At 39.2% G+C, this 72,089-nt stretch overlaps 1 long non-coding RNA gene and 1 other non-coding gene across 2 annotated transcripts; one reads left to right on the forward strand and one right to left on the reverse strand.

The window, feature by feature from the left end:
- Nucleotides 1–6,691: 6,691 nt before the first annotated feature.
- On the reverse strand, nt 6,692–6,797 carry LOC145593314 (small nucleolar RNA R71). The gene has a single exon (XR_014102661.1). It is a non-coding gene; the product is annotated as a small nucleolar RNA R71 (small nucleolar RNA).
- Nucleotides 6,798–38,947: 32,150 nt separating this feature from the next.
- Nucleotides 38,948–41,893, forward strand: LOC145590815 (uncharacterized). The gene is made up of 2 exons (XR_014102171.1): nt 38,948–39,154; nt 41,563–41,893. It is a non-coding gene; the product is annotated as an uncharacterized LOC145590815 (long non-coding RNA).
- The last annotated feature ends 30,196 nt before the right edge of the window (nt 41,894–72,089 follow it).

The raw sequence follows: 72,089 nt of genomic DNA on the forward strand, positions 1-72,089 counted from the left end.
ACAAAGATGTCGGATTCCGAGCTTAGAGCGTCGGAACCGAATCTTAAAAGTAGAGCCAAAATTTAGGAATTGGAGAGACGGGAAAATGCTTCAAGTAACAAGTAAAAACCCTAGCCACGCAAAGGCTTGGGAAGCGCGCCACGTGGCAGCGCACATGGCAGCACGCCATGTGGCAACACAAGTGGCATCGCACGTGGCAGCGCGCCAAGGTGGCGGCGTGCCACGTGACAGCTCGCCACGTTGGCAATGCTGTGTGGCAACGGGCGTGGACCCGGGTGATGGGTCATGGACGTGGGCCCAAAAGTGGCGGCCCAACCAAACCCAACTTGGGGCTTAAGGTTGGGTGACACATGGTTAGCTCACAATGCATGTGAGTTGCCTTAGGGAGCAAGTGAGGAAGTGGTCCTCGCCTAACCATGTGACACTTGTTACTTTGTTATTCCTTGGTTTATTTAACTAAGGATTGAATTCAACATTCTTTTTATGTAGGATCTTTTTATGAAAAAGTCCCACATTGAAAGATGAGTGGAATTCACAAGGAAGCACTCCTTATAAATAGCCAAGGCATACCTTGGGATTGTTCACTTGAGTAGGGTGTTAGAAAAGGCATCTCCATTGAGAAAACCTTTAAACACATATAATTACTCGAGTATTAGGTCGGGCTTAGCTAACCTCTAAGCATTGGACCTTGTCGGGGTTGAGTTGCGGGTGGATTTCCGTAGGAGGTCTTCGCGTGAGCAAGACTAAAAGCATTCCCAAGTAAGAGCTCGGGTTTTGAGCGAAGCATGCGTCAAAGGTAATTAATATTTCCTTAATTCATGTTGATTAAGTTAATTATGTCTTGTGATTATATTAATTGTGAGTGTGATCTTGGCTCGGGTTTTCTTCCGCGATGAGTCGGACTCATCGAAACCCAACAATGTCATTACAGGGCCTTTCTCATTTATTTTTATAATCATAATTTTCAAGGTGTTTTTATGGCTTAATTTTTCTGGTTTTATGTTGCTAATTAGATTAGTAGCTCAGTTTTATTAATTTTAAGCCCGTATTAGAGCTGATTTCAGCCCTTGAACCCAGATTTTCGCCTAAAAATAGTGGATTTTGGGTGGAAAAGGTGTTCTGGAAATGGTTTTAACCTTTTAGAACAGTGTTTTTGGCCAAAATCTGACCAGAAATGCCCCGAGGGATTTTTCGTTTTGACGAAAAATTTTAAGTCTTTCAAACCTTGAATCTTAATGGAATATTTATGGTGGTTATGTATTTGGTTCTTTCCTTAATGTTTCTGCATTTTAAACCTCTTTAAGCATGGTTACTTGGTAGTTGCTTGAAAGATTGGTTTATATATTCACATAATTGCAAATTCATTGCATTAAGTGTGAAAAATTTGTTCTTTGAGGCTTCTAAGTACTAAAGATCCAATCTTTAATTGTTTTAAGTGGTTGGAACTTTGAGTTGCTAAATTCCATTAATTTTTGGTTGAACTTTTGATTTAATCATGTATTAAGTTGATTGGAATCATAAAGTTTGAATCTTGTGATAGAAATTTCATTTATCTTCATATTGGAAGATATAATTTTTCAAGGATTCACAGGTTAAAGTTGGAATCTTTATTTGAATATTTGTGTTCATAATTCCAACTCCCCTTTATTTTGTCAAAATCTCATGATTAATTTAAATTAATTAAATTAATAGTGAGTTATTACCCTTGTTCATTTTGTTGCACCAAATTAAACCAATTTTTATTAAAGAATAGTTCTTGGAAATAATTTTGGTTATGTGCACCTTAATGAATTTTTATTTAAGTTGGACTTACAATAATTTTTCATTTTTGGCTCATTTTATTAGTTCTAAAATTAATTTGGAATTAATTATTTAGTCACGCAATATTTGGGTTAAAAACTTGGGGATATTGCATGGAAATCGAGGGCAAAGCATCCCTTGGCGAGTCGGGCTGCATAGAAGCCCGCATGTGGCTACCAAGGGGCTGCCTCGAGGAGGTGCGACCCTGTGCATGGCTGCTGCTCACGGCCAGCAGCACGGCCAGCCAACCAAGCAGCAGCTAGCAGCATGTTGCGGCAGCCATGCGGCCTGCTGTGCCTGGCTCAGCTGTCCGTGGCTCGCTTGCGCGTGCTCGAGCATTGTGGTGTGGGGCATGCTATATATGTATGTATGCATGTTAGTGCTTGATAGGGGTTAGTGTGCGTAGACATTGCTTGCGAAGTAATGTGGTGCAATGAGCACTCCAAGTCTTGGTGCTAGGCACTTAGACATTTTGGACTACGCATTTTTGTGTTCTTTTGCCGTTTTAATTATTTTAATTAATTATTTTAGTTTTAATTATTTTAATTAAATTTTGAGGCTAGGCCTCGGTTTTGAGCGGCATTGGCAAAATTTTATTTTGGCAAAATTTTGGGTTTTACCAACTTATTTTGGTTTTGTCTTGAAGACGGAGGTTCTTAGAAGATGAAGCCATGAAGTTGCAAAAGCCGTCCCTTGAAGACTTGAAGACTCAAGGGGTCATGCTATTTGCCAAATGCATCTTTATTTATGTTTTTGATATATATATATTTATGATTATATATATATGAATTACATGTTAGATGCATGTTTAGGATTTTGAATGTTGGGATGATTAATTAAGTTCACTTAAATCAACCAACATAGAAACCTAGGTCCCTAAAATATTGAGTAAAATTTGCCATTCCAAAACAACACTTATCGACCTATTGAGAGTAGTGATGGGCTATGCCAAAGCGAGGCATCACTATTATTCCCTAGGATACGTAAGGTATGAAGATGGGTTTGCCAAAGCAAGACATCGCATACATGTTGGTTTTGGTTATACTCAACGATATGAGTGATGGAGTCCTAACATGTCGTGGAAAAGTGGATAAGTTGTTGAGAGAGCATTAGATGCGACGATTTATCTAACCAAGAGTGGCTTGGAGCCATTAGCAACGAGTTGCTTACCTTAGAATATTGAGTGTTAAGACAAGCCAAAGCATGCTTAATCACTCATTGATTCTTTGGATCTTGGAATTGCGTTATTCTCGCCAAAAGGGGACAAATTTAATGCGTGGATAAGACGTTTAATAAGATTGAAAATTTGCATGAATGCTTTTAAATTTCAAACTTATTATGTTATTTTCTTGATAAATGGTTATACTTTGCACTTATATTTATAGAATTCCAAATCAAACTATATTGTTTTCTGTGATTGGTAAAGGAAATTTTTGAGAATAGTTCTCAAAGAAAGGAAAGGCATTTCTAAAATACAATTCTCATAAATGACTTTTATAAGTCCGAAAGGAGGGTTGGACATCATGTATTCAAAATACTAGGTAGTTTTGATAAACGTGAAGTGTTGAGTTGGAAACTCAAAAATTGTCAATGCTTGACAACCAACATGTCTTTTCGCTTTATACGCTGGTGAGCACAACTCATTGATGTATTAATTCAAGTACGAATTAAAGGAAAAGATGGAACTTTGTTATACGGCGCACTAGATGCTTAGTCATGCCTAACAAAGTATAAAATCAAAGACTCTTAAAGAAATGGTTCTTAAAGATTATGAGATGAAGTATGATAAGAAATATAGGAAACAAGGAACAAAGAAAAGGAATTAGATTCCATTTCTACTAAAGAGTTTATGTTAACTTAGCAAGTCACTATCTTCACAAGTATCGGATACTGCTTGAGTGTTACACTTTGAAAGTGACCTCAAACTATTGAAGATAAGCTAAGTTATTGACTTACGAGCTTAGAATGCAGCAAGAAGAGCTACATCAGTTGTAAGGTCGTATGCTTTGTGTAAAGACCTTTTAAGCTAAGGCTTGAACAAATAAATGGCTATTCTGTTCCATAATCATCAAACAATCCGTTAACACATGGAAAGACAAACATTCAAAGTAAAGAGCAATAGTTGTAAATTTATTTGAATGGCATGGTTGTCTAAACCATGAGTCAAGAATGCTTGATTATAAACAAACATTTCCCTAACATGACAACTCACAAAGTTCAAATCATAGGCATGATTTGTGTTCCGAACATCTTTAGCAATTTCACATTAGCAAGAACGTACTCAAGGCTATATAGGCTCTTGAGAGTTGATCGATTCAGAATCATTCTAAGACAAGAAAGTATTACTTGTTAAAAACCGTCAAAGTAAAGAGCTATTGTTCTTAGTATAGACAATTGACTCCGAAATCTAAAGAGGATTCAATTACTTCAACGTTTCACGAAGAATTTGAAAGAATATGGCTATATTCATCAAATGTGAACAAACTTGACCTTGAATAGCTCAAGAGTTCAACGAAGTACATAATCGACTTGGCAAGATATCAAAACGTCTAGATTAGATCAAGCGATGTTCGCTTGAGTGATGAGTGTCATTTATGGCACTTATTTGTTCTCTTTTAGGGTGATTTTAGATTGATTTTATAGCTCTTTTCATTCCTTTTTCCTTAGTTTTGCTCTTTATTTCTTTATTTGCACTTTCCTATAGTTGATTTTCCATTTTCGTGTATTTCTTGGATTATTTTGTCTTTTTCCCTTTTATTTGTTTGTTTTCTTTCATTTTCAGGTTAAGATCGTTGTCCAAGGATTCTCGACGTTTCTTCCTGGGTTTTGCATTGATTGGGATGCTTAGTGTGTTCCATTTGAAGCCCAAGTATGGAGATGTGAAAGTTCCAAGTTTCCTTAGGCCGTGCATTTAAGCCATGGGGGCACCAATTTTGGTGTTGAACCTACCGTCAAGGTGTTTAGAATCTGCCATGCTCCGTGTTCATCAAGCACACCAAGTGGAGCACACGAGGAGCATCAAGTTGAAGGGGAAGAGAGCTGCCCTGCTCTCAGGTGCGGGCGCGCGCGACAATGGCGCGGGCGCGCAGTGCGGTGACACGGGCGAGCGGTGCTCTGGCGCGGCCGCGCCTATTGCTCCCCCTATTCCATACCCTCTTTTGCGCAGCCGCGCGTCTTCTTGAAGAAGGCCGCGCCTGTACGGGTCTATTTTGACGATCCAACCAACTTCTCTTTGTTAGCTTTACTATATATAGATTTTTCTTCTATTTTTAGAGAGAGAATCTGGAGATTAGAGATTTTTAGAGAAAGAATTGATTGGAGGATTTTTCATTCATAATTCATTAAAGAAGAATTAGAGAATAGTTTAGAGAGAGAAACTCATGGTTGATGATTAATGATTGATTCTAAGCACATTTCCTTTGATTTCATCAAAGTTTGTAAGGATTTCTTTTACTTTAATGCAATCTTTAGCTTTTTATTTCAATTGTTTTGTTGATTGTTCAAGTTTATTGATTAGTTGATTGAATTTCTTTGATTGAGATAATGATAATGAATTTGTTGATTTGCTTAGTTTTGATCTTGCTTTCTTCCGTGGATTGTGAGTAGTTTACTTTCTAGGGATGTGGTGAAGCATGTTCGAGTGATGGATCATAGCTAATTGGGGGTTTTCGATTGATTTAGCATTGTGATTAAATTGGTTGATTGATTTTATGCATGTGTGTGATTAGTTAAAGAGTAGCTAACTTTAATTGTCATATTGGATTGCATTGTGTGCCTACATTGATACGGACATTGATTTGTAGCACGCATCTGTCGATTGAGCTTGGTTAGTGACGTCCCTAGTTAGAGTCTTTCGTAGTTGGCGCTAGCTAAACCTCTAGGAGATAGCTTGTTGAGCTCTTTTGATTGCATTGTCTATCTTCCCTCGCAATACTCGAATTAATCAATCTCCAACCCGATTAGTGTGTGTCCATTGCAAGTACATGTGGATCCTAAATCCCTAGTGTCTTGATATATTGAATTACTTGGTTTGATTAGTTGAATTAGATAATCTAAACTACCATCTTACCTTTCGAAGTAGCTTGACATTGGTCGTAGCAAACGTCCCCCCATTCCTAGTGGTTCGACCCGAACTTGCCCTATTACTAGGTGTAGGTTTGGCTATAAATTTAGTTTGATTGGAGGAATTTTAGTTTTCAACGACCTAGAATCCACCTTCCGTCAAAATGGCGCCATTGCCGGGGAATGGCGTAGTTGTTTGCTATTGTTGTTGAGTCTATTTCATTTCATTTCAAAAATACAAAAAGATTTTTCTCTTTTAGGCTACACTTGTAGCCGTGCTACTAATTGTTTTTTTGAGATTGTATGCATAGGACAAGAGGAAGGACTTTAGTACCACTTGATCCGGTGATTGAGAGGACAATTGCAAGGATAAGAGTTGCTAGACGATACTTGAGTTCTAGCTCTTCAAGCGAAGAAGAATTTCAAGAAGAAGAACAAGGAAGCATGGGGGAGGTACCAAGGGTTTCTTTGAAGGAGTTGGGAACTCTCGGTGCCTATAGATTTGAGAGTGGTATTGCTCCGCCAATAACACCGAGTAATGACTTTGAGATAAGGGTGGTGATGATAACGATGATTGAAAGAAGGCAATTTAGTGGTGGCAAGCACGAAAGCCCACTAAATCATCTCAAAGAGTTTGAAAAATATTGCAACACAATCAAGGTCAACAGGGTTTCTCAAGAATTCATAAGGATCAAGCTATTCCCTTTCTCTTTAATTGGACGAGCTTTGGAGTGGCTAGATAAGGAAGTGAAGCCTAATTCCTGGAGAACTTGGGATGAGGTCACCAAAGAGTTTCTTTCTCGCTTTTACCCTCAAAAGAAGACCGCCAAGGCAAGAACTCTAATCCAAAGTTTCAAGCAAAATCCTAGCGAGAGTTTATATGAGGCTAGGGAAAGATACAAGGAATATCAAAGAGAATGTCCTCACCATGGAATCCCGACCTACCAAATCATATAAATCTTTCATGGAGGATTGAGTCCCCAAGGAAAGTCATGTCTTGATGCCGGAGCCGGAGGCCCGATAATGAACAAGACCGAGGAAGAAGTTGTTGATATAATAGAGGATGTAGTTCGTCACTACATGGATTGGCAAGAGGGAGAGAGAGAGAGAGTCTACAAGCAAAAGTGGCTCAACGGTCTACTCGATTGACCATCTCAATTCCATTAACAACTTGTCCTCCCAAATCTCAAACTTGGGGAAGGAGATGACATCAATTAAAGCTAAGCTAGAGAATGCCTTTTCAAATGCACCGAGTCTTCCCTCCCACATTAAGGGGAGAGGTACATCTTCTAACTCTACTCCTCCTTCTACTTCAAGTAATATGCCAAATGGATGTGTATTTTGTGATGTTTGTGGGTCATATGACCATGATTCTTCTAGGTGTCCACATGCATTTGAGAATTATGATGATGTTGAGAACAATGATTGTGAACAAGTGAATTTTGTTTCTAACAACAACAATGGACAAAGATTTGAAGGTCCAAGGAATTTTGGGACTAGGAATGCTCACTAACAAGGGAGTTTTGATAACTACAACAATGGTGGTTATAGGAACCAAGGAATCAAGTTTTCGAGGTAACTATATAATCAAGGTTATAGTAATCAAAACCAAGGCCAAGGGTATGGAAATCAAGGCCAATCTCAAGGCTTTGGTGGCCAATACCAAAATTTTGGCAACAATCAAGGACGAGGTAATTGGAGCAACCAAAATAGGGGCAATTTTCAAAACAACAATCAAAGGGGACCCCTACCCGGATTTGCTCCAAGACCTCAAGGCAATGGTGATAATTCCTATGCTCAACCCTCATCTTCTAGAACTAACTTGGAGGGGATCATTGAAAACCAAACAAAATTTTGAACACTTACATGGCGGTGAGTGACAAGAAATTCAATGAGATGATGACACACAAAAAAATGCTTAAGACCCAAATCACTCAACTAGCCAATACCTTGAAAGATTGTGCTAGCCCTTCTTCATTACCTTCTCAAGGAGTTGATCCTAAGAAACCTGTCTATTCTATTACCACAAGGAGTGGGAGAGTGCTTGAAGAGAGAGTTTCTAGGATGAGTGAGGAGGATGAGAAAAGGAGTGACTCAAGTGAAAAAGAAGAGATCGATGTGTCAAAGAATGTGAGCAAAGAGGAAGCTCAAAAGAAAAAGAAGAGTGTTGAGAAAGTGCAAGAGGAAGCGAGAAAACCCGACCTTCCATACCCCCAAAAGTTTTTGAGGAACAAAATTGATGAACAATTTGGGAGGTTCCTTGATATGTTGAAGGAAGTTCATCTTTCAATCCCTCTCACCGAAGCCATGACCCAAATGCCTAGATACTCCAAATTTCTTAAGGATACTTGAGTGACAAGAGAGAGTGCAATGAGATAGATTTGGTAGAGGTTAGGGAGTGTTGTAGTGCTTTGATTCACAATGACTTACCTAAAAAGATGAAAAACCCGGGCAATTTCTCCTTTCCGTGCAAAATTAAAGGAAAATTGTTTGAAAATGCATTGTGTGATCCTGGTGCTAGCGTTAGTATCATGCCTTATTCCGTTTTCAAGATGCTTAAGCTAGGAGAGCTTCTTCCTACCAACATTACTTTGCAATTGGCCGATAGATCCATTAAGTTCCCCAAGGGAAAGGTTGAGGATGTTCCCCCTAAGATAGGTGGTTTTACTATTCCCGTAGATTTTATTATGCTTGAAATTGAAGAAGATGACCACATACCCATCATTCTAGGGAGACCTTTCTTAGCTACTTCGGGAGCTTTGATTGATTTTGAGGGAGGCCTTATCACTTTAAGAGTTGGTAGCAATAAGGCAAGTTTTGAGCTAAAACCGATGTATGAGTCCTTGTCCTTTGTTAATGGAATCATGTGTGTTAATTCCCCTCGCTCCATTGATAATGTATGCATGATTGACTCTTCAACTAACGATGTTCTTGAGATTTGTGATGATATGCTTTTGAGTTTTGATTGCAAGAAGGTTAGCAAAGAGAAAAAAGAGTTTTCCAAGCTCATGGACGAGGAGGTGATTGACATTCCTCATTGGTTTGAGCTTTACCCTCAAGAGGAGGAGGATGATTCCAAGAGTGTGGATGGTGAGAAACCGACTATTAGAAGGAACAAGGCAAAGAAGAAGGCGAGAGCTTCTAGGAAGAAAAGGATGAAGTTGAAGCAAGAGAGGCTTGCTTTTGAGGTTTCATCAAGTGAAGTTTCATCTAGCAACAATGTCAAGTTGCTAAAAATTGAAGAGTAGTTTGTTCCATCCGCCACTTTGAACAAGGTGGTGTTCTTTGACCCTCCATGATTTGGAGGAAGGGTCGAGCTAAGGACCTTAAGCAAGCGCTTCTCGGGAGGCAACCCGGTTTTCTAACCCCTTTTCTTTTGATTTCTATTTTTCTTAATTTTCTTTATTTTGTTTTCCTTTATTTCACTTGTTTCTATTTGGATTGGTAGGTTAAATTCATGGGAATTGGATTATTTCAAGCGAGCATAAGCAATAGAAAGGTGTTTCGTGTTTTTTATGAGAATATGTTCGATTTTATCAAATTTTGAGGTGAAAGGGTAAGGTAACTCAGGATTGAGTTGATTAAGATTTCCGACAATTTTGGTGAATATTGAAGGTTTCAAGAGGTTTGAGTTGAATTAAGGTGAAGGAGAAATTGATGTGCAAGTGCGCTATCGTGCTTGCGTTCTCGTGAATTTTAATCATGAACAAGTAATTTTTGAAATTTTTTTTTTGTGATTTTTGGTCTGCCCCCCTCGTGGGTATCACTTGATCATGACGCTCGTGAGCGTCGATGAGAGCGCGAGCATGAGAGTAAGCACAAGAGGGAGCAAGCCCCCCCGGCCTTGGCTGGTGCGCATGCACAGTGTATGTCCGCGCACGCACCAGGAGAGGCAGAGTTACCCTCTTCTTTTCGAGCAAGAACCAAGCAACAATTTTAAGAAAGGAAGCCGCAGTGGCGCGGGCGCGCAGCTTGGTCACTGCGCGCCCGCGCACCTGGGCAGCGCTGAGCTACTATTTCTTTTCTTTCTTCTTTCTTTCCCTCATTCCCCCTTAACTTCATTCTTGCACGCATGACCCTCATTCTCACTCTAAAGAACCGAAACCCTACCTCCATTTCTCACATATTTCATCATTAATTCATTGAAAATCCATTAAAAATCAAAATTTTCCTTCTACAAATTCATTTTTTTTTTACAGCAATAATCATACTACTTTCTTTCATTTTCAATCTCCAATCTCTCTCCTCCATTGAAGACCAAACTTGGGACTTTTCGGTTTGGTGGGAATTGGTGGCTAATTCTTGTTCAATCTTGCTTCTATTATGGTATAATCATCTCCTAAAACTCTATTTACATTTTTATATCATATTGTTGTAAGAATTTGATTGTTTATGGTTGTGAATAGTAGTAGTATGTGTTTTAATGAATTTGTTGATTGAATGTGATATTTGGTTGATTATTTGTGTTGATTTTTACTCACATTGTGTTGTTGTATGTTTGTGAAGCAAATTTTGTTTAATTGGTGTGATTGTGAGAAGTTGAAAATTTTGAATATTGGTAGTAAGGTGTTGTTTGTGTGATTGGTGTTATTGGTTAAGGAGTTGCAATATTGGTGATTGGAAGTGTTTTGTGGTATTTTTGTGGTGTCTGTGGTGTTGATTGATTGGATTTTGAGTTGATAAATTTGGGGGAAACACAATGTCGAAGCTTGCTCGAGTCTTTTCCTCTAAGAAACGAAAAACCAACATCACAATCGAAGAACCTTCTTCAAACCCCTCTACTTCCCAAACACGACAACCTACTCCTTTGCCTAAGATAAAAATCAATGACCTAATCCAAAAAGCTCGATATGCCAAGCTAAAAAAGAACCGATCCCTTAAACCCTCTCGGCACTACTTTCAACAAGACATGATCAAATTGGGTATTGATGAGGATTTGAGGGAACTGTTTAGCAATCTTCGCATGATCACCTTTGTGAGCACGTGTTACCGTACCTACCTTGAGCCAACTTTGGAATTTTTGGCTACGGTTTCGTGTGAGGTGGTAGAGGATGATAACTACCGGGTCCATTTTCAACTTCTCAACATTCATCATGATCTTTCTCTTGCCGAGTTCAATGCAGCACTCGATCTTAAATCGGGGGCGGATGTCTTGAACCCCGAGTTCTTCTTCAACAATGAGTATGACCAAAATTCTTGGTGGGATAATATATCGTGGGAAGGCAATTTCATTACTCGGTATGCCGCTATAAGCAAGGTATTCCAACCGTGTCTAAGGGTTCTTCATAAGCTTTTGGGATATTCGATAATCCCTAAGAAATAATTAGGAAAGATGAGTCAATTGGAGCACCGGATACTTTGGTTGGCTACTAGAGAGGAGTACCAGGGTCATTTGAACTTAGGGTACATGTTCTTGAAATATTGCAAGGGGTTGCAAGAAAGGGAGTCCGAGGAGATCCCTTGTGGTATTATGGTTACGAGGCTCGCGACCAACCTTCATCTTGACCACTACTTACCCTCTTGTACTCCGGTGGGTAGTTCGAGCACTCTCTACCTTGACATTGCACAATTGAAACAAGTGCAATTTTTGGCCAAAGATGAAGATGATAAGGTGTTTGATTGGCTTAGGGAGAACAAACATTGGTGCTATCTCCCTAACCCCTCCTTGACTTCTATCCACTGAGAGGATGTGCCTAATGTGTGGCATGTACCCTTGAGTAATCGCCTCCCCTATGGTGATGATGATGAGGAGATGGGAGGAGAAGAATATGAAGAAGAAGAAGAACAACAACAACGACAACGACAACCACGACAACAACATCAAGAACAACAACAACACCAATTTGCTAACCCCGATATGGATGCTCTAAGGGCACAAATGAAGGGGATGCAAATTAGATTGGAAGGCATGCACGACCAAGACTTTGAGGCAATTTATCACCAAATGAGAGGCATCTCGGAGATGCAACAAGGTATGTTTCTCCAACAACAACATTTATATGATGCAAGTGTTAACCGTGGGGTGGTCTCCCCAGTAGTTAACTACCCATACTTTCCACCCCAACTTGGTCCTATACCATCAAGCGGGTACCCATATTGGCAAGGACCCCCGGGGTCCAACACCGTGACTCGCTCATTCCCCGATGAGCACGGTAACTACGATTACCGTGTTCCCGGTGGGAGCGATATAGGGGTGATCCTAACTACCCCTATGTTCACCCCGATCATCCACTACCGCTCGCTTTGCCCGAGCAATATACTCCCCTTGCCCATTGGCAACAAGACAACTTCAAGGGGCACTATGGTTGGCCACCCGGTTACACCGAGGGATGAGATCCTTATGATCCCCCATCCGGGTTCTCATATGACGGGGATAACCATGATAGTGCCGGGCCGAGTGGTAGCTAGTTCCCCTATTTTTTGCCTTTTTCCTCCATCTCTTATTTTATGTGATGCTTGCTTTGTATTGATGGGATGTTGAGATGTATTCATGTTTATCTTGGGGGAACTTTATTTTATTAGGGGTTGTCACGGTGGCCAATATTGTTGTTGTGCATTGCCTTGTCTACTTTTTGCCTTAATGTTGGATAATTGCATACCTTGGTCTATTATTGATGGTGTTTGATTGTTGTTTTTATGAGCTTTCCAAGTCTTTTCTTTCTCTCTTGATAATGTTGTTGTTGTGATGATTTATATGATGATGATGATGCATGTTGTTTGCTCCATGAATCCAAAGCCCTATTATCCAAAACCCTTGAATCCAAATCCCTTAAATCCAAATCTTGTAGTTTAAGTGATTAGTTGCTAGTTTAGTGTATAGTTCCTTTAGTTTTCTTTGCTTATTCTTACTTTTTGGTAGTTTAACTTGATTTTTGCTTTGTAGTTTCTTTTTATTTAGTTTCTCTTTCTTTTATTTTGTTTTGAAGTTACTAACCGTTTTCTTTGTTTATAGCTCTATTTTCTATTTTTCTTCTCTCTTGGCTTTGATGATGATGCTATTGCTTCTTGGAGCTTAATGAAGGTGGTTGATCTTTCGCTTATTTTTATTAACATTGCTTGGAAGCCCGGTGAGATCCTTCTTATTTTCTTTCTTTTATTTCTTTACTTTTCTTGGATGCATAGATTAGGATTAGTTTTAGGAGAAGTTTAACGGTTCAAGGATGTATGCTTGTAACACCTTAGAGTGTTTGGGATCATTGGCGATGTTGTCAATTGATCACTTGTATGACGATTGGGAATTACGTGTTATACTTGCATTTTTGTTCCTTTCTTTATTTTCCTACTCTTCCTTTATCTTTGCTTTCTTCTTTTCTTTCTTTTCTTTTCTTCTCTTTCTTTTTGTTTTTGGTTTGTATAAAGTTTTTGAGGCTTTATTTTTCTTTATTTATCTTTCTTGTGAATTGGACTATATACCAACGGACTTTTGCTTTTGAATGAACATCTTCCTAATTGGTAGTGGTATACACGGTTTGAGAATATGCTTGGTTGATTCTAGGATGGCGTATGCTAAGGTAGCGTGTCTAAGATTTAGGGGGATCATGAAACCCGATTCTACTTGTTTGTGGCATGTTTGGTAGTTGCTTCCTATAGTCGATTTGACGCCAATAGTGAGTTTTTGCTACATCCATGTGAAGTTTACAATTTTTCAAGCCTTCTACACTTACTTGCATGAGCGGCATGAATCCTTGACTATTGGGGACCTAATCTAGAATCTTGACTCATAATTCTCAAGACCGAGACCGAACCATCTAGGGAGGACAAAGGCATCTTTTCGGGGTGGTAATTTTTCTTTTCTAGAAAAGTCTTCATTATTTTTGGTTCTTGGGTTTACATTTGCCTTCTTGCTAACCATTTGAGCCTTTTTTTCCCTTCTTTTCAAGCCACATCTTTAGAATTTTGAGCCTTTTGTTTCATTTTTGTTCCATTTTTGGTTTTTGTGAAGCAAATGATCATGTTATTGGAGATTGTGGTATATGAGTTTGGGTATTGGTTCTTATTTGTAAGCAAGCTTATATTTTGTATATTTTGTGAATAATGGAAAGTGAATAAATGAAAAAGTCGTCCATAGTTAAAAAAGGCAAGGACCTTTAAATGCAAAGTTGAAAAAGCCATCCATAATTAAAAGAGGCAAGGAATACCACCAAATTCTAAATTTTAAGCCTACCTCACCCTTTTTGCCCTTAAATTACAACCTTTGAAAGTCCTTTTGACCTAGAGGTTGAGTCACATATCGGGGGAGGGAATTATGAGTTATAGCCTATGGAGAGGGAATGCATAGTCAAGACGTCAAGTAGCCTAAAATATGTTCTTTTCCGGTTCCTTCGAGGAACTATTGAGATGCACACTAGAGGGAGATTTGAGACTAGTAGGGAGAACGCGGTAAGATTGAATGGGATGAAGATGGATTGTGATTACTAGTTCTCTACGCTTAGAATACTCTATGTTTCAATCAACCTCGGATATCTTGGAACGTGGATACCCTTATTTTCTTAAGAAAGTCGTTTATTCATTTGAAGTGTAGTCATTTTGTAAAGTCCAATTCGTAAAGGTTTTGATTTTACTTTTCTTTTAATTTATTTTACTTTTGTGATTTGCTTCATGTTTGTTTGTTGAGAGTTATGGGTTAAGCTCTTAGGAAGCCTATATGAGACCTCACTCATCCTCATAGGCAACTTTGGAGTTTAAAGGGGTTGTTGTAGCTAAAAACAACATTGATTCCTACGATAGTGAGTCTTACTGTATATTCTCATCTCATGTCTTTCTTTTTTTTTTTTTCCTTTTTTAATAAGTCTTTCATCCCTTTCTTGCTTGCTTGGTTTTGCTCAAGGACGAGCAAAAGTTTATCTTGGGGGAATTTGATCAGTGTCATTTATGGCACTCATTTGTTCTCTTTTAGGGTGATTTTAGATTGCTTTTATAGCTCTTTTCATTCCTTTTTCCTTAGTTTTGCTCTTTATTTCTTTAGTTTGCATTTTTCCTTAGTTGATTTTCCATTTTCGTGTATTTCTTGGTTTATTTTTTCTTTTTCCCTTTTATTTGTTTGTTTTAATTCATTTTCAGGTTAAGATCGTTGTCCAAGGATTCCCGAGGTTTCTTCCCGGGTTTTGCATTGATTGGGATGCTTAGTGTCTTCCATTTGAAGCCCAAGTATGGAGATGTGCAAGTTCCAAGTTTCCTTAGGCCGTGCATTCAAGCCGTGGGGGCACCAATTTTGGTGTTGAACCCACCGTCAAGGTGTTTAGAATCTGCCATACTTCGTGTTCATCAAGCACACCAAGTGGAGCGCACGAGGAGCGTCAAGTTGAAGGGGAAAAGAGCTGCGCTACTCCCAGGTGCGGGTGCGCGCGACAATGGCGTGGCCGTGCAGTGTGGTGGCGCGGGCGCGCAGTGCTCTGGCGAGGGCGCGCCTGTTGCTCCCCCTGTTCCGTACCCTCTTTTGCGCGGCCGCGCATCTTCTTAAAGAAGGCCGCCCCTGTACAGGTCTATTTTGGACGATCTAACCAACTTCTCTTTGTTAGATTTACTATATATAGATTTTTCTTCTATTTTTAGAGAGAGAATTTAGAGATTAGAGATTTTTAGAGAGAGAATTGATTGGAGGATTTTTCATTAGATAATTCATTAGAGAAGAATTAAAGAATAGTTTAGAGAGAGAAACTCATGGTTGATGATTGATGATTGATTTTAAGCACATTTACTTTGATTTCATCAAATTTATAAGGATTTCTTTTACTTTAATGCAATCTTTAGCTTTTGATTTCAATTGTTTTGTTGATTGTTCAAGTTTATTGATTAGTTGATTGAATTTGTTTGATTGAAATGATGATGATGAATTTGTTGATTTGCTTAGTTTTGATCTTGATTTCTTCCATGGATTGTGAGTAGTTTACTTGCTAGGGATGTGGTGAAGCATGTTCGAGTGATGGATCATAGCTATTGGGGGTTTTCGATTGATTTAGCCTTGTGATTAAATTGGTTGATTGATTTTATGCATGTGTGTGATTAGTTAAAGAGTAGCTAACTTTAATTGTCTTACTAGATTGCATTGTGTGCCTACATTGATACGGACCATTGATTTGTAGCACGCATTTATCGATTGAGCTTGGTTAGTGACATCCCTAGTTAGAGTCTTTCGTAGTTGGCGCTAGCTAGACCTCTAGGAGATAGCTTGTCGAGCTCTTTTGATTGCATTGTCTATCTTCCCTCGCAATACTCGAATTAATCAATCTCCAACCCGATTAGTGTGTGTCCATTGGAAGTACATGTGGATCCTAAATCCCTTCTGTCTTGATATATTGATTTACTTGGTTTAATTAGTTGAATTAGATAACATAAACTACCATCTTACCTTTCGAAGTAGCTTGACATTGACCGTAACAAACTTCCCCCCATTCCTAGTGGTTCGACCCGAACTTGCCCTATTATTAGGTGTAGGTTTGGTTATAAATTTAGTTTGATTGGAGGAATTTTAGTTTCCAACGACCTAGAATCCACCTTCCGTCATTGAGCCAAGCGTGACCATCACAAAGTTATGAAATTGTAATTTTCATAAATATCTCCACAAAGAACATAGTGTGTCTTCACGGAGACCTTAATACCATTTAAAAATGACTCGAAAAATGATGGATCACAAGATTCTTAAAGATTTGCATAAATGACTAATGTTACACTAAACAAAATGTCGGAGCTAAGAAAGGACACCATATTCAGTTATGGATAGAATTAACTTCTAAACGTCTTTTCAAGTATATGTCTAAAACTCTTAGCCCTAGTGAGAGCTCACTAGCTCAGAGGGAGCTAAGTGACTCAGTGGGACTCACCAGCTTAGCAAGAGCTTGGTGGCTCAATGGGAGCTTAATGGCTCATTAAAGGCTAAGATAGCTCACGTGGGAGCTAATTGTTTGTTTCACAACGAACTTTTACCCAAAGAAAATATACATGTCTCTTTGTAAGCATTCAAGTGAGACTACGAGCATTACCTCCACAACCTAAATAAGAACATAATATTTGTTGTTCTAAGTGGTGTCTTTCTAGAAAGTAACACATTTCCAAAACGACAAGTGGGAGGAAAATGAACTCGATGACTATCGAGTTTAGCAACAAACTAGAAGTGAGAATCTCGGAAGACTCAAAAGGGCTTCATGAGAATGATTGATCAAGAATACTCAAAAGGAATTTACAAGTGCCTTAAAAGAGAATTCATTACTCACAAAACTACTGATAAGTTGGAGTAAGATCAACATAATGAAAGGGCTTTGGAAGCGCCTTGAAACTCAGTGTTTGATGCAATAACCCCGTATAGGTATAGAATTCACCAAAGTTTTGGATTAAATCCTATAAATTTTCTATTAAGTTAGAAATAAACCTAAAACTTACAAGCATACTATTTAATGTTAGATAGTAAGGGAATAATGCGTTGTAAGATAGCTACGACAAATCCAAATTCCGAATAATGGTAAGAGGCCATAAAATCCAAAATAGACTCCATAAATCATATTTAAAACTTGATTAATTTGCATGAAGGGTGAAAGACCCATCGATCGCAAATAAATTTTCAAGGAGAAAACTAACAAATGTGGATATGTATACGCATACATAGCTAGATTGGTTGAAAAGGATATAATTAAATTCACAGAGTTGATTTTAATAAAAACCTATTCACCAATAGGAATGCTCAAGTCTTTTCGTGGTTATTCTAGCAAAATTGCACATATGAAATATGGCAAAATAGATACCAAAACCACCTTCCTAAAATAGGATTTTGGAAGTGACTATGAAAATAGTCTAAGGGTTTTGAAAATCTAAATAATGCTATATTTGAAAGCAAGCTCAAGAAATCCATTATGGGATTGAAAGAAGCATTGCATAAAGGAATTGGAACGTGTTTTGTCATAAAGTTAATAAATGAATTGACTTATGAAGAAACATAGAAATTCTTATGAATAAGAAGTTTAGTGGGAGCAAGAGTCAATCTTGTAAGGTCCAACAAGAAGTTTACGAACTCTGTTGTAAATTACGTATCAAATGCTAAATGCTTAGATTTTGAAAGTATTTTCGACTATGGACCAAGCAAAAGACGATACTTAGTACATATTGGGAATTAAGATCCATTGTATAGACTTAATGAAATGTTTGAACGTGTAAAGAAATTTACCGTGTTAAACATGAATTGAAGGAATTTGAAAGGCTTTCGACCCATATGTATAAAACTATGTAAATATTTGAACTAAGTATAAGCTAGGCTAAATACTAAGTCAAACAAGAAAGACTCGAGTAGAGACTTTCAACCATATCACATAACAAACAGTTTAGCAAGACTCAGTGAAACTGGATGAGCTAAAATGTAATGTGGATGGAAAAAAATTAAGATTCATTCTACAATTAAATCCATCATGTACGCTATGATATGGAATCGTCACACGACTTACTTGCTTAGAGCATGTGAAGTATGTAAATAGTACCAATCAACCTGAATCTATGTAATAGATCGTTAGATTATGGCCAAGAACATCCAAAGTACTTGGATAAGTATGAGGATGAGTTCTTAACGCATGGAAACAAATATGATTTGAGTAATGATGTTGCAAGCACAAACCTGGACAAGGATTAGATCCTTAACAAGGAAGCCGTTTATAAGCACGAGCTAACAATGAGTCATGTCTTGAGAATGGTAACATGGACATGCATCCAGGTGTAATGTACGGGAATTTAAGGTAAATTTCCATGATCACAAGTGTTTAGGTTAAATATACCCTCTATATGTGGACCAATGCCACCGCGACACATGTCCGCAAGCTCAGCGCTCAATGAGCCAATTAGAGTATGACACGTGTCACTCAATGATAGAAGGGTGAAAATGGGCTCTATGCCCACAACCCTAGAAACCGTAAAACGGTGGGAAGCCAATCTACTTAGGTTAAATAACCTAAAAGGCACATGTCCTAAGGCTCTATAAATACTGATCATTTACCTCAGTTCAAAGGGGAGTTAATTCATCCTCCAAGGGCAATGCCCCCCACAATTACTCTCCCTTCTCTCTACTTTCTCTCTCTAAAATACATTCTTTCGGTCACTAACTTGATCGTCGGAGGCGGACCTCCCGCCCCCCCCCCCCCCCTCGATGTCTGTTGTTTTGTAGGTGACCAAGCCGTTCGAGTGTTGCATTGTGGATCTGTCTCCCGCGGGATGTACACGCCCTCCATTCGGGTACGTACAAAAAACCCCAAAACAACAAGAGCCGAATGTGTGTGGGCTTTAGCCTATAATTATTGGATTCAAACTCATTTCTCAAGCTCAGTTGCTTGACATCTCAAAGCCGTCCATCATATTGATGAAAATCCTCCATTGAAAGGTACCATTCTAATAACTTGGTATAAGCATAATGTGATTGATAATCACGATTCTATAATTATATGATAATAATTTTATTATTATTATTATTATTATTATTATTATTATTTTTATTGAACATTAATTCATTAATTGAATAAATTAAGTTAATAACTTAGTAGCTAAACTAATGTCCAAGTGACATGAGGCCAATGGCCGGATAATAAACTAAGTTAAAGACTTAGTAGCTAAACTAATGTCCAAGTGACATGAGGCCAATGGCTGGATAATAAACTAAGTTAAAAACTTAGTGGCTATACCACCGTCTAAAAAAGACATGAGGCAAATGGCCGGATGATAATATATTTTACAAATTCGTCTGCTCCAACATGAATAAGGCGTCCGGCGACGCCCATCTGGGTGGAATCATCGCAGAGAGTAACTCCCATCCGGGTGACACAATGCTCTACAACCACATGCAGGCGGCAAAGATTGAACGACCTAATTGGTCAACTCATAGCCGCCTGACCTGAGTAACCTAAAGAACGACTAAGTCTAAAAGACATTAGCCGATGACTGGCCGAAGTTCTAACCTAGATTACCTTTCGAAATTATACGAGTCCACCCAATAGGGTAAAAGGACATTAAAAGTACAATTGCAAACTCCCCAGGCGGCCATTTGCCTCCTGTCCTACCAGGCGGCGATTTGCCTCCTGCCCTATCAGGTGGCCATTTGTCTCCTGCCCCAGGCGGTCATTTGCCTCCTGCCTTATGGGATATTAAACGTCTCAAAAATATTCTAAGTCACCCAAAGGTTATATGACTACCATATTGGGGCTAAAAGAAATGAAAGTCGTCATTTGTCTAGTTCAGGCGGCAATCATTATTATGATTGATTAACTTATAAAATGTCATACCATTTAAGGTATCAAATTTTCCAATTTAATCAAATCTCTCTTTTATTGAACTAGACATATGCCGACCAAAGAGCTTTTGTGCAAGCGAAAAATAAAGCCTTAATTTCGAAAGGAGCAATTCCTCTTGAAAGGGAAATTACCCCTTCCGAGGGGCTAATGTTTAGGGTAAAAATACCCTCTATATATGGACCAATGCCAACGTGACACATGTCCGCAAGCTCAGCGCTCAATGAGCCAATTAGAGCATGACACGTGTCACTTAATGATAGAAGGGTGAAAATGGGCTCTAAGCCCACAACCCTAGAAACCGTAAAACGGTGGGAAGCCAATCTACTTAGGTTAAATAACCTAAAAGGCACATGTCCCAAGGCTCTATAAATACTGATCATTTACCTCAGTTCAAAGGGGAGTTAATTCATCCTCCAAGGGCAATGCCCCCTACAATTATTCTCCCTTATCTCTACTTTCTCTCTCTAAAATACCTTTCGGTCACTAACTTGATCGTCGGAGGCGGACCTCCGCACCCCCCCCACCCGGGGTCCGTTGTTTTGCAGGTGACCAAGCCGTTCGAGTGTTGCATTACGGATCTGTCTCCCGCGGGACGTATACGCCCTCCATTCGGGTACGTACAAAAAACCCCAAAACAACAAGTGATTAGGGTATTCAAAATCATTGTGAGCCGTTTGGAGTGAAACCCAAGCAAAGCATCATCAGGAAGTCTGCTAAAATATATGTTGAGAATATTGTTGCCTTAAAGGCAATAACAAAGAAGATGTTCTATAGAAAGTTCGTTGTTGAACGTTAATGATTGTAGGTTGTCAAGTTGAAGATCTCAATCATGAAGATGAGTGAGAGCCATCACTTGGACAATAAATCCTAAATCACATATAATCCATGACACTCTCAAATTTTATCATCTTATTATGAAAGTGATCAGCAATGAAGATGCTAAGATTTGCAAAGTAATTATAACTAAAGCTATGCAATAAGTGAACGACAACATTCACAATTGCACGAAAGAAATCAAGCATAATAGATATGGGTGTGATTTCTATAAATGTTTTATAAAGAGTGTTACTCTTAAAACATTCAGAAAAACCATTTATCATAAGATCAACCATTCAGGTTTTGGAGTAATTTAAATTTCATGCAATTTTATAACTCCGTTTGCTATTTAATTGTGGTTTAGGATTAAATAATGAGTCCATTCGATTATGAGAATATTCAAAATAGGGTATCAAGACTAGTCTTGATAAGGAAACACCTATTAAGTGAACATTGAATATTATAATCGAGAATTATCTAGGGGTGAAAGTAATTCGGATAAAAACCGAACCAAACCGAAAACCGAACCGAATAAGTAATTCGGTTTGGATTATTTAATAATTTGGTTCGGTTTGGATTGAAAAATTTTCAAAATATAGATTATTGATTGGATTCGATTTTGGGTTTTTAAAAACCGAATAAGAAACCGAATTTCGGCCCAAAAGAGCATAAGCCCAGTTCATCCCTTAGCCTGCCTCCCTAGTCCCTACTGACCTTTATACTACATAATATATAAGCTAAAAAAACCTAATTTCTTTTCTCTCTCCTCTCTTTCACTCCGCCTCTTTCATTCCCCTTCCTTAGTTTCTTTCTCTCTCCTCCTACTCTTAGATCCCTTTGTTTTCCCCTTTTCTCACGCTCAAATTTATCAACTATTAATTCTCTTTCTACATCTTACAAGTTTAGCCCATTTTTTTCTTCAATTTCTTTTTCAACCGGAAATTTCTCGAAGCCAGCCACGACAACTGCCTCGTTGTCGTCAAGGTTTTTTTTCAAGAATGTTTTTGAAGAAACCGTGGGTGAAATGCTTCAAAGTTGTTGATTTTAATTAATTATGCTATAATTTATAATTTAATCCTATTATTTTGTTCATAATGTATTTTATTTTTCTGGGTAATGGGTTGCTGGATCTGAAATTCTATCTAAATTCATGGTTGTTTGATGTAATTTGCTTGTAATTATTAAATGTGAGACTGTATAAGGGTAAATTTATGCCTTGTTAAGTTAATTTGTAATTTGTAATTAAGTTCGTATGAAATTGCAATAATTTTAATTAAAAAATCACAGATCTACAAAAGTAGTCCAAATATATTTCGGTTTATGGATTGGATTCGGTTTCTGGGTTGAAAATTCGATTCGGTTTGGATTTGGATTGAAAAATCTAAAATCGAATTTTTCGGTTTGGATTCGGTTTGTTGTATAATCCAAACCGAAATCCAAACTTTCACCCCCAGAATTATCCCTAATCGAGGTCATTTAAACGATGGATGATTAATGACCACTTGAGATTAGTGTGTAGTTTGATTTATAGCACCGTTTCTTGTGCTACAAGGACATGATTGTCATAAATCATTTGCCCATAGGTATTGGTTTGGAACCATACTGGATCGACCTATGAGAATACTTTAAGAGCTTTAAAAATCGTCATAAGTATACTTCTCATTATGGCTATCGAAACCTATTTCCTCGACCAAGAGTATTGTGAGTTCTCTTGTTTGAGTACTAGTCCGTTTTGATGTTAGCCAAACGTCTGCCGTAAAAGGGGATTATAACGGCAACACTCGGATGGCTAGATCCTCTCAGTAAGAGAAGCTACATTACAAGACTGGGAATGTCCCCCTACTATAAATAGGGAAGATGTCTTTGTTGTTTACAAGGCCTCTCGAAGAGCGAGACTATGAAAATGCATGGTCAAGCTCGGATGGATTTTAGAAATCATCTGTTTATTAACAGTCAGACTCGGACATCGAGAAACACTTCTGGACATAATAAGGATGACGAATAAATCTTACCTTATAGTTCATGAAGAGACATTAAGTAACATAGGAAAAAGGCTATACACTAAAACCACACTTGTCCGGAAGGACAAGTGGGAGATTGATATGTCCTTCGAACAAGTGTATTATTCCGATAGAGGATTCAAAATTATTAGAAAGCTAATTATTCAGTGAGGTCAAGTGATTGGAATGCCTAGGTGGAGGCCGCTTCCGATCAGTAATATTAATGAGTAATTAATATTACAGCTTAATCTTGATTGAACCCTTCGGTTCACACCCAAGCAACTAACGATCCGACGCAACGAATTAATTTGAAAGGAATTATAAAGTCACTCGAGTATTGTGAACAAAGATGTCGGATTCCGAGCTTAGAGCGTTAGAACTGAATCTTAAAAGTGGAGCCAAAATTTAGGAATTGGCGAAACAGGAAAATGCTTCAAGTAACAAGTAAAAACCCTAGCCACACGAAGGCTAGGGAAGCACGCCATGTGGCAGCACACGTGGCAGCGCGCCAAGGTGGAGGCGTGCCACGTGGTAGAGCCATGTGGCAACGGGCGTGGACCCGGGTGATGGGTCATGGACGCGAGCCCAAAAGTGGTGGATACTTAGCCAGTGCTTGTCGTGTTAGTCGTGTTAGTATAAGCTGCTCAGTCATTGTCCTAGTTTCACCTGACATGTGAGGATACTTAGCCAGTGCTCTTTGGTGAATCTCCATGGAGCGACTCATCCACTGCAAATCAGATAACAACATATTATATAAACAACAATTATTAGAAGTCATTCTTAATAGTATAATAAAAACAAAAACTTACATAATTAGTGTTAGTCCGGTAGGTTGCTTGTAACTCTTGGACCTGGAGATACCCGAGGGTGAGAAAACTTGTACAGCCACTGCATGTAACCAGGTGCAATGGTAGGAGCTCCAGCACTAAGTCTGGTCAGGGCACCTAAAACTAAACTAAAAGATACCCCAGGGACAAACCTCTTCCACAACACAAATGTCATCTCGATCGGGAAGTCTACCCGGTACATCTTCAAGTTAGTCGGCCTCTTGGCCTGATAATGTCACATGGAATGCCTTGCACGAATCCAAGCTGTCGAACCACTCTATCAGGCATGTACGGCTCAATGATGTTACGATACTGGATGCAACCAATGAATAAAGTGGAGGGCACTCCTAGTGCAGGATCAACTCCGTACGGTAGACAGTTAACCTCAAGGTCTGTCAGCGTATCAAGTCTAGTACGAAAAGATAATAGGCGCTCCAAGTTCTTGATAGGACATCCCGCTCCAACATCCCAAGCAGATGCACGAGAGATATTAAGGTCCCTTGTCAAGGTACCCTGCTGAGGCCGAAAGCACGGAAAGTACTCATAAATCCACGCTTGCAGAAGCGTGACACAACCAGCGATCGAATCAGCATCTTTCCGTGAGGCCGTACCCAATTGCCGGTACAAGTATGCTAGAACAGCTGCACCCCAAGAGTACTCATTAATAGGGGTATCTCCAACACATAGCTCGTGGAGGAAGGAAGGATGCGTACGGTTACCACTCTTGTCTAAAAATAGTGTAACTCCAAGCAATACAACAAGTACGCAGTATAATGGACACTAAAGTGCCTTTGAGCCTCCAACGTCGAGTCAAAAATCTTATCAGTCAACACCCCACTACCCTGCCAAATTGTTTTGGTGCCACAAAACTCAGTCAACTCATCCGGAGTCATATCCATGGTAACCGAGCACGCGTCCCGTAAGACGTCCGTGCTAGGCATAGTGGTAACCATCTAACCATCGACACGTAGCCCAAGAATGTTGTACACATCGTGCAACATGATCGTGATCTCCCCAAATGGCATATGAAATGTGTTTGTATCTGGCTGTCATCTCTCAACAAAAGCAGAAATCAATGGCCAATCAAGTTTTTTAAACATCAGCCCGGGCAAGTGAGACAACCAACTGCCATCAATCAATTCAAGATTCTCCACTGATTGATGACCTAGCCACTGAACCAATTCAGAACACAACTTTGACCTACTCAAACACCGCAAAACATTTCGCTCCTGCTCGACCCATATATATGACGCCACGTGACCACCAAAACTAGGGATAACAGTCCCATCCTCGGGACCACCTGGCATCGCTGTTGCACTAACCATGTCTCTGTATAGCTGGTAGTAGGCTGACTTGATTAACCACCAACAAATCTCCCATGCTGACCCCTATATACCATATGATAATCCTGAGGGTCCGATTCTTCATCCCGATCACCAGCATGACTAACCGAGTCTTCGTCCTCCTCATCAGATGTAGGTAGTCCACCTGGCGAATACATGGGCCGACTACTACCTGATTGATGGTCTCCCGACCAACCACTATGAGACCCATATTACTGCTCGTGCTGAAGCGGTGACCCGGTCATTACTGAACGAGATGCCTGTCTCCTAACAAAAGCATTCAAACGTGTGATATTGCATGACGAGCACCAGAATCCTCGATCTACATTAAATAAGTACAAAATCAAAGATTAGTAATAATTACAAAAAATGCTATTTGATTAAAGTTGGACAATAAATATTCATATTTAAATAAATATTCATACCAACACCATCACAAAAAATAATTATAATAATAAACCACATATTTTCCGATGCACTAATATCAACTAATAATAACAATAACAATAATTATAATAATAACAACAACAACGAAATCCAAAAAAAAAACAAAAAAAAAAAAAAAACAACGACGACAATAATAAAAATAACAATAATCATACAAATCATGTTTTTTAACCATAAAACCAAAAAAAGCAATACAAAAAAATCACAATAACAACAACAATAACCATAATCACAAAAATCATACTAACAATAACATACCACTAATAATAATTATAATAATTACAATAATAATAAAATTAATCATAATAAAAATCATAAAAATAACGATCATAATAATAATAATAATAATAATAATAATAATAATAATAATAATAACAATAATCATAATAATAATAACAACAAGAAATCCCAAAAAGAAGAAAAAAAAACAACAATAATTAAAATAACAATATAATTAAAAATAATAATAATCACAATAACAACAAAAATAACCATAATAACAAAAATCATACTAACAATAACATACCACTAAAAAAAACATACCACTAAAAACAATAATAATACTATTACTAACAAACATACCACTAATAATAATAATAATAATAATAATAATAATAATAATTACAATAATAATAAAAATAATCATAATAAAAATCATAAAAATAACAATAATCATAATAATAATAATACTATTATAATAACAATAACAATAACATTACTAATAATTATTCACCAAAAAAAAAACAAAAAATAAACAACAATTATTAGAATGATTATTCACGAAAAAATAAAAAATAAAAAAAAAAAAGAAAAACCGAAAAATGGGACTTCCGCCCAGAAATTCCGAACGAACCTTGGAGGATCCGTCTGGAATTTCCGAATCCTCCTTGGTTTTTCCGGAAATTTCAAGCGGAAAACTTTCGCTTGAAATTTCCGGAAAAACCAAGGAGGATCCGGAAATTCCAGGCGAATCCTCCATGGTACGTCCGGAATTTCTGGGCGAAAGTACCACTTCCATTTTTTTTTATTTGTGGGTTACCTGTTCGCCGCTGCCGCTAACACCACCGCCGCTGATATGTCTATTTTATATAGTGTTTTACCCTCGTCCCTTGGTCGTAATTGGTAGTGTTTTTGTCTCTTTATTACTAATTGGTGTTTTCTAGTGTTTTCGTAGTTTTGGTTGAGTTTTGTAGGGAATTGCTTATTTGGAGCATTTTTTCCCGGGATTTTAAGAAGCGACTACGAGCATTGGAGGAGCACGACTGATATACCGAGGCAATTGGACCGAGTAGTCAAGCCCCAAGGAGGAAACCCGGATTGGGCCGAAGGATCGGAGCCCAATCGAAGTCCAAGGCTTGCCCAAAGTGGCCTTGCTTGCCCAAGATGGCCTTGCCCGGCCGAGATGGTCTCGCCCGAAGGCACGCCCGGCCGGGCGGGGCAGAAGAATGCAAGACACCCGATTTCGCGCTCGACGGGGCACAAGAGAAGACTTGATGAAGAAAAAGGCGCGCCTGACCGAGCGCGTGTTTTTGGAAGATAATTAAGCTCGATTTTAGTTCGTTTAAGTTTAGGATTTTCGAGTTTAATATATATACGTTTTTGTTAAGTAAATCTAGTACCTTTTTCTCTTAGCTTTCTCTCTCTCATTGTTTCTCTCTCTACAACTCTACAACCTTGTTCTTAATACAATTCATTATTTCCGTTAATTTTGGTAACGACTTCTTCTCTGTTATTTTCAGTAATTTAATTTGTTTATTTCATCATGTCTTGTTTAATTGCTTTGATTAGTTTAGATATAATTATGCGTGAGTAGTTTTCTTTCTAAGGTTTATGGGGATCCATAAATAATATGAAGGGGTAATTTATTATTGTTGAATGTCAATGCTTGATTAATTTCATATTGATTGATTTAATGCTATGCAATTAGATTAGGCCTGGTTTAATTGTATGATTCGAGATTCGAGAGATGAGAATTGATGTTTAGGCTTAGTTTCAATAGGCAGACTAATTTATAAATGGTTAAGTCGAGATTTGAGAGATGAGATTTAATACCGGTAAATTAACACTGTAATTGTAATACGTAGCGAAAGCCCTTTATGATCTGATTAATTGATGCATTGATGATTGATTATTATGTTTTACCCTGGAATATTATTTATTGGTGAACCTATGCCCTAGGCTTTTATTAATTGATTTCTCCCTATTTTTATCTCCCTTAGTTTAATTCCTTACATCTATAATTTAATCACTTTATAATTTAGATTATTTTAATTAATTAGGAATAGGAAGGCTTGTTTCCCTGTGGATCGACCCTTCTTCCCTATCTGCATAGTTAGAGGAACTTAGGAATTATTTTTGACTAGGTGATACGTCTTTATCCTGTCAGCCGCCCATGCCACGACCGCCGTAGGTCACCCCTAATTCGGCTCGGATCAGCCATCCCTTTGCCTCGTTCTTCAAGTGGTGGTTGTAGGTGGTGGTTCTTTTTGGGTTTTTTTTTTTTTTAAAAAAAAAAAAAATTCAGATTTTAATTTTTAAATTTTTTTAGAGAGATAAAATGAGAGTGAATGAGGTTAGAGAGTGAAAATTGTGAGTCGTTGAGTGGAAATTCCGTATTTATATGCTAGGGGTAAAAAAGGAAATTCCTTACCAAAATACGAGCGTTACTATGTAAAATGCGAGCGACGTTTAACAACACCCTTATTTTCTCTCCTCATTCTCAAGAACTTCAAGCTTGACCGCCATTGATATTAAAGCTTTTGGGTAGTAATTGTTCGTCATTGACTTCACTGCTTTTCTACCACTCTTTCAATTTTAGAGTAATTCACTAAATTCAACCATTTTTCAAGCTTGCATTGTTTGCCCTTAATCAAATTTGCAGCTGGTTTCTTTTTTTAGTTATACTTTCTGCAGAAATTTAAACTTCAGTTTATCTTTGTTCTTGAGACTTCTAGTGATAGTCAAATATAAATGGACTTTTTTTGCTGGGATTTTTCAAGTTACTTTGTAATCCAAATTCAACTTCCTAAATTAAGTAAGAGAGTGTAAACAAAAATTTTAAATCTGTAAAATATAGATTTAAAACAAATGAAACAAAATGTTAATTTTATTAATTTGATAATTTGGGGTATAATATCTAATTTGCTCCTCTGATTCGATCTCCACTTTAGCTTTGACTTGTTTCACTGGCTGACTTGATTTTTGATCGTGGGCCGTCAAAGCTTGATCACAATCAGAGACTGTTGATGTAAAACTTTGACTTATTGTTGATGTAGACCTTTGACTTGTTGTTGATGTAGACCTTTCATTAGAATTCTTGATTGAGGGCAGACGAGGCTTAATCTCGATCAATGACTATTTGATGTAGTGTTTGATCAAATGGTGATGTTCTTGATGATTTGAAGTTCTTCTTTCTTTCGTGTTGAGGGTCGTCGACGCTTGATCTCTTCTATAGGTGATTTTCTAGAGTTGAACGACATGTCGAATGCTTGTTGTTCTTCTTCTAGGTTTTGAGATGTTTCCTCTATAATGGTATAGAGTATTTGGAAGGTTTTCTATGGAGAGGTTTAGAGTATCTGAGAGATTTTTTATGTATTTTGATTCTCCTTGTTTCCTTATCCCCTAAATTAAATAGAGAGAGCTCTATTTATATAGTGTGTGACTCCTAGGGTTAGAGTTATATTTGTATTGGGCTTTTGACTTGGTAAGCGTGACCTATTATAGCTTTACCCATTTATTATTTTTAACCCTCATAATAAACCTATTAAAATAAATTAAATAAATTGGGCTAATTTAATATATTTAACCCAAATTTAATAATTTAAATTAAGAGTCAAATAACCATTAAGTCAACAATTTGACTTTTGACTTGTATAATATCCGATCTGGTACTTATATAAATTTTACATGTCCAAAAATTGCTTTTTTCGAGATTGGTCATGGACACGACTTTGGAGTGTTTCATCGTGATTGAGCTCGAAATATTTTCTTTTCATTGCTTTTGTTGGTAGCTCACAAATCATGCCTTTGTATTCCATACCAACGAGCTGCTCAACCTTTCCTTTCCCTTTTTTTTTCCCTTTTCTTTTTGTTTTTCTTTTTTTTAAAATTACCTTTGCTATGTTTTGTTTGAAATAGAATAATATTGTGAATTGTTATTTGCCACAATGAAATTACTCAAGGTATAGTATTAAAAGACTTTCATGTCCCTTATAATTTTGAAAATAACATAACAATCCAACCATTACTAACTACTAACTTTGTCCCACCTTGACCATACTCAAGACTTAGCTACACCTTGACCATCAGCTCCACCACCCATACCACCACTCACCTTGACTGTCCACCACCATGACTCCACCTTAACAACAAACTTGATCGATTCCACAATGGTTGACCACTAACATTGTACTTTCCATCCAATAAAATGAGTCGATGACGGTCTGCATTCATATCGGAGGCACTTGGTGGGGACGACGAACCTTCGACGCCGTCGAGTCGGGTATATGTCGGACTATACCGTGGTGTAGTCGCATATAGAATGCGACTATACCATGGTGTAGTCGCGTATCACATGCGACTATACCGTGGTATAGTCGCATGTGACATGTGATCGGGTACCGTTTAATTTTTTATTTTAAGCAAACCGTTTAATTTATATTAATTAATTTTTAATAATTATTAAAAATAATAAAATACACTTAATTTAATTAGTAAAAATTATGGCTTAAAAAAATTAGTAAATTTCGAGCTTAAAAAAAATAACAAATTTGCCAAAAAAAACAAGTAAGGGTAGATGGGTCATTCAATACCGCGGCATAAGTAATTCTATTGTGGCATTTAGTAACCCCCATATTTCATGAGATTTGTACTTACTCTTTACGAGGTATACAATTTTGGCTTCCACTAAGAAAAGATCAAACCATTATTATGGTCAAAATTGAGCCATACTGACGCCCGACATGTCGCACGATGACCAAGACACGATAGATGACCTCTAGCAGATCTAGGGAAGGATCGGGAGTGATAAGTGCCCATGATCTTTCTGTTTGCAATATTTTAGGAGGATAGCCGGTCATAGTAATTCTAAGGCCCCGTTCTTTAGAGCTGTTCTACTCTGCTGAGCCCTGCTCTGCTCTGCTCAAATCAAATCTGCTCTGTTTTACTCTGCTTAAAAGAAATCTGCTCTGCTCTACTCTATTTTCAAATAATAATTAATAATAATAATAATTAATATTCAATAATAATAATTAATATTGTATTGAGGATAATAATTTATTATTTTAAATAATTATAATAATTATTAATATTAAAAATAATTATAATAATTATTAATATTAATAATAATTTTTATTAATCATAATAATAATAATAATCAATAATAATCTAATATATATATAGGGGAGTTTTTCCCGAGTTTTTAGAGAGTCATATAGGATTTAATTTTCTTAACGCGCCACGTAGGATTGTAAATTTTAATTGTAGCCAATAAAATAAGAGATTATTAATTTCTTTTAAAATTAAATAATTCAAAGGCCATGTAAGCAAAATTATCAAATGAAATTTTTAAGTTTAAATTAATTAAATATAAAATATTATCTTTTGATATTATGAATTTTATCTAAATATATAACAAATTTTAGCATATACATATACATAAAAAAAAATATGTTTTTAAAAATTCAAAAAATCGTACATCGCACGGGCTTCATCTAGTATTTAATAATTCAAACTATTAAGAATTAATATTTAAATATTTAATAATATTATTAATTAATAATTTCTAATAATTATAACAATTCTTTCAAAAAAATAAATAATAATAATAACAATTAATAACAATTTCTTTTTATAACATTTGATATTAGAGTCACAAAGTATAGAAACATTTAATGTGGTATTGACTGTTAGTTCATTGAGTTGAATTATTTTTCAAATCTTTCCATACAATTTATGAATTAAAAAAAAAAAAGGTTGTTTTCAAGTAGTACTTTGTATATTACTCCCTCCGTCCCCGATTGATAGTCACTTTTGCTTAAAAATCACGGGAATTAAGGAGAAATAAAGAAAGTACATGGGAACTAAAACTCAATCATTTGCAAAACAAAAAGAAGAGAGAGAAACAAGCTGTCATTATTTTGTGCGGATAACAAAGAAACCATTGGGGTTTTTTTTTGTCTTTATTACCCAGCCAATGAAATAAAAGCATTGCAATACTAATCCATTATGATTGATTTTAAACCAATCAAATCAGCAGAAAAAATACAACATCCAATAGAATGAAAGTACACAGATTCATGACTAAGCTCTATTGAATTCCTTATAAAAACCAATCCTTCTCAAATTTTCAAATCATTTGAGAGGGAATTTTACAAAGCATAAATAGCAGAAAAATTTTGCCCAAATCACATCATTGCCTTCAACTCCAAATGGCTTCAGACTTCAATTTGAATGATGACATGGATGAAGATACTGCTGCTTATGATGCTGAAATGCAAGAAATGTTTGAGTATGATCTCAACTTTGCCTACGATGATGAAATTGACTCAGAAAATATCCATGACAACATAGGGTTGGACTTAAACCAAGCCCCTTCCCCTGGTGCAACAGATGCATCTGATCCAACAGGCAACCAGATGGAGACAGCAGGTAACAACAGCAATCAGCAAGCAACAGGAGATCAACTAGACACAGCAAGTAACAACAACAATCAGCAAGCACCAATCAACCCACAAAATGCTGAAGTTCATCATCAGCCAACAAGGAGGAGGCTCAGTAGTGGGGCCAAGTTAGACATTTTGATATGGTTGTTGACAAGGTCAACAAATGGAAACCTGAAATATGGATCCATTCAACAAGCAGCCACTCATTTCAATCTGTGCACAAGAACTATACTCAGAATCTGGAAAAAGGGGAAGCAACAAAGGGAAGCACGGCAACAGTACAATATGTCAACAGGCTTCCAAACCTGTGGAAGAAAGAGAATATCTATTCCAAATGATGCCATAAGGGCAGTGGCAATGGGGAACAGATCATGCCAAAGGGACTTGGCAGCAATGCTTAATGTGGGTAAAAGCACAATCTAGAGACTAATTAAGAGAGGGGAAGTCAGACCTCACACAAATGCATTAAAGCCAAAGCTTACACCAGCAAACAATAGATAAGCTCAGATTCATTCTCAACAACATTATAGGTGATTCACCAGGCACAAAAAGAGTCTACCAGTCAATGTACAAGACAGTGCACATTGATGAAAAGTGGTTTACACTGATCAAAAAAACACATAGGTCATACTTAGCAAAGGGAGAAAGAGGTCAACATAGAGTAATGCAATCAGCCAAGTTCATTCCCAAATTCATGTTCCAAGGAGCAGTTGCAAAACCTTGGTACAATGCACAAAAGGAAGTTATTTTTGATGGGAAAATAGGCATTTTTCTTTTTGTAAAAAAGGAGCCAGCACTTAGGTCCTCAAAATACAGGAAGAAAGGAGAAATGGTCACAAAGGTTATTGATCCAGTCAACAGGGATGTGTCAAGGTGGATGTTGATTGAAAAGGGCATTCCAGCAACTATGGGAAAATGGCCTCACACAGGTCAACACAACACAATATACATTCAGCAAGATAATGCAAAGGCTCATATAACTCAAGATGATGCAGTTTGGCAAGGACATTGTGAACATCCAGGGTTTACTTTTATATTAACTCAGCAGCCACCAAACAGTCCAGACATGAATGTTCTGGACTTGGGATTTTTCAGAAGCATCCAATCACTTCAACACAAGAAAATGGCTAAGACACCAGACTAGTTGATAAAGGCTGTAGAAGATGCATTCAGTGAGCTACCTCCTACAAGGCTGTTTAAGGTGTGGGTAACTTTGTGCCACACAATGAACCAAATTCTGAAAAGTAAAGGTTCTAACAGGTTTGAACCTCCACATGTTAACAAAGAAAAGCTGGAAAGAGAGGGCAGACTACAAGATCCTATATAAGCTCCTATGTGGGTTGTGATTGATGCATGGGAGAGAGTGTACATGGACAAGCCAAACTCAGATGATGAGCAAGACACTGAAGAGGTCAACATTGACAACACACAGGTAAATGAAGAACACAACACACAAGCAACTACAAACAAAGAGGCATATAGGCCTGTTATGGCCAATGATCATGAGGCATCTACTTCAAATGCCAATGCACACTAGTGAATAGGGGTCAAGTGTTAAATAGTTTGACATGTATTTATTACTTATGTTTTTCTTATGACATTAGGTCACTATAAATATGTAATCACATCCTTTATTATGAAATGAAAAATGCATTTTATTTTGCAAAACATAGTGCTCTAAAAATGTCATTGCACTATGTTATGGTTAACTCAGATTGTCTCCAAGCATCACTGACACTCCAACCAAACTTCCACTAACAATCCATAGTCTGCAAAGAAAATAATTCAGGAGCACTCGGAGTTATTCTCTAAGGACAGGAGAATGATAGGGCATTTAAAGTTGGGCATCTCAACAAAAAAAGCTCATCATTGTTTAATAAAACCAACACCTTATGTTGTTTCAACAGACGGGGTGTATAAATAGGTAAACACCATTGTTTAACCTACTTACACACCCCTTCTTTTGAACAACATAAGTTATATTACAACATACACAAGGTCTCAGGGCACTTAGTGCATATCATTGAAGACTTATAGAGTGGAATACAAGCTCACACATAGGACACACAAGCAATCTCATCTAACCCCTTCCAGGAAAATAAAACACAATATCAAGTTATATGGCAAAAACAAAAAGCCTTATAACATCATACTCCCATCATTCATCATTGACCTCAACAAGTCACAATCAATAAACATAATGTACTATTATCTAATGGGATAATTGTAAACTATTCAATAATCTGAACAGCTAAACAAGAATCCCATTAGCAATAGTACACTAAGTAAGTTAAAGGACATGTTATTAAAAGAGGACTCAAATTGTTAACTTTTTATCATAAAAGGCAAATTGAGCAGCCAAATCAAACTTATATCATGCATTATACTTCCTTAAGGAAGATGGTACCTTGTGGTCAAAATGAAATGAACAAGATCCTATATGCCTTCTCAATGCACAAAAACTATCATCACATACCTCATCCAAGGCAGATACTCATCATGCACAACAACAGGCAGAATATGCAACACAAACCAACCAGCCATGACTTAATAAAAAAGACCCAAAACAAAGTACAATTATAGGCAACAACAATGCACCCAAAGTTAATGCATAGGCAACCAACAAGGCATATCAACAAGGCAACAAACATCATCAAGGTTATACAAAAACAATAGGCAACATATCCAACCAATCATGATAATAGGCAACAAAAGTAATAGGCAACCCACAAGGCATATCAACAAGACAACCAAAGATCATCATCATCATCAATAACAAAAATAATAGGAAACCAACAAGGCATATCAAGTCCTCATGTTCTAAATACAACCAACCATCATATTCAAATCTTCCTAATCTCAGAAAACAAAAAAACCACAACAAAAAACACCAAGGCATTCTGAAACTTAATTGTGTGATTCATTATCAGAATCCTTTTTGTGGGACACAGACATCTTAGAAGGGGAGCAACCACCATCATCATCATTGGAGTCTGACAAATCAGAATCAACATTGTCATAGGGTCTTGGGAAACCCTTCTTCTTGGCTTGCCTTCTATACCAATTATGAGGCCAAAAGTCAGAGTCTACAGGTGGCATGCCTTCAGGGACAATTCCAAATCTTATTCTCAAAGTTTCATTGTTGTAACTGTGCTCCCCATCACAGGCACTGCCTAATTCACAGTCACAGTCAGTGCATTGATAGGTCTCAGATGTGTAGTGTGATCTGGAATCAGCAAATAGCCTGTGACAGAGTGAACTAGTTTGTTATTCCAAAGGAATTCTGACAGGGGACTTCACAAGAGACTTGGCATGAGTTTGAACAGGAGATGTAGATGGGAGTTTTGTTGGAGATTTTGGTGGTTTGGTTGGAGATTTGGATGGTTTATCAACCTCTTCCCTGCTTGCCTTCTGCTTTCTATTCATTTCATAGCTGTGGGTGTGATGAGAGTGTGATTCTTCTGAACCAAGGGACTCACTCATGATCACAAGAAACCTGAAAAGCAAAAGCAACCAAGGGACTCACTTAATCATGCCTCAATCAATATGCAAGCACTCAAGACAACCAAACATCAAACCAGCAAGTATAAATGAGTAACAAGCACTTAAGACAGCCAAACATCAAACTAGCAAGTATAAATGAGTATACAAGCAGTCAAGACAGCCAAACATCAAACCAGCAAGTATAAATGAGTATACAAGCACTCAAGACAGCCAAACATCAAACCAGCAAGTTTAAATGAGTATACAAGCACTCAAGATAGCCAAATATCAAACCAGCAAGTTTAAATGAGTATACAAGCACTCAACACATCCAAACATCTAATTAAGATGCTATAACAATGGGTCCTTTGTTCCTGTTTCAACCATGAAACATTCAAACAACAGGACTCATGTTATAACAATGTCAACAACTACAATAAACCTCTAACATTGTTTCATAAGTGATAGCCCTCGTACACTGAATAGTGAACAGTACATGTAATGAACAGTAAACCCTAAATCAAGTGAACAGTGAAACCCTAATTCAAGTGAACAGTTAACCTTACTCAAATTCAGAATCACACATCCTCAACAATGAGTATACAATCGTGATTTATGCTTGATATCAACTAACCATTTCGTACTAACAAGTTCAACAACCTCACATAATCCGTAAAAATCATCAATTAAAGTGAAAAAAACTCACGAAATCGCAATCATGGTTTAAGGCAAATATATAAAATCGCAAACACCAATATTCACATACGAATCATGACTTAGGGCAAGAATTTAAATTCCAAATCATAGTATTGGACAAAATCAAGATCCATGGCAAAGAAGTACAGTAATCAAAATTATTCCGTATAATAAAATTATTTCAAAAAAAAAAAAAAAAATTGAAAACATCATCAAGATTCAACAAATACTCTATATAATCAAATTATTTTAAAAAAAATTATCAAAAATTACATATACAGGAAATTGGAAAAAAAATCGATACCTATCACCTTTAAAAAGGGCGGATTCACAAAATTAGTTGAGGGCTTTGATTTGTTTGAACAAGTACAACACCGATCCACAATTTTTCCAGCGAATTTGAACCCCAAATTGCCTAATTTGAAGAGAGAGAAAAGAAGAGAGAGAAAGCAACGTTACAAAGTGAGTCAGAGTACCAAAATTCAAGGGAGACAACTCATTTAATTAAGGCACAAGTACAAAGGCAAATATGAGGGTATTTCCGAAAGCATGCATAATACAACCAAAAAAAATGAGGGTATATAGGTCATTTTGTGTTTTGTATGGCACCTGAAATTGTGAAATGTGAATAGCATTTTGGGTGCCCAAAAATGGCAAAAGTGACTATCAATCGGGGACGGAGGGAGTATTATTTTGAGGGTTAAAAATATATGATTAAGACATATTTATAAGTAAAATCATTATTACTCATTAGTCATTATATTTTAAATTTTTTGTGAAATGAATATAAGTAAACTGTTGTCTTTTATCTTTCTACTATTAACATATGTTAAATATGGTACAAATTTATTTGTGTTTTCAGTCACTTAAATTAATAATAATAATAATAATAATAATAATAATAATAATAATAACAAAAACATTAATAATAATAACATTAATAATAGTATTAATAATAATGTTAAAATCTGCTCTGCTCGGCTCGGCTTTGCTCGGCTCTGCTCTGCTATCCTGAAATCTGCTCTGCTGAAATTTAATCTGCTCTGCTCTGCTGACCCGCTCTGCTCTGCTCTGCCCAGAAGCTCAAAAGAACAGGACCTAAGTCCTTTCCGTTATATTCCAAGGATGTCAAGATAAGGTTGAAGAATAAATCAAGTAACCATTTTCCTATACTTTAGGGAGGCTGGTATAAACCTTTAACGGCACAATAGACTAGGGTTTTAGCTAGTCTTAATTACTATAAATAGCTAAAGTACTTTCATTTGTAAACACACACCTCATACGCACTCTACTATAATCTCTAAACTCTCATACTTATTGTACTAAAAGTTATTCATAATGAAACGGTAGTCTTGCATCCACCCGCAGTTTTCCCTACGTTTGGGTTTTTTACGTCATCAAAATACCTTGGTCCTTATTTGTTTTAACCATAGTTTAATTCGCTTTCCATAGTTTATTCTCTAGCCGTCAAACGTCCCAGCCTTAGGTCACCCTTAGGTAAAATTAGGCACAAACAATTTAGCGCCCACCGTGGGGCCGACGACTAGATTTTCATTTACAAATTCCAAAAACCTTGTCCTTTAACTAGTCATCCATCATTTATGGGTTCTTTAGAAGACTCGAGCTGCTCGTGTAGGAAATTCGCAAGACTTGGGAAGAGCTCGCACAGTAGAATGCACAGAATGCACGTCTCGCTAAGGAGAGTTAGAAGACCGTCGATACCCTCAGGAAGGAGCTCGACTCCGTCCACTGCAACACACAAGGTCGGCGTCATGACACGAACAACATCTTCTCCATGATGAGTCTAAACTCCAAAGACGAATCAAGCAGCAGGATTGATGAAGAGCGTGATGAAGATCGAGCATGAAGAAAAGGCAGATCTGAAAACTCAGAGGCTGAACAACACTAGTACATAATTAAGTGTATGTAACACGTTTTAGTAACACTTTTTGAAATGCAAGATTAATATATTTTTAAGTAACACTTTGGTAACATTTTTTTAGAATGTAACACTTTTAATTAAAATAGGTAATATTTTATGGTAACACTTTTAAAATAGGTAACATTTTATGGTAACACTAAGAAGTGTTACCTTATTTTCAAGAAAAAAAAAATAATAAACATTTGCAATTGAAAAACTACTACAGGTTTGACTTACAATTTAGGATAGTCAACTGATCACTAAGGGCCTGTTCACATTTAATGAAATGAGCTGAATAGAACTGATTGGAGATGAACTGAACTGAACTGATTGGAGATGAACTGAACTAAACTGAGCTGAAATGAAATGAATATTTTATGAGAGAAGGAAATTAAGAGCTGAACTGATTTGAACTAAATTGAACTGATTGGAGCTGAACTGAACTGATTGAAGCTGAACAGAACTGAAATTAAGCTGAAGTGAATAGACTCTAAGTAGTATTATTTTTTTAATCAAAAATAAAAATTAAATTAAGATAATAGAAAGTGGTCCGTTTGATAACAGTTCATACTTCATAATGTTTCGTTTATTTTTATTTTTGGAGAGATATTTTTTTTCTTTTTTTTTTTTTTTTTTTTTTTTTTTTTTTACGCCCAAGGTTGGATATTACGAGTTTACTTCATAATGTCAGATGTTTAATATTTCAAGATAAAGTCTGCAATGTTTAGCACCTAACCGCTCCACCGCTCCGCCACCCCACCACCCCATTGCCGCACCCACCAGTCCATCGCCGCCCGCCGCTCCTACCGTTCCACTGCCAACCGCCGCACTGAACTGTAGAGGTAGGCTTCCGAATTTTTCTTCTCTAGCACAATTTTGATTTGCATATATGAATTTGTCTATGTAATTACAATTTCTATTCATTCGAATTCGTTAATTATATTGTAGTAATAATTCAATAATAGCATTCATCAATTACAGTAATTTGATTTGAATTTAAGGTTGAATAGAAAAACTACAAAGTTCTAGTTTTAGGGAAAAGCTTCAATTGATTTTTTGTAGTCAAATTGTTCAATCGAATTGCAGTAATTTCAATCAAATTTCACTTAATTTATTCTAGTTACATTTATAAATTAATTTCAGTTCAAAATAATTGTAGCCAAAATTTCATCTTTCATCAAATTTAGAACCCTAATTAGATAAAGAAAGAAGGGTAGGGGAAATTGATTCTACTGGATTATTGGTTTAACTATTGTGTATGCATGTGTTCAGTTAATTTCAAATACTCTGCAATAATCTATTTATTTAGTTCGTAGTTTTTTTGCACTAAGGTTGTAACACTCCTATGTGTGATAGTTATATAAGTATCCTGCAGAAGAAGGTAGGTTCTATTATGTGGTATAATTTTTGAATGAGATACCTTTGAATTTTACAAAGACCTGACTATCATCTGTGAGTACTTCAATTGCGGATTCTACTTGCTGGTAGAGCTTGAGCAGTTCATCTATGTCCTTTGTCTAGAATGAGCTCTTATAAGTGGTGAGATTTTTGTACAACTAATATGTCTGAATGTCTGATTACCCTTTCAATTCTCCTCCTTAAATTACATGCCCATATGGTGAGTTACAAGTAAAAAGAAACAGAAGTACGTCTTCTATTTCTTTTGTTTTAATTTCTTTCCTTAGTTTTGATGGACAATGAGTTTATCATCTTAAATACACATGATAATTACATAACTACTATAACGTCTTGTTTCTATTTCTTAAGACTTTCATGTAAGGCATAATCTATTTGCTACTATTTGTAGTAGCATTTTCGTACAAATAAAAAAAAAGGTTTCCTCGTCTATTCAATTTGAGGTGAACAGAATTTTCTCTAGAATCTCACCAAGATAGTAAAGCTCCATCTCCTTTTTAATTCAGTTGGTTGCTTATTGTTGAGAAACTATACTAATTTTTTGTGAATTTTTTTTCCTATTTATAAGTAAAAGTCTACCTGATTTTGGTTAATATTTGTTACAATTTCAAGGGTTGTCATTGATATTGGGGTTACGTATTTCTGTAATTTTGTTGGTGCTGCTTGCAGGTTGTTGGGATACAACACAACAAGGTGGGTCCTGGGTTAATGTGTGGAGGCAGTGGTAGTGTTGGTGGGTGAGTTAGGGATTTGGATCATGAGTTTAGTTTTTATGTAATTCCAACAATTACTTCATCTATTTCGCATTATATCTGAAATTTTTTGGAAACTTGATGCTTGAAGCAGTGGATTTGTTCAAGAAAAACAAATTGTCCAGCACTCTAGCCAGCAGATGTATTAAGCTAGGAGAAAAACAAATTGGATCATGATTTGATGCTTGCCGATTTACGGATGTATTGTACAAATTAGTTATTATAGGGTACTAAAAGCTTGAGCCATATAGAGTAGAGTTAAAGTTGGGGTAATGAGTTGATTTTATAAGGGATGTGAAATATATATGATTATGACCGTATAATGATTTATGTTGGAAATTCCACTTAAGATACAAAAAGTATTTTACAAATTCCTTTACAACATGAGTAACTAAATAGTATGATTGAAATTTGCTATTCTAATTTAGCTTGTTTCCTAGAATTGCATTGCTTAGTTAATATGGAGTGCTTCTAAATCTTGGATTCTAATAATAAATGGGGTAAGCCAAAACAATCAAGTATTTTCTACAACATTTTGTTATTTAAATTTTTGTCATGTATGTCTGTTCTGTGAAGCTTAATCTGTCTAGAGTCATAGAAATGGCATAATATATATGATATATGATACTATTTTGAGGAAAATATCAAAATATATGATATATGATGCTTGAATATTTGAAATTGTGAATTCATAGCTTCATGCAGCAAAAGCAAGCTTCAAGTTGCTGATCATTTGTGTCTTTGTTTGATCGAAGCTCCTTGTTTATGTTTATCTTCATCCTGCAAAAGCAAGCTCTACCTCGCTAGTTGGTTCTGTCTTAGCCTTTAAAATTGTTGATTTCATCAGTTTGTACTTCTACACATGCTGAATGGCAAACATTCGCTGTGCAGTATCTTGTTGGGGCTCTAATTACAATAATTGAACCTGATTACATGATTATAATGATAATGGTAGGACGCTTTATTTACTGTGTTGGTATTGGAAAAGTAATTATCCATGATGATTTGTAATCCCTTTTAATGATTTTCATGAATATTTTATTTTTGGTTTTCTGATATATGATCCTTTCTCACATATTTAGGATCAAAGGATCATGATAAAGAATTGGAGTAGCAAGTAATGATGCCACAAGAAACATGCTTGCATATATGTAGCTGCCGATGTTAGGGGAGATAAATTCTGGAGGTGTCTACTATTACTGCTGATTTATCATTGTTACCGGTCGACCGTTGCTGGTGTTATTGTTGTCTGCTTTTGTTACTACTATTTTTGTTTGTTTGTTGTTGTTGTTACCATTGACTTTGTTTTTGTTACCATTGACTTTGTTTTTGTTTGGATTATTAGATTGTTTAGCCAAACAAAAAAATTGGTGTTTATGGATTTTTTGTAAAGAGAATATGAATTTTTATCCATTCAAATTATTGTTTATACTCTATCGTGTATTTTAATTTCACATTCATGGGTGTACTAGTTAATATATTTTTTTTTATTATATTTATAAAGATAAAATGTTTCATAATAATAATAATAATAATAATAATAATAATAATAATAATAATGTGTTACATTAGTTTGCAAAAAGTGATGCATAATATCTGATAAAGTGTTACTATATGATTAAAAATGTTACTAAACATAAGTAAGTGTTACATAAAAAATAAAAAGTAACATTTTAAAAATGATACTAATAATATATAAAAGTGTTACATAAGAGGGTTTATAGTAACACTTTTAAAAGTAAGTGTTACATAAGACCTTAAGTAACATGGTGGATGTATCACCCACTCAAGTGTCACCAATTGTCTATAATAACACTTTTACCACTTTATTTAACACTTTTTAGGTGTTACTTAAGGTTAATTATGTACCAGTGCAAGATCCAGGCCCAGAATGCCAAGCTGCTCCGCCTACTTAAAAGGCTACTTAGTACGCCAGTTCCAACCGTGACGGAAGAGCTCGATGGTTTCGATGCGTCGCCCTTTGTAGAAGAAATAACAATGGGCGACATCCTTAAGGCTGGATATTCCTCCTCAAGAAACGCTTTATGATGGAAGCACCTGCCCGTTAGAGCATTTCAACCATTACAAGCAAAGGATATGGCATTATTCCATCCCCTACAACCTGCTTGAGCCCATCGTCCACAAATCCTTTGAAGCTACCCTTATAGGGCCTGCCCTTGAATGGATGTGTGATTATCAAACAAAGTTCCATTACTAATTTTCAACTTTGTGTAACAGGTTTTACATCAAGTTCAACAACAATTGCAAAGCCAAAAAGCAGACGAGTGATCTCTACCGCGTCGTCCAGACAAGAGGCGAATCCATCAAGTCGTACTTCAATAGGATCAACAAGGAAATGATCGACATCAAAGGATATGATGTCCAAACAGCCATAGAAGCCTTCCTGTTGCTAGATTCAAAGCTATACAAAGAACTGACCAAGTACCCTTGCACGACCTTCAAGGAAGTCGGGACTCACGCCCTAGCCCAGATGCGACTGGAAGATGACATCGCCATCAGAAAAGGTGTCAGGTATACAATTGTCGAAGGCAACGAAAGGATCGACAGAAGGTCCAACGACAGTAAGAACTAGCGTCGTAAACCCTAAGATAGGCCAGGTCAGGTAAACAATTCAATAACGTTGATAAAACTAACAATGCACAAAGCCCTATTGACAAGTCCCAGAAGCATGATTCCGACGCATACTCCGAGATTGCTGAGTATGGATTCCACATCGACATCAGGGGCGTGGTGAATGCCTTGCATTCCTTAGGTGTTGTCGTCCGTTGGCCTAGGAAGTGCGACATGACAGATGAAAGGAAAGACAAATCCAAATGGTGCGACTACCATAGTGATCATGGCCATTGTACTGAAGACTGTAATGACTTAAAGAAGGAGATAGCCTTCTGTTTTGAGTGTTTTTGTGTCCCTTAGGAGAGTTACAACTCGAAGACTGGATTCGACAAAGACGTCTGTACCTGCGAAACAAACGGAGCTCCGAATGGTCGGAGGCCCGCCTCCGAAGATTAAGTTAGTACGGAATAGGAGTAAAACGTGCGGAAAGTAAGTTATCTGCTCGGATTTCGAGCTCAAGTGTTCTCTGTTTTAGAGAGCAATAAATGCCTTAATGATTGAGACGTAAAGTTCTAGGTGTCAAAGTTGTCCCAATTATTGGGGGAGTCTCCCTATTTATAGGGTCCGAGAAAAACGTGTCCTACCCTAGGGTTTGATGTCCTAGGGATTAGGGCAGCGCCGCTTTGCGGCGCCCCTTGTGATTTGGGCCTTGAAGGCCGCCATTCCCAGGGGGCATATCTGAGTGACACGTGTCGCCCATATGGGAAGTTCATTTGGACACCTCCCAGAATGACACATGTCATTCTCTCATTGGTCCACTTGGGGGTATTAAATACCCCAAATCATTTGCCCTTCACAAGCGTGACGTGGCATGCTACGTGATGCTTGTGACAGGTGTCGGCCTCTGATTGGCCGAATTTTCACTTTTTACAGTTGAGGGGAATGTAGGGTTTTTACCCTAGGTTTTCACCCCCTCTATAAATAGAAGGTTGACTTCCTTTGGATTCACACTTACGTGAATCTTTGGGAGAATCTTGAATCTCTGACTTTCAAAGATTTTGACTTCTTCAGCATCTGACACTTGGCCAACCGTCCGCCTGTTCCAGCAAACTTAAAGACCAAGCGCCTCTAGTACCTTCTTCTAAGGTAACCGCCTGATCCCCTCTTTGCTTTATTTCTGCATTTTTCTTTTTCAAAAATGGTTTCCCAAACGCACCCGACACGACCTAGGTTAGCGATCAGTCGGTCATCGGGGACGGTTGAATCTAGAACTAGGAGTGCCGAATGCTCGTTCGAGGACTCCCCTTTGGAACTTCTCCAAATCCAACCATGTCTGTGACCCTGCAAGACACCATGGCAAAACAAAGCAGACCAGTCGGACGTATAGGACGGATGGTTCCTGGTACCATTCGGAGAGTTCGATAGTCTATTCTGAAGAATCCATTAGGGCGCCTGTCTCTGAGGTTCGCCGGGACCCTCCAAGCACTATTAGTACCCCCAACTCCTCAATTGTGGAAGAATCGGATGATAATCAATCCCCCGGGCCGAATGATTCGGTGCCGAATGTAGTAATGGGGGAGGACACTGCTGGCCCTAGTCAGTAGGCCCCCAGCTCCGAGGAAGACTCTAATGATGACTCTGGGTCATCATCCTCTGATAGCGCCTCCATTGACTAGGAGGAGGCGCACTCAAAATTAGATGCTGCCAGAGAGTCCCTGTCAGCGGACAGGGGAGAAGGATGGGCAGAGCCGTCTGCTTCGTGCCGGCTGGAACGTGCTCCCTATTATTTGCACGTTCCCAAAGGCAGGCGGGAGAAGATGACGACAGATTTTGGAAAGTTCATCTTCAATCATGTCATGGGACATGTATTTCTTCTGTCCGTGCCGGATGCTGAGGACACAGTCGTCTGGCCAGAGAAGGCCTGCTACGGTGACCAGTGCTTTAGCTGCTACGAGGCGACCATTCAGGCTGGTCTGCGCTTCCCTCTCTATCCAGCAGTGGAGAAGATTCTTGAAGGATATCGACTGGGTATCTAGCAACTAGCCCCCAACTCTTGGGTAAATATTTTGGGCTACGTTGCCACCTGTGAGATGCTGGAGGTGGAGCCCAGCTTTGAGGCATTTGCTTACATGCATTACTTGAGCAAGACTCCACACGCAAGCGAGCCGGCTGGTTTACTCTGTCCAGCCAGAAAGGCTACATGATGACTCTGGGGAAGGAAAATAAATGGAAAGACTGGAGGTCTAAGTTTTTTATCGTCTCCTCCCCAGACTTCCAAAGAAACAGGCAGTACAACCGCTGGAACAAGGAGCCGCCCCTCCTTGTTGGGAAGAAAGCCCTGCCGCCTGTCCCAAGGCGAGCACAGGAGGAGATTTTGGATCGGGGCCTGTTTTCAGTGGTCGTCCGAACCAACGAGGAAACGGGGGTTAAGGAGGTAACCCCCAAGAGCTACATTCCCCGCTTCGAGTGGCTCTCGGACAGGACATACTTTGCCACTTGTGGCCTTAGCTTTGAGAAGCCGAGAGGTAGTAGGCCTCATGCATTTACATTACTTAGCTGCTCATAATGATTATTATTTTTGTCTAAGTTTCTAACTCCTTTGCTTTATTGTGCAGACATAGCAATGTCGAAGGTTCCTTCTCACAAGAAGCCGGCTGTTCACTCTGCAGCCTTCTACCGTTCGTCCCTTTTGGGCAAACGGTCGAATGAGGAGTAGCCGTTAGGTAGAACTCCTAAGGTCAAACATATTCCTCTCTTTTAGACCCAGGTTTTTTTTTTTTTTTTTTTTTTTTTTTTTTTTTTTTTTGTCTCAACTAACATGTGAACTCTTTGAAGGATGGCTCTTCCAAGCCTTCTCCCTCCAAACAGCCGGACCCGAAGCTTCATAAGCAGTCGGGTGGCGATGTGGGCACTTTCGAGAAGCCCAGGAAGCACATCTCCCATAAGCCTGGGAAAGTTCCTGGCGGCTTCACCCCTATCAAACCATCCCAGAAACCGGATGCCCCTAAGGGGGTGTCGAAGAGTGGCAAGCCACTCAACACTGCTATCGGCTCAGCAGCAGGCGGAGGCAAAGCTGCCATGGGGGAGGAGGAAGGTATCATCATTCGACCCATCTCCTAATTACTTAATTGAACAACAGTTGCCAAAAAGGGAACTGGACTTTTTTTTTTTTTTTTTTTTTTTTTGGAAATTTGCTTAACTTGTATTATTTGATTTGGCAGAGATTCCGGAGAGGCTAACTGTCCTACAGATGGCCAAGAAGATGCTCAGGACGCTTGATCCCGATGACAAGGCGTCTGTTAAAGGAGTCGGCTCCCTCAACCTCGACGCCATCTTAGCGCTTTTTTCTGAGGTAGGATACTTGTGATTTTATCCTGAATAATGAGTATAGCCGCTTGATACTGACCATTCTCACTGTTCCATTCTCACTGTTGGCCGAATGCAGGATATGCTGCGCGTGAACGGGCTTAAAAAGCCAATCCTTGAAAAGTCCAAAGAGGTAACGGCTGCTAAAGCTCGAGCCGCCTCCTCCTTAGACACTGCTCAGTTTGAGATTGCCCAAAATGAACTACTGACACTTGATATGATGTATTTCCAGGCGGCGGCCAATCTGCAGGTCAAGAAGGACTTGGATGCAGCGAGGGGGCGAGTAACCGAGCTTCAAAATGAGGTCAAGGACCTCAAGGCCAAGTTGGAACCCCTCGAGGAAGCGGACAAGAAGGCGGACCGCCAGTAGAGGCATGTTGACAAACTCAAGGGCCGGCTGCAAAATCAAGAGACCTAGCTTAGGACTAAATACAAGTCCCTAGATGAGGAAGAGAAAAGGGACCTAGTCAAAAAAATGATGGAGGACTATGAATCCATCATGCGGATGACCTTGGAATCATTGCAGCCGGGTTCTGACTACCAAATTTGGAAAGCCAAGTTTGACGTAGCCAATGATGAGTTTAACGACCGGCTTATGAAGCAGGCGAAGGAGGCGGCGGCCAGGGATGATGAGGAGTCCGACTCCTCAGACGGGTCATCCTCGGGGGACGATGAGGATCAGGAGGAGGATGAGAAGAATGACGAGCAGGCGCCGGAGGACAACAAGGATGCGGCTGCCAATGCTGAGGGTCTCCCCTGATTTTTAAGCTTGATGTTATTTCTGCGCCCGAATAGACAAATATTTTCTTTCTGGCCTGCGTGCTGAGTAACCGTGTATTTTTACCGACCGAGGGGTCGGTAATTTGACAATTTCTGGCTCTGCCAGATGACGTTCACAGTCGTCAATTTTGACGACTGTTTATTTATTTTAACGAAGCATCCGGTCGTTTGACCGGTTTTGTTTATATTGGTGTTATGCTTAAAAAAAAAATTATGCATAGATTGATTTTTGGGCTAAGTATTTTTAACTTGTATACTATGCGAATGTCCTTGCCCGTGGCCGGATGTCGGTTGGTTTCGAAAAAATGGATTGATTGACCTAGAAATTATTGATACTTTAAGGAGTATGCATGGTTTCTAAGTCAATCAATCACTATGGTGATTGCCCTAAACCAAGCGACAGACGGCCATGTAGAACAGACGTTTTTAATAACTTGAATGCATCCGGCCAAAGGCCTCATATAGTTAAGCCGCTAAGTTTTTTAACTTATTTTTTGAGTAAATAATTGTCCGCCTGTCTTGCTCTAAAGCAAGAATAGGCGGTGGAATAGCTTCTAAAATGAAAAAGTAGCCGCCTTCCGCCTGTGCTAAAACAGTCCGAAAAACTCCATGATTTTTAAATTTCAAGTTAAATTAGATCAAACGACTGCGAGCGTTGCCTTAACGCATCCGATAGGGACGCTTGTTTTTGTTCATAGAGCAATGTGCCACCCAAATAAGAGATGCTTCTCTTCGACGAATTCGCCCGAGTGGACGTCGCCGGTTGTCTGACTCATGTTGGAGAAGACAGTCGTACACATGTTTGAGCAGACGGTTGTTTAAATAGAGTATATCTGGCCATTGGCCTCTTTTAAGAAAATAGATCGCTGCTAAGTCTTTATGACTTAACTTGTAAAAGTTGAATAATGTTAGGGACGGCTGCTTTGGTGCGGTTGACACTTTTAGTCAGGTTTGGGGCGTCTGCTGTTGGGGCAGACGGTCCCTTTATAAGAAATTTAAACAACGTATTAAGCAAGTAAGGCCGTCTGCACATTGTGCAGGCGGTGTTCAAACATCTATAGAAGCTTAAGTTTGGTCCGCCTGCAAATTGTGCAGGCAGTGCTGTAATAAAATTTGAGCAAGGTCCGTCTGCACATTGTGTAGGCGTCATCTTAATAAAGTTGTGAGCTTGGTCCATCTGCACAATATAAAAATTCGAGCTTGGTCCGTCTGCACATTGTGCAGGCGGTACTCTAATAGGAATTCGAGCTTGGTCCGTCTGCACATTGTGTAGGCGGTACTCTAATAGAATATTTAAAAGACAAGTCTGAAAATGAAGGCAGATTTTCATTAACAAGTCAAAAATTTATAAAATTTCAAAAGTAGTACTTTTTCAAGTTATCTACATTCCAAGTTCTGGGTAGCTGTCTGCCGTCTGGTGTCTCCAGACGGTAGGCGCCGCCTCTTACTTCCTCATAGATTCGGTAGGGGCCTTCCCAATTTGGGGTTAGCTTTCCCTTCTTATTCGCCCTACCGACTGCCTCCATTTTCCGTAGCACAAAATCCCCAACCTTTAGGGGTCGCTTGTGTACTCTTTTGTTATAGACCCGAGTCATTTTCAGACGGTATATCTCATGGCGCAAGGCGGCATTGCCCCTGCGCTCTGGAATTGAGTCCAATGTCAGCCGCATGGCCTCCCAGTTTGCCTCTTCATCATACAACATGATTCAAAGAGTCGGCTCATAGTGTTCGATGGGCAAGATGGCCTCTGCCCCGTACACCATAGGACGTGTGGTAATTCATCCGCCCATAGGCCTCCAGCTCTTTCAATTTTCTTTTTTATGCCGTCTGAGATTATCTTGTTGAAGGCTTCGACCTGGCCATTTGCTTGGGGTCGGCCGACTGATGCGAAATAACTTGAGATCCCTTGATCTCCCAACTAAGTCTTAAGTTGAGGCGTCTCAAACTCAGGACCATTGTCAAAAACCAAGGACATAGGCACCCCAAAACGGGTGATGATATTCTTCCAGATGAAGGACATGACGTCCTTTGTCTTGATGTTTTTGACCGCCTCTGCCTCTACCCATTTGGTAAAGTAGTCCATAGCCACTAGGATGTAGCGCCTGCCGCCTGGAGCAGCCGTATATGGTCCCAGAATGTCCATGCCCTGTTTAGCAAACGGTACTGGACTGTGGATTGCCGTCAGGTCAGTGGCCGGACGATGGATTAGCTTGTCAAATTTTTAACACTTGTCGCATTTTTTAACCATCTCCATAGCATCCGACTCAAGGGTTGACCAGAAGTAGTGCCGCCTAGCCCTGACGCTAAGGATCTGCCGCCTATATGAGAGGCGCAATATCCGGCATGCAATTCTTCGGGAACTTCTTTCCCCTTTTCTGGGGTAACACACCTCAATAGAGGCTTCAAGAAACCTGCTTTGAAGAGCTCTCCTTGTCTCATCTCGAAGCTTGCAGCTCGCTTTTTCAGCACGGCCACCTCCTGGGGTGAATCAAGGAGCTTGTCGTCTGTAAGATATGCCCAGATGCTATCCATCCAGGTAGAGGTAATTTTGACAGAGCATCCGCCTGGTTATTTTCAGACCTGGGCACTTCAACTTTGACTGCCTACAAGTATTTGATCATGGCCGGATGGTTGGCTTCGTAGTCACCATGGTATTTGCTTACGACTAATTGGGAGTCAGAGCAGGCGTCAATCTTAATTGCCCCTGCCGTCTTGCATATGCGGATGCCGGCTAGCAGGGCTTCATATTCGGCCTCATTATTTGAGGCCTGGAACTTGAACCGTAGTGCATATTCATACTTGTCCCCCTCAGGGGATTGACAAATTACGCCTGCACCACGATCATTCATAGTGGAGCTCCCGTCCACATACACTTTCCAAACCTAATAAATATTATCCGGCTCAGCCGGCCTTGTCATTTCGACAATAAAGTCGGCGAATGCTTGCCCTTTTATTGCCTTCCTTGGCTCGAAAGTGATTTCCAGTCCCTGCAACTCAATAACCCATTTGAGCATTCGGCTAGAGGATTCCAGAGTCGTCATAGGCCGCTTGATCGGTTGGTCAGTGTAGACTACAACCGGATGTGCCAAGAAGTAAGGCTTTAACTTCTTGACAGCCAAGTAAAGAGCGAGGCCAAATTTTTCGACTATGGGGTACCGAAGCTCCGCGTTCCTAAGAACGTGACTAATGAAGTAGACCGGGAGCTGGATGCCGTCTCCTTTAGCTAAGAGAACAGCGCTGAGGGCATGATCTGAGATAGCCAGATACATATAGAGCGTCTCTTTGGGCAGAGGGCTAACCAGCCTTGGCAAAGAGTGCAGATGTGCTTTTAGCTTTTGAAAGGCCACCTCAGCATCATCCCTCCATTCAAATCTAGTCTTCTTCCTGATCGTCTGGAAGAAGTAGAGGCACTTGTCGCCTGATCGACTGAGGAATCTCCCCAGAGTCGCCAGGCAACCTTTTAGCTTTTGAACTTCCTTGACAGTGCGAGGCGACTGCATGTCGATTACCGCCTGTATTTTTTCAGGGTTGGCCTCTATCCCCCTCTGGTCAATTAGGAATCCGAGAAACTTCTTAGACTCAACACCAAAGACACACTTTTTTGGATTAAGCATGACCTTGTGCCGCCTGAGTGTGGCGAATGTTTCTCGGAGATCAGTAAGGTGATCCGCCTGCTGCTTGGATTTGACTATCATGTCATCAATATACGCCTCTACATTCCTCCCAACTGATTAATGAAGACTGTATTAATCATTCGTTGGAAAGTAGCAGGCGCATTCTTCAAGCCAGACGCCATCATAGTGTAACAAATAACCCCTGATCAGTGACGAATGCCGTCTTTTTTTGATCTTTTTTCCACAGGGGAATCTGATGGAAGCCTAAGTAAGCATCCATGAAGCTCATCAGGGCATGTCCGGATGTAGAGTCAACCAGACTGTCAATCTTCGGTAGTGGATAACTATCCTTCGGACATGCTCTGTTTAAGTCAGTGTAATCAACGCACATGCGCCAGGTACCATTCGGCTTCTTTACGAGCACAACGTTTGCAACCCAATCAGGGAAGTTACAAGGCCGAATGAACCCGACGCCTAACAGCTTTTTTACTTCGGTGGCTACCGCCTGACTCCTCTCCTTTCCTTGTCGAGGTTTCTTTTCTTTTGCTGAATGGGCTTCTTTTTAGCATCCACAGCGAGTTTGTGGACAGCAAGATTCGGGTTGATGCCTGGCATCTCTTTCACTTCAAAGGCAAAAATATCATTGAATTCTTTTAGCAGTTGGTGCAAGCTTGCCCCCAACTTAGCAAAGGCAGCCTTCCCCACCTTAACAGTTCGCTCTGGCCGACTGTCGTCTAGAGGAATATCAATGTGCTCTCCAGCAGCTGGGGACGGAGGTCATCTGACTGCTCCCCAGTGAATGATTGCTATTGCTATTGCTTTTCTTTTTTGACCACCACCAGCTGATCAGTTTTTCTCTTCTTGGCGGCTGGTGGGGTCGGATGGTCATCCTTGATAGCATCAAGGTCTATTGGCTCTTTGCCCTGACCTGCTGCAGCTGCCGCGGGCTTGACGTCCAAGGGGTAGCACTCTCGAGCCGTCTTCTGGTCCCTGTTCAGGGAGCCAACAGTTCCATCATCATTCTCATACTTGACCAGCATGAGGGAAAGGTTGATGACGGCTTTGCACTCGTTAAGAGTGGGTCGGCCAAGAATGAGATTATAGGCGGTCAACTCTTCAACCACCAGAAACTTGATGGTCATGTGCCGACTGCTTCCTTTCTATCCTAGGCGGACAAGCAAATCAATCCGTCTGACTGGGTGCACAACTCCTCCCCCAAACCCAACAAGGGGATGGGAGACATCCATTATGTTGTCCGAACTGTATTTGAGGTTGGACACACATTTTCTGCTGATGATGTCTGAGGAGCTTCTTGTGTCGATTAAGATGCGACCAACCTTTTTGTTGGCCACTTTGCAATCTATGACCACAGGGTCATCATGCGGCCGACGAACTTTGCCTCTGTCCTTTTCGGTGATGATGACTTCGGGGAAGGCAGATTGCTAGCGCCTGTCCCTCTTCGATAGAATGGACCATCTTTCTCAGATGGTCCTTGGTGCCCCGCATGGTTGGGTCACCTCCGGCGAATCCTCCTGCTATTGTATAGACCGGCTCCTCATCAGTTTCGGAACTACCAGCAGACTGGGGAGTCTTTTTGCTAGACTGCCCCAGATTCGCTTTGGAAGTCATTTTGGACTTCACATAGGACTTCAGTGCTCCTTTGTTAGCCAGACGATCAAGCGTTCGCTTGAGGCTGAAGTAGTCGTTTGTGTCATGGCCGACATCCTCATGGTAATGGCAGTGCTTGTTTTTATTCCGATTTTCAGCGGAACCTTTCATCGGAGTCGGCCTCTCCAGAGTCAGCCGATCCTTTATCTACATGAGGATGGAGTAGCTGTCCTTGTGGAACTCGTACCTTGGAATGTACGACTTCCGCTCTTTTTTCTTTTTCTAGGCCGGCTGATCGGAGTTATCAACCGCCTAGATCCCTTTTTCTTTTTGCTCTCTTCAGGTTTTAGAGACGGCTGAGCTGGCCGACTCTCCTTCTGTCTGTCAGACTTCTTAAAGTCTGACTGCTTATTTGAGGAGAAGAGTTCGGTCGCCTGTATGTAGGCTTCCACCTCCATTAGGGATCCCTGAAGGGTGAAGATTTTCTTGTGGACGAGTTCGAACTTGAAAGTCGACTCGTCCTTCAAACCCTTGAAAAAGTCTGTATAAGCCACTTCATCAAACAGTCCTTGGATCTGGATTCTCACCAGATTGAACCGCCTGACGTATGAACACAACACTTCTCTATCCCTGGTGCACATTGCCTAGATCAAGGCTCGTTTTCTTTACAGGGATGTTCATAGTGAAGTTAGAAGCAAACAAGAACGCAAGCGTCTTGAAGCTATTGATGCAACCAGCTGGCAGATTGCCGAACCACTGTTGAGCTTTGCCCTTCAGGGTGGCTGGAAAGCAACGACACCATGCGACATCATCCAACCCCTATAAGTACATGAGGTACATGAGGAGAACGCAGAGGCTTCCAGTCCATAGGCTGGTAGTTATATGCCGCCTGTCCTCCGAAGAGGGCAGGCTAGATGTAGGGCAAAGCAGGTGGCCTGTATAATGGTTGTGTCATATACTGCGCCGAGTTGATTTCATGGGGTCCCGATTGGACGAGAGGGCTGCTTGACGGAGTTTCATGCACAGATTGAGAATTCCTCACAGAGGTATTCTGAAAGCTATCATGATAAGTCGATGTAGATGCTGACTCTGACAGCTGCTGGGTCTTCTTTTGCTCGATGTACTATCGAGCGTCAGAGAATGTTTTCTTGCTTCCATCCGCCTGTACATGCCGGATGGCTTTTGTTGCCACTGTTTCTTGGAAACGGAGTCTTAAAAGGTCGATCTGGGGTTGAGCCTTCTCCTTTGGAGTAGGTTGAGGAGTCGGCTGACGGTCCCTGACCGACTTCTGCTTTCCAAGCTGAGCTGGTTTCTTGGCCGACTGTTCCTTTCTAGGAGCAGTCGACCGCTTGGTGATCAAATCTTTAATTTCACCCTTGAAGTTGCTCATGAATTTCATGAGCTCATCTCGGGTGAATTTAATCAGCCGGCTGCCCTGAGGGCTTACTTGTCTGTCCAAAGGGCCTGCTTGGACCCGCCTGGTTAGCATTGCGCTCCCGCCTATCTTTATGACGGATGGCTTAGAGATGAGGGACTTGTCATGGGCCACATAGGTTTCGATGTCTCCATCGTCACCAAAGTCATGGTCTGACTGGACCACCACTTCTTCCAGAGGCCGATTGGTCTCTAGAGGCGGCATAGGTAGATCTTGTGAAGCCATCTTAGAGGTACTCTCCCACATACGACACCAAATGTTTTGGGTGTTTTTGTGTCCCTTGGGAGAGTTACAACTCGAAGACTGGATTCGACAAAGACGCATGTACCTGCGAAACAAACGGAGCTCCGAATGGTCGGAGGTCCGCCTCCGAAGATTAAGTTAGTACAGAATCGGAGTAAAACGTGGGAAAGTAAGTTATCTGCTCGGATTCCGAGCTCAGGTGTTCTCTGTTTTAGAGAGCAATAAATGCCTTAATGATTGAGACGTAAAGTTCTAGGTGTCAAAGTTGTCCCAATTATTGGGGGAATCTCCCTATTTATAGGGTCCTAGAAAAACGTGCCCTACCCTAGGGTTTGATGACCTAGGGATTAGGGTAGCGCCGCTTTGCGGCGCCCCTTGGGATTTGGGCCTTAAAGGCCGCCATTCCCGGGGGCATATCTGAGTGACACGTGTCGCCCATTTGGGAAGTTCATTTGGACACCTCCTAGAATGACATGTGTCATACTCTCATTGGTCCACTTGGGGGTATTAAATACCCTAAATCACCTTCCACTTGAAGAAGGGTCATCTAAAGGAGCTGATGGAAAAAGGCAAATCAAGCAACAAAGAGAAGTTGCCCCAATAGCCTCCTAAAGCCTTGATAATCACTAAGGTAGTCAATGTCATCTCTGGTGGATTTGATATTTGTGGACTAACATACTCTACAACACAGAAAATATCAAGAACAGGTACCCTCAAGGACGGTGTTCCAAAAGATGCAAGATCAAATCAAGAAAAAGCCCTGGAAGCGATGGTGGTCTCCTTCGACGATTATGATTTGGGAGACTATCGTGAGGAGCATCATGATTCGCTAGTGATATCCCTTACTATCGGAAACTGCCTACTACAAAGTATGTTAGTAGACGGGGGAGCTCAGCCAATGTTCTCTTCAAAAGCACCTTAGTTTACATGGGGATCGACACCAGAGACCTCGTCAAAAAGTCAACTGTTTTTGTAGGTTTCAGTGGAGAAGCCCTCAATACAAGTGGAGAAATCGTGCTGCCTACATATGCTCAAGGTGTCAACCTATCAACGCATTTCAATGTCGTGGATTGCCCGTTGGCCTACAATGCCATCATCGGTCAACCTTGGATCCATATGATGAAAGATGTCCCCTCAACGTATTATCACATTGTCAAATTCCCAACCAAATGGGGCGTGCAAGAAATCAAAGGAGAAAGGCAAGAAGCCAAGAAATGCCATAGTTCTACTTTAAATCCATCTAAAAGGAAGTATATTAATTACAACAAGGACAAGCGTCAGAGGAGCCTAACCAACAAGCAATAAACGAAGTGGTGCTGGACCCCAACAAACTTGAGCAAACCGTCTAAATTGGGGCGTCGCTCGACGTAGGTATAAGGTCCAAACTTATTGAATTTCTTATAGCTAACACGGATTGCTTTGCTTGGTCACATGAAGATATGTAAGGTATTAGTCCTGACGTGATCACTAATAAGTTAAACGTCAACCCTAACCATCAACCGATTAAGTAGAAGCGACGAAAGTTCGCAGCTGAAAGAAATTAAGTGATCAACAATGAAGTAAAGAAGCTGATCGAAATAAGAAAACTAAGAGAGGTCAAGTACCCCGACTGGCTAGCTAACATTGTGGTAGTTAGCAAGAAGAATGGGAAGTGGAGAGTGTGCATATATTTCACTGACCTAAACAAGGTGTGCCCAAAAGATCCATTCCCACAGCCTCATATCGACACGATGGTTGACGCGACTGCTGGGCACGAACAGCTCACCTTCATGGACACATATTCAGGGTACAACTAAATATTGATGCACCTAGAAGATCAAGAGAAGACATCCTTCATGACAGACAAAGGAATCTATTACTATAAGGGCATGCCTTTTGGCTTGAAGAACGCAGGAGCGACATACCAGAGGCTCGTCAATAAGATGTTCAAATATTAACAGGGAGACACGATGTAGGTGTAATCGACGATATGTTATAAATTTAAACCCTACTTGTAGGGAGTTTTTCAAACTCAACTTTGAGCCCCACTGTGATCACGCTTTTAGGCATAGTGGCGTCCAAAGGGAAGGAAGCTAGAGATATAAGAGTAGTCAACAAGTTTTAGGAACTTGTAAACCGTTCACGGGTGTGAAGGTTACACCCCATTCACGATCACGGAGATTGCTAACTCCATAGTGGTCCAGAACCATAACTGGATGTTTGGGGATGATGGTACGAATCCAACCTACAAGTGATTGAACCCGCCCTTAATAGACCTCTACTTAATTCTAAAGATATTCATGTGCGCTTTTCAATCAACATACATCTATCAAATTAATCCTAATCATATTTAATCTACGTTGGTTGATTATCAATGCACAAATTAATCTATTATTGGTGATCACTTGAATTAAAATCATATTATCCTAAATCAAATTATTAATCATCTTATTAAGCGTGATTTCAAATACAAATTTCCTTTAAATTAAACCTGCAAAAAGGGCATTATGAAGCAATAGCAATAAATCATGAATAATCAAGAAACATATAATTGACACAACAATTATCATCATAATCAAAACATGATAATATAATTAGCAAGATCCTAGGCATGATACTAAACAGATTAATAACAAATCCTTGCATGTCAATAATAATAAATATCAAAGCTTTAGCCTAAACATGATTTTAGGAACATGATATTAGAAATATTAGTTAACACCCTAAACATGATACTAGAAATCAAAATCAACATCTTAACATGATACTAGGAATTAAAATAATATACTAAGCATGATTTCTATATCAAAGGATTATTAATCGAATTACTTATTTTGTTATCTCGTATCTCTTTTTATTAAAACAATACACACGATAGTAAACATCAAGAAAGATTAAATCAAATAAATAAATCAAATAATAATGAAAATATGAACTTGGGATCAAACCCTCATAACTATCAATCTTTCACGTTGAGGTCAAAGGCAACGTCAAGGAGGGCTAGGAGTATTCAAATCTCGTGAATGAGGTATGATGTTTGATTAAGAACATGAAAGAAGAGAGAGAGAGTATCAGCGAGGGTATTGGATGATGATTGTTGGTGATCAAGCTTATTAATGATTGAAAACAGGGTGAAACGACCTCTATTTATAAGAAAAAAGAGGGTCAAACGATTAGAAAAATATCCGAATTCGAATCGGAATAAAACTCTTTTTATCGCGGTGCGATAGGCACCAGGTTATACGATTTTTGTTTTTATCATAACTTTTGATCCATAAATCAGAATAAGATAAATAATATATCGTTGGAAATTTCTTGAAGTCTAATTTCCAACCCAATTAGCATCATATTGATATCTTTTGCAGAATAAAAGATATGATCGAAATAGTGGAACAATGTCAATTTTGGATAGAGTTTGATATTTCATTCATATCTTTTTCGTTATAGCTCATAATTAGTATTATGATATATCAATGGAAAGATAATTTCAAGGTCTATAGAAACATGTAATATTTGGATAAAAATTATGAGATACGAAAATCATATCTGAACATCTTTAAATTCAAATGGAACAAGGACTTTCAAAAAGTGGAGTTTTATTTCATATTAAACTTTTCGATCTTTATCTTTCGGAAAGGATAGATTAGAAACTTATAGAGACTTCTTGAATTTCATAACAAATCCTTATTCGTTTAGGATTGGAAATAAGATATTTGGACCCTGACATGATAATTGGGTCGTAGGTAAGGTGGACCTAGGTTCAGTTTGGGATCGGTTTAGTATTTTGGCCATAACTTATTCATTATAAGTCCGATTTGAGCTTATATTATATTGTTGGAAAACTATTTTCAAGCCCCATCCAACTAAATAATAATTGTACCAGGATTACGGACCAAAATAATCAATTTTGGATAATTTTATAAAGAGAACACGACATGAATTTGCAAAAACACGAAATGAATGATTTTGGGTTAGAGGCTCGAAATGAATGATTTTGGTTTCAAACAATTGAGGATTGCTTAGAAATGTTCAAGGATAAAGGGAATTTCATGAGACTTTTCAACTCTTCACCTAACTCGATTATCAAAGATGTGAAAGGTACTCATCACAGGGTTTGGTTTTTGGGGAGACACAATCAGGTGTCTACACTACTAATTGTTGTTTTTGGAGTTTATGCAGGAAAGTTTCTAGGGTACATCGTGACCCAATGAGGTATTAAAGCATGTCCTGATCAAATTAAATCCATAATTAACATTCAATCCCCAAGAAACATCAAAGAAACCCAAAAGTTGACAAGACGCGTCGCAGCACTAAACAGGTTCATATCCAAGTTGTCCGACAAGTTCCATCTATTCTACGACGTCCTAAGGAAAAATAAAGGGTTTGAGTGGACGAAGAAGCATAAGAAAGCTTTACAGGACCTAAAGCAATACATGGAATCACCGCAACTCCTTTCTAAACAAAAAGAGCATGAAACATTGCAATTGTACCTAGGAGTAAGCGCGACGTCAATCAGTGCAATCCTTGCGAGGGAGGAAGACAACCAGCAGTTACATGTCTACTATGCCAGTAAGTCTTTGCTTAACGTAAAGACCAGGTATTCATCACTTGAAAAATTAGTACTTGTTTTAATTTCAACAGCTAAAAGTTACGTCATTATTTTGAAACCCACCTAATGGTGGTACGAACTAACTTTCCTATCAAGTCTTTCTTGGGTAAACCAGAATTGACAGGTAGGATGGGCAAGTGGAGTGTCTCCCTAAGCGACTACGACATCAAGTACCTACTTAGAACGACAATAAAGTTGTAGGCACTAGCAGACTTTGTGGCAGATTTCAACCCGGAATTGGAGCCATTAGCCACCCAAGAGTTGAAGGAAGTAGATAGCAGGTACCAAGAAGCGGTTAAGACGATGTACTATGATGGCTCGTCAAACTAGAGAGGCGCCGGAAGAGGCGTCGTGCTAAAATCGCCATAAGGGGACATGATCGTACAATCTATTTGATGCAACTTCAAGGCAACCAACAACGAAGAAGAATAAGAAGCATTAATTGCAGACATGGCCGTCGCATCAGACCTAAAGGCAATTGGCTTGAATGTCTACATCGACTCTTTGCTCATCGCTAGTCAATTAAACGGAGAGTTCACAGCTAAAGACTAAAAAATGACAGCCTACTTGGAGGTTTCAAAAAAAAAGTAAAGCAATTTAACCCATTCACGATCAAACAAGTCCCAAGAGACAATAATACTCAGGTTGACACCCTAGACAACCTAGGGTCGACACTCAGAAAGTCTCCTTCAACATCATCCCTTTGGTCCACCTATAGAAGTTTTCAGTCGACGCATCTCAAATCCTTGATGTCATGACGATAGACACAACTCCCAATTGGATGACGTCGATAATCAGATACTTGAAAAACGACGTCTTGCCAGACAATCCTCTTAAAGCGAGAAAATTCAGGTATAAAACGTCCACTATATTACGTGACGTGTTATCCAAAGTGTCCTCCTTAGGTCTTTTGCACAGATGCCTTGTCAGCGACAAGTGACATGAGGTCTTGCAGGAACATCATGATGGAGAATGCGGGAACCATTCTAGAGGACGCAACTTAGCAAACAAGTATCTATGTAGGAATTGGCTACTTTTGGCCAACTGTAAAAAAAGACGCAGAGCGAAGTACGACAGTTGTCAGCACTATGCATGATTGACGCACAAGCCACCTAAAATGTTGCACCCCATGTAGTGCCCATGGCCTATCATGAAATGGTGGATGGACATAGTACGGAAAAAGGGTCTTCATGCTTGCACTAACGGACTACTTTTCATAATGGATCGAGGCCGAATCATTCACTTAGGTACATGAAAAAGAAGTCATTTCTTTTTTATGGAATAACATTATTTGCAGATTTGAAATCCCCTCTGAAATCGTTTATGACAACGGATCACAATTCGTAAGTGATAAAACAAGACGATTATGTGAGAAATGTAATATCAAATTTTGCATGTCCACACCAAGATATACCCCAAGCCAATGGCCAAGCTGAGTCGAGTAACAAAACAATCATCAAGTCCTGGAAGAAGCAACTCAAGTCAACCAAAGGAAAGTGGGATAAAGAACTCCCGTCGGTCCTATGGGCGAACAGGATGACCTTTAGAACATCGACAGGGCAAACCCCATTCTCTCTTGTTTATGGGTGTGAAGTAGTGTTACCATTCGAAGTAGGCATCCCAACAGCAAGATATGGTCTCATGACGACAGATCAAAACAACATAGAACTGTCAGTTGACCTCGACAATTCAGAAGAACTAAGGGAAGCAGCGTGCGTTAGAATGGCAGCGTAACAACAAATTATCGCACGAAGTTTCAACAAGAACGCCAAAGCCAAAGTATTCAAAGTGGGAGATTGGCTATTAAGGAAAGTCTTCCAAAACACCAAAGACCCGACAGATGGCAAATTAGGCCCAACGTGGGAAGGACCTTACCTGATCCTCGACGTCGCAAGTAAAGGGGCATACATGCTTATGTACTCCGAGGAAGGTAAGATCGTTCCTCGAAGTTGGAACGTGACACATCTTAAACTTCACAATTTCTAGGTAAATACACAAGGTACAAACGTCTCATATCAAGTCTTAAATCCTTTTTTCTTTTAAGTTATTTTTTCATTTTGAACGACCAGTACTGAATTAGGCATCGGAGGGCTGTTGGAAAAAACGTTAACGGCCAAGTCCTAATGTCTGTTTTGTAGTATAACATAAGGGCTTAAATGCCAGATTTGGACGAGACACGATAGAACGTTAGTCGAGGCCCAAGATAACCTGCAACCATCGATAGAATATCTCATAGCCCACGTCGACTCTTGGCCAATTGATGTATGACATCAGATATTGAGGACAACACCCATGTATTACATAAGTACCAAAGTAGCTAAGTGTGCCTAAGCACCAAAGTCACTAAGTGTAATAGCTAAAGCAAGCATACTTAGCAGAATTTTCAAAAGTTTATATTCTTTTTTCAAAAGTTGTATCCTTTTTTGCTCATAGTGATTGTACGCAAGATATTCAATGCAATAAAAAGAAAAACATTTTCTATATACATATACAGCACAAGTGTTTTTTGCAGGATTAAAATATTCAGGAAAGAAACTGATTGTCCCGCGAAAACTAGCAAAAACTACAAATTGTTCAAAGTAAGCAAGAAATAAACTTGATCGTCCCACGACGATCAGTAAAGGGTACACAAAAGAAGAAATACTTCAAGATAAAAGAAAATCCAACAGTACGACAAAAGAAAAAGATAAAGATAACAAAAGTCAAGCATCATCAGCATTAACACCAACATCTGTAGAGGCGTCAGCCTCGATAGTAGCCTCGATGTTCCTAGCACCACATCATCGACCTTCTCCAATGAGTCTGCAATATCTGAAGCCAGATCCGCCTCAGTACCTAGAGACGCCTAAAACAATCGAACTCTTTCTGAGCATCTTTAGTGGTCAAGTGGCCGTCGAGGAAACGCTTTAGAAATTTGGCACGAGCAGTCAAATGATCAAGGCACTTGGAGTTCTGCGCATCTTCACAAACTTCAGTTAGGGATGCCTCCAGCTCAGAGACTTTATTGCCCTTCTCCTCCAACGCAACGTTCAGACCTACTTCTCCTTCTCTCCTAAAGCCTTCTTCAATTTAGTCGCCTCACCCTCTGCAGTACGGAACTGACCCTTGATAGTGCTAACAGTGGCATGAAGACCATTCATTTTTTTCTCCACTGATATGAAGTGACCTTGCATCGCCAACAAATCTTTTAAAGCCTGCACATAGAGATAGTTAGAGGTCACGCGACAGAAAGCAAAACATGAAGAAAAAGCAGAAGTTAAAAGAGAATTACATTGAGTTGGTGTGACACCGCTTCACAAACAATACTAGCCAGCATCATCTTGTCCATGAACTTCTCAACACCAGTAAACAACAACCTCTCTGTAGAAGGGCAGAGGGAAGACGACATAGGATCACCCGATAAGAAATCAACAAGCACCCTTAGCACGTAATCAGGCTACTTAGGTGCCTTGGGTGGTATCTCCTTAGCATGAGGAGTAGTGCATATTTGTGACAGCCGAAAGTCGTATCACCTAATCAAAAGTAATTTCTAAAACCACTAACTAAAATAGATAGGGAAGTAGGGTCGAATCCACAGGGAAACAATGTTCTTTTATTTCTAATAAATTATTATAATCTAAATTATCAAGTAACAAATATGATTTTAAGTGAATTAATCTAAGGGCACAAAATAAACTAAGCAAATAAGACTAAAAGAATATAAATAAAATAAAATTATAGGGCATTGGTTCACCAATAATTAATACTCCGGGATGAAAAACAACAATCAATTATCAATGCATAAATTAATCCGATAATAAAGAGCTTTTATTACATATTATAATCACACAATTAATCTATATGTATTTTCGCATCTCTCTAATCTTGACTTAACCATTTATAAATTAATTACACCTATTGAAACTAGGCCTAAACATCAATTCTCATCTCTCGAATCTCGAATCAATATTGCGTAACTCATACAATTAAACCAGCGAAAATCTAATAGCATAAAAATCAATATGAAATTAACCCAAAACACTAACAAGCAACAAATAAATCATCCCGGCCTTCATATTAATCATGGATCCCCAAGAACCCTAGAATTAAACTACTCGTGCATAATTAAAACTAAACTAAACAAAGAAAATAAACTAAGCATAATTAAAATCATAAAAAAATAAACAAAGCAATTAAACAAAACAATTAAAGTAAGCAAATAAGAAACAAGAATAACAAAACACATATAAAGATAGTAGTATATAAACTTAAGCAACACATAATGTTCTGTAAAAAAACTAAAAAACTAATTACTCAAAACTATAAGCAAAACTAAGAAAAGAAAACAAAGAAAAGTTAACTCAGACCAATAATTCAAGAAATCCAACTACTAAAACTAAAGAAAAGCCTACGTAACCCCCCCCCCCCCCCCCAATATTTCATCCTTTTATAACATAATAACCAAAAAGCACTAAAAGTCGAAAACCGACATTAGCCTAGTAGCCGAAGTAAAGCCCAAGGAAAAGGCGCGTCCAGCTGACTTCTTTGTGAAGTTGGACCTTTCCACTTAGGCCTATAACTGAAGTTGCTTTTTGATCCGTGTGCTTATTACTTGGTCCATAATTTCTTTCTTCTTGATTTCCATGTATTGAACTTGTAATAAATTAGTACTCCAAATGAACCGAGCCCTTAATCATCGAACCAAATTTAATTAGCTCAACCTTGGGCTTTAAATATACAGTCATAAAATACAATCAAACTCCAATATCTTTGTAGTGGTTCAACTAGCTCGAGAATTATAATAAACCTGCAAATTCCTACAAAAATATTACCAACTCTACAAAAATAGTAGAAAACGTATATTAGTAATAAAATAGCTCCGTAGAGCTCAAATAAGCATAAATATGACAATGGGACGGAGAAAAAAAATATATATAAAATAGACTCATCAATCCGGAAAGGCTCGACGTCTAAAATCTTGACGTCCGACTCATCAGAAGCAACTTGGTTTCTCTTCTTCGCAGTGTGTTTCACCATCTCTTCTAAAGACATCGCAATTCTCTTGGTCTTCCCAAATTATGTTTCTTAAATAAGAACGCGAGTCAAAACTTAAGCAACAAAATAAGAGTGAAACGAATGAAGCACGACCAACTTACCACAGGCCAGCTCTTGATCACTGCCTTCTTCTTCCTCAATCTCTTTAACTACGACGGGGCGTACAAATGTCCGATCTTATTTAGAAATACTTAGCACATCCTCTACCTTGCTTAAACTATTCCTTTCAGGAGTCACAACAGCGACATTGATCTCTGCAACAAAGCAAGCCTTAAGAACATACGTCAACAAACTGAAATAAAGAAGCGATGAAAGATATAAGAAATACCTCCGTCACGCCAACCACAGTGAATCCGCTTAGCGTCTTCACTCAAAGACTCCCTATCAACAAACAAGTAACGATGTCCCGTCTTCAATACCAAGGTACATTTATTATTCTTAGTAATTTGAAATTAATAAGCATGAACTAAGTCTGACAGATCGAAAGGCTCCTTCCAATCTTTGGTCACCTTTTCGATAACATGAGCTATCCTCCAAAAAAATTCGAGCATTACCAATCCCGGCCTCAAGTCCAAGACTCCCATCAAAGATTGTGACAAGGGACCGAATTGGTAGGTGTTCCCCAACCTAAAAGGGTACTCGTACTGTACAATGTGCCCTGGTGGAAAATCCTCCGGCATTTCTTTCTCAGAAGGTACCTGCATCACCGTACACTTTGGCATCCCTACCAAAGCAACAAAGGAAGCCACCTCTTCCTCTACAAAGTCACTTGGTGGATCATCATTGTCTGCCATGTCACCTACATGTTTACTTTCCCCTCTTTTCAAAACCGTAAATGAAAACCTAGTTCGCCGAGGCAAATTCGACTTACTAGACATACGCAAGCTACAAATTAAAAGGAAATTAAGTCAAAGTACGAGAATTACCTGGTAAAAGCGGCCGAAATTTACAAGCTAAGCTCGAAGCACCGAAGGTATTCAAGAAGTTGAATCAATTGGGGGATTTTTTGGAGAGAGAAAATGCAAGAATTTAGGAAGTTTGTAGAAGTGGAAAAGAGAAGGGGCATGTGTAGGGAATATTTCAAGCATTACGATAACCCCAAACTTGAACCCCACTGTGATCATACACTAAAGTACGGTGGCGTTCCAAAGGGAAAGACAAAGAGCAAAAAGAGTCTCCAACAAGTTTTAGGAACTTGTAAACCCAAAAGACAATCCAAAAGGACCATCAACTACTCCATAAGGTCTTGAACCAAACAGGGTCCGGGGATGAGGGTACGAATCCAATCTACAAAAGAAAGGACCTGCCCTATAAAATAGGCCTCTACTTTGTTCTGCTCGTATTCATGTGCACTTTTCGAATAACATACAAACATTATATTAAACCTAACCTGTTTATCTATGTTGGTTGAGATTAATGCACAAATAATACTATTATTGGCGATCACTTGAGTTAAAATCACATTAGCCTAAACTAAATTATTAATTATCTTATTAAGCGTGATTTCAAGTACAAATTCCCTTTAACAATCATAAAAGGTGTGATCAAGTAATAAAATATATCAAGCAACATAATAATAAATCAAAAAACATGATAAAGATGATAATAACATGATAAGGCATAATAAAGCTTAATAATAATAGCAAGATCCTAGGCATGATACTAACAATATTAATAACATCTCCTAGCATGTCACTAAACAATAAAGATCAAAGCTTTAAACCTAACATGGTACTAACATGATATTAGAAAAGATTAAAGGCATCCTAAACATGATACTAGAAAGCATAAAATAACATCCTAACATGATACTAGGAATATAAAACAATAATAAACATGCTTTCTACATTGAAAGAGAGTAATAAGATTACATACTTTGAAGCCTCGTACCTCTTTCTAATAACAAAATACACAAGTTAGTAAACTTCAATGAAAATAATAAAGAATTATTAAATAATTAAATTGAAATCAAATTAAATAAAGTTTTGACTAGTTTTGGACCAAACCCTCAGAAATTATCAACCTTTCACGTCTAGGGCGAAGGCAACTTCGAACTTGGATAGGTGATTCAAGATCTTGTGAATGCGGAATATTGTTTGTAAAAAGCTAGTTTAGAAAGAGAGAGAAAGAAAAGAATTAAGAAATTCTTGAGAGAATGGAGAGAATTGAGAAAGAGTTGATGATTGTGAATGATTTTTCAAAACAGGGATTCGGACGCTATTTATAATGAAAATAATCTGGAAAAACATAGAATTTGATAAGGAATAAAACTCCACGCTGTCGCCAGGAATTAACTCTGTCGCGACGCGACAGGGTCTGTCGCGTGGCGACAGGGTCCGTCGCGCGGCGACAGACTTGTCGTTTGGCGACAGCCTGTATTAGCGCGTTTTTCTTCACGCGGAATCCGATCTTTAATCAACTTGATCTACAGAATCCGTACAGAAGATAAAATATATTTTTAAGATAACAAAACGATATTTTATTCCAAATAAAAATCTATTAAAAATAATTAATTATTAAATCTAATAATATTAGAATTAAAAGGAACCTTCTAGAAACTTCTAGAAAACTATAATTAATCCTAATAATTTTAGGAATAATAATTAACATTGGGCCCTCCTCTAGATCATTGGGCCACATTTAAAATAATTAACCAGGCCCAGTTTAGTATTTTGGCCATAACTTCCTCAATATTCATCGGAATCGATCTTATAATATATCGTTGGAAAGATCTTTTCAAACCCCATCCAACTACACTATTATTGGACCTTTATCATGGACCAAACGTAAACTGGTTCGGCTATTTTCAAATAAAGTCATTTTCAAAAACAGAGAGAAAAGAATTTTATTAAAACTAAACCCCAACACTTGACTTTCAAACCACTTTCACCTAATTCGATAATAACACAACGTGAAAGGCATTCATCACTGGGTTTGGTATTGGGGAGACACAAATGGGTGTCTACAAAAGCCCCCACTTTGACTGAGTTTGGAGAAACTTATGTTTCGAAAAACGAGAGTCAAAGTATCGATAGGGACGGAGAATGATTCAAAACGTTCAGCGATCCCAAATCATTCTTATAACGCCGATACCTGCAAACTAATCATTAGTTAAACAGATAAAAGAGTTAAGAAACGCGTATCTTGCACCATCGAGCACACGTCTCTGAACGTAACCATTTGCTGTTGCTTCATATGTTGTTTGTGACAACACTCACAGTGCCTCGTGAACGCCATCGTTGAAGATAACCATATGTCGTCGTCTTCAATATTCTTGGTAACAATCCTCCACAGTATTTCGGGAACATCGTCGAAAATAACTGTATGTCGTCATTTCCAGGTGTGGCCGTACATCGCCACGGCAGTACGTTGCCGGTATAGACAATCTCTTCTTTACCTTGAGGGACCGTCGAAGTTGACCTTGCTTCGCCATCTCCACTATTTGTGACACTACCTCGCCACGGCCGTGCTTCGCCACTAGACAACTCCTCTCTATATTGGGACATCGCCAAAGAATCATTCTACTTATTAACCCTTAATATATTGTTGTTACTATTGCTTTTGTATATTTGTGCCAGTACTTTGGTGCTTTTGCCTTTGTGAACCATTACTTTGGTGCATCTATTGAACCAATATTTCGGTGCCTGTTGAACCAATATTTCGGTACCTTATTATGAGCCAATACTTCGGTGCCTTATTATGAGCCAATACTTCGGTGCCTTATTATGAGCCAATACTTCGGTGCCTTATTATGAGCCAATACTTAGGCGCTTTAAGCTAAGTGAGACGATCTTTCATCAAGTCGATCACTCAATGCATTGCAATCAAGCTGACTAAATCATGTCAACTTGCTTAAAGGGGCTAACTGGCGTACTAAGGAACCCAGATTACTAAACTAGACCCACAAAACCATAAGGAGGGGCCCAGCATTCTGTCGCCGCTCCAGCGTTGGCCAGAAATGCCTGTCGCGAGTCTTTTCATCTATCGCCGCGCGACAGAGTCTGTCGCCTCGCGACAATTCTGTCGTTTGGCGACAGAATCGGGGTTTTAAACCCGTCTTCTTCTTCATTTCTATTTCGCTGCTCTGCTTCTCAAATTTTCGCGAAAAATTCAATTCACTCGTTCTTGCTCATTTCTCAACCAAATTCGCTCAAATTTGTTGCAAATCGAAGCTTTTCTCATCTATTTTCCCGATCCATGTAAGTTTTGCTCAAACTCTACTCGAATTTTGACGAATTATGCGTTCTAGTTCGCGAATTTTCAAAAAATCCGAAAATGCTCTTGCTTAATTTGCTTTGTTTGTTGAATTTTATGCCTTGAACTTGTTTAATTATGCTTGTACATTACCTTGGGAGTATTTTGAGACTTGTTTGACTCAATTTGGTGAAGAAACGAAGGATTCACCATTGTTGGACCTCTTGAGGTCCTGAATAACAATGTGAGTCGTTCTTTGCATTTTTACTGCTTTTACTTGTACAATTTGTCACAATACCCATCATATATTTGCAAGAAATTGTTTATCGGCTGAAAGAACATTTCCATGCTTATTTGAAATTTTGCTCTGTTTTAGTACTACGTACTCTGTTTTTTTTGTTTTGCGAACATAGTATCATGCGGCCTAGGCGAACCTTAGATACTGTAGAGCCTTAAACTTAATTACTTTTACATACTTTAGCATGGCTAGACGACGTGGTTCCGGTTCTCGGTCGAGGGACACGCGTCGAGAGGACGAGCCCACCAGCGAGGGTGAGGACGTGCCTTCTACTTCTAGGCTGGGTCTCATGCCGAATTGGGACGAGCGCACCCTGTTTCATGCGCCGGTTCATCATTTGTCGGAGCGGATCCGACGAGGTCTTGCGAGTGGGAGGACCCGTAGCCATGGCTCGGGTAATTCCACCATCATTTCTCTGTACGACAACTTCATCAGTCGCGATAAGGGTCTTCGTCGTCTTTGGGAGTCATGTGGGTTGACTCCTCTACTGCAGGCCACCCGGGCCATGTTTTCATACGATGGGGGTAACCTCGTCGTCCGAGCTTTGGTGGAGTTCTTTTGGGACACCACCAACACCTTTCATTTTCCCTGGGGTGAGATGACAGTCACTCCAGCTAACTTCAGCCTCATTACGGGGCTAGAGTTTCAGTCTACTCCTCTGCCTTTCGATGCCGGTGTTACTATCTATTCGCCGGAGGTTCAGGAGCTATTGGGGCCGATCGTTGTTCGGGCCCAGGCTGAGGCTCCGTCGGGACAGCTGAGTTCTCGATGTATTCGTCGCGGCACGCTGGCTGCAGCTTTTGAGGATGCTGCTACCACCCGAGAGCAGCGGGTGCGCATCTTTGTGCTGATCTTGCTATCTGGGACGTTTTCCCCTGATCGAGGTAGTAGAGTACTACTATACTACCTGTCTGCTGTTCGCGACCTCCAGTTGGTCGGGCCATATGACTGGGCTAGCATGGCCTATGCGGATTTTCTACTGGGCTTGCGGCGCTCCTGTCGTCACAAGGCCTTGTCTGGAGAGATAGCTCTTTCCAGTTTCTGGAGGGTCGTAGAGGTACATATCCTTTTTTTTTTTTGAGGTTTTAACTCTAAATTTAGAAGCACAATCTTTACTAATTTTCATTTGTTCTGTATAGATCTGGTTCTACGAGTACTTTCCTTCTCTTGCACCTGCGAGACCTTCTCCTCGCGTGCTCCCTATCGCTGCCAGTTGGGGAGGCCGCAGAGGTCCGCCGGAGGTGCTGCGCCTTCGAGAGATGATTCTCACGGTTGGTTTCTTCAATTCATACTTTTTCTTTTATCGTCTTTTGGTGTCAGTATCTTACTTAGTAATGTTTCAGGAGCCTAGCCCGGTCTATCGACCTTGGGCTGCTTTCCCTATCTCTGCGCTGGCGGCGCAGTATACAGCTGAGCGTCGTTACTTTCTGGGGACGTACGACGCGGTGGTCTACCTAGGGGAGAGGGTAGCCATCCAGCACTCCTCAGATACTTTTGTTGTTCCCGCTCCTCCACCTCGGCATATGTTCCACGATGCCTCACAGCGGGATCGTGCTGGTGGACCTACTCGGGGTACTCCTTGGAGGTCCTACGTTCTCCTTGAGCAGAGCTACGAGGAGAACCTGCTGCCGTTGCTAGCGCCGGCTCCCGTCCTTTCGGAGGAGGCAGCGGTATGCTTTCATCTATTTAGTTTATCTTTCTTTAGATAGCCCCCAAGTATCTTTCTAATCTTTTCATTCTTAACAGGCTGGCCCTAGGGAGTTCATCCCTCCGAGGATGTCCATACGCTACCAGGGCACGTATGGGCCGATCTAGGAGCTTATTCCGCCAGCTCCAGAGGGAGAGCAGTTCGTGGAGCGGTCTATTCCTCGTCACCAAACTCGAGTAAGTGGTTTCTCACATATCATCTTTATATTTGCTTCGTGATTGTTATTGATTTAATCATTTTGACAGTTTTCTCGCGAGGTGGTGACGGCTATGGCTAGGTGCATAGACGCCTTTCGCAGCCAGCTTGTGAGGTTGCGGAACCGGACTACCTGTCGTAGCAACGATGCTGAGGAGGTATTGCTTTTTACTTTCATCATTTTTTACTTTATTTTTTCTTGCTCTTGCTTACTTTGATTTATCTTTGCAGGGGCAGCCTATTCCTTCTCCACGCACTCGGTCGAGACCCGAGCCTAGGAGAGAGACTACTAGGTCCGACTCGAGGCGTCGCCGGACTACTTCAGGTGGCCGGGGTGGTCGTTCTGAGGCCGCAGCGGTAGAGGACTCGGCGTCATCACCTGAGGAGGTTCCGACCGGGCCGACCGTTCGAGGTGGGATGGGTGGTGGGACGTTTGAGTTTGGCTCGTCGTCGCAGCAGCCTTTGCAACCTCGGCCTCTTTCCGTCGGGTTTCAGGGTGAGATTAGGTGGCCTGGCCCCTGAGTTGCAGTTCGCGCCGCCTGGTGGTTCAGGGGACGATGATGGACATACTCCACGGAGTAGGACATTTTTCGATACATTCGGCATCCCTCGCGACTTGCGACCTCCGGCGCCATAGCTGTACCTGTGTTTATTTATTTTTGACTTTTGTAGGACTTTGTCTATCTTATTCATATGACTCATGTATTAGACACTTGTATATATATGCACTTTATTATTTATTAACATTTTATTTGCCAGATTTATTATTATGTAACAAATGTGTTGTGCATGTAAGTGTGTGAGAAAGCGTAATTTTTGCGCAAAATTTCCGTCATTTTTAATATTAGTGGAGGGTACCGACTCTCTCCCCCAAAAAAGAAATAAAAAAGAAAAATGAAGGAAGAAAAATGATAAGCTTAAAATAAATTAAGTTTAATATGATATATGATAATAATAATAATAATAATAATAGGGTGTATGAATAGGAATAGAACAGTAAGTCAAGTCAAAGTCGAAATCAAGTACGTAAAAACACGGTTTCCTACGCGTAATAGGTGTCGCTGCAAAGAAATAGACTGGTGCCGCGTAATTCATCCTGTCGCCACGTGACAGACGTTGTCGCCACGCAACAATTTTGTCGCCTGGCGACAGACGCGCTTTCCTGTTTCCTACAGGATTTGAAGTCTGCCAAAAAGTTATAAATAGCCCCCGAATCATCCGTTTACTGCATAATTTAACCAGTTTATTACTTAGCTAATTAACTAGAAATCATGCCTTTAGCTAAAAGAACTTTTTGTGGATACATGGATGAATGGTGTCGTCATCTAACTGCTAAAGATAAAAAAGCATTAGATATTTGTCATATGGGGGGTATGTTTGGAATCAAGGGGATGAGTCTTGACATTGATTTTATTTATTCTGCCATAGACTATTGGGATATTGATACTCATTGTTTTAGATTTTTCCATGATGAAATATGTCCTTTACCGGAAGAATTTGGAGCCATTATAGGTTATTATTCCACAGGTCCTGCGGTAATGCCTAGAATCAATGAATATTATTATAAAGATTTTGAATGCTTCTTTGATTTGAGGGGTACGGCTTTAAAACATATAGTGCATGGGAATATAGTTGATTTGACGGAATTTGCACATTATTTTTATGATAATCCTAATCCCGATTTCCGTGTCTATAAGAGAAGGGCTTTTCTTTATTGCTTGTTTAACCAATTGCTCTTAGTTAGTGGTAATGATAATGAAGGCCAATCAATGATTATATCTGTTATAGAACAAGTTGAATCTGGGAGAAATCCAATGCCGCTAATCGTTGGAGAGACTATGCTATGGTTAGATGCATTAAGAAAGAATCCGAGAGCACCTTTTCGAGGTTCTCCAATTTTATTACAGGTATAAAATAATGCTATTTTTAATTTTCCAAGAATTAAAGAATATTATTTTTCACTGTAATACTA

Source organism: Chenopodium album, chromosome 18 (assembly GCF_948465745.1).
Source record: "Chenopodium album chromosome 18, dcCheAlbu1.1, whole genome shotgun sequence".
Taxonomy (NCBI): domain Eukaryota; kingdom Viridiplantae; phylum Streptophyta; class Magnoliopsida; order Caryophyllales; family Amaranthaceae; genus Chenopodium; species Chenopodium album.